This window comes from Orcinus orca, chromosome 11 (genome assembly GCF_937001465.1).
Source record: "Orcinus orca chromosome 11, mOrcOrc1.1, whole genome shotgun sequence".
Lineage (NCBI taxonomy): Eukaryota > Metazoa > Chordata > Mammalia > Artiodactyla > Delphinidae > Orcinus > Orcinus orca.
Window position 1 is genome coordinate 40928398 of NC_064569.1, and position 72089 is coordinate 41000486.

The 72089-nt window shown below is 38.8% G+C and overlaps 1 protein-coding gene across 12 annotated transcripts; it reads left to right on the forward strand.

Moving 5' to 3' along the window:
* Positions 1–1014: 1014 nt before the first annotated feature.
* Positions 1015–55803, forward strand: ATF1 (activating transcription factor 1). 12 transcript variants are annotated; one of them, XR_004485567.2, is made up of 9 exons: positions 1811–1967; positions 8439–8537; positions 34284–34403; positions 36682–36782; positions 46251–46381; positions 49185–49367; positions 49453–49612; positions 52237–52356; positions 54256–54392. XR_004485567.2 is itself a non-coding variant. In XM_033436305.2 (9 exons), the coding sequence occupies exons 1-8, from the start codon at positions 1896–1898 to the stop codon at positions 52315–52317; spliced, it is 915 nt and encodes a 304-aa protein (XP_033292196.1). In that variant the 5' UTR covers positions 1811–1895; the 3' UTR covers positions 52318–52356; positions 54256–54392. The 12 variants fall into 12 exon arrangements, 11 of the variants coding, with proteins under 11 accessions (XP_049550090.1, XP_033292193.1, XP_033292191.1 ...); XM_033436305.2 differs by having other exon boundaries at positions 52269–52356; XM_033436302.2 differs by lacking the exons at positions 1811–1967; positions 52237–52356 and adding an exon at positions 1016–1204 and having other exon boundaries at positions 54256–55803.
* Positions 55804–72089: the final 16286 nt, after the last annotated feature.

Consider the following 72089-nt stretch of genomic DNA (forward strand, 5'->3'; position numbering starts at 1 on the left):
CTCCCCATCCCTCTTGTCCTGATCAACATTTGTTAAGCATTCTGTCTTCTAAGGAAGAAACAACTGAACAAGAAAAGAACAATAAACTTAGAACCAGTCTCCCAGCCATTAATATTCTGGATTCTAGAACGACTGTCGCTGGACTTTGTTAATCATGAAAGGCCGACGTCTGAGAATCTCTTCTCCACACCTTACTTTTATAGGGCACTTTGCTTTTCTGTGATATATGACATTTTGATTCTTTAAATAATGTTGGGATATGGGATGAGTATTACACTTTTCCCAACTTTGATAAGAAGAGACACTTAAGAGAGGCTGGGTGATTTGCCTAATCAAAAATGTAAAGTAAGGGCAGTTGCCTATTGTAGGTTTTAATAGGTAGTCAATGAACGACAACTGATAAACATTAGTGAGTTCTTAGGACAGTCGGGCAGAGTAACTCTTGAGCTTTAAATCACATCATCTGGCCCTAAAGGTCAAACCAGGAACGGCTCTATCCACTCAATCAGTTTTACTTGGAGATCTCAAACTAGTAAAATTTCAGAAAAATTCTTGAACTTTCTATCAAGAGCAAACTGAAAGGTTTATCATTTGTTGTTTATTATCACTAGAAAGCCATCAAAGATTTTGCAAGGAAATGAATAAAGAAAAAAAATCAGAATGATGCATAATCCCTTCTCCATAAAGGTAGACACACATTAAAAAATATTTTTTTAAGTTTCTGTAATGTATTAAAATGACGGTGTGATTTTATTTTACGACACTCGATCGTACGTAACTTTTTTCTAGTTTAAAAGCTGGGGTAAATCTGTGCTTCAGCGTGACACACTTAAGTCCCACTAACACACTAACCCTACGAGTACCATGTGGGTGTGGCTTTTTAATCCTTTCACGTGTGTTGAAAGATACAACTCTTAACGCAGATTTCCGGGATTAACATTAGTCTGGGTGGTAAGAAAAGCTGAGGACAAGCCTTCAAGCTTCAAGTCACTCTGTCTACAAGAGGCGGGCAGGTCAGGCGTGGGTCAAGGCCGGGGAGGACTACACCTCTAGGCCACAGCAAGTAGGGGCTGAGCGCGACGCCCCAACCGAAGAAAACTGCCCCACACCGAGCGGTCTCCTGACACCCCGAGCAGGTGCCGGCCTCCGAAAACACGTGTGGGAGCAGTGAGGACAGAGCTCCTGAAGTAAAAAGGAACCGCAGGTAACTGTTACGCCCCGCTCTCGCCAGAATATCACCTCCGCGATACTAACTCGCCACACCGGAGTGCCCCGACACAAGATGGCGGCGCGTCACGTGCGCAACGCGGTGACGTAGGACGGCGGCTCGCAAGGAGGGACGGCCCTAACCTCACCCCCCACGCTTAGTTACTCAGTTTTGCCCCCGTTCCCTCCCCCGCCCCCGGCCTGGTGTAGATCATGCCGCCAGTGGCGGCCCTGACTGCCGAGGAAACGGTAGCCTAGGACAGTTAGCTGTTACGTGACACTGATTCTCCCCGCCCCGCCTGACCCCCGAGAAGGAGGCACGTCCCCGCCAAGTGAGGGGGTGGGGAAGTGGGTAGTGAATTCGGATCCACCTGGGAGGGGGGAGTGGAAGTTCCCACCCCGGACTGCGGCGAGGCGGCAGCCACAGGTAAGCAGGGGGCGGGGGTGGGACGGGCTCCCGTGTCCCCGGGCAAGGGGAGGGCGGGGGGACGCGGCGCCGGCGGGGACGCCAAGCCGGGTTGCGCGCCTGGTGGGGGTCGCGCGGGGCGGCCAAGGTGGGGGAGGGGCGCGGAGGGCGCGCGGCGGAAGGGGGAGGGGCTGCTCGCGGTTCCGGTTCCCCTGCCTTGGCGCCCGGTGCCCCTTCAGTCGACGGTCTCCTCCTTCCTCCCTCTCGCCTGCTGCCCCCCCCAATGAAAAATAAACCGAAGACCTCCTGCCGCAGGGTGGCTTTCGCCTCTGAAGCCGCCGCTCTGTGGCCCAAGGCGAGCGCCCTCCGTCGAAGGTCTCGGGGTTGGGGCGGGAGCCGCGGGGAGGGCGGCGTGGCCTTGGCCTCCGCGCGTCTTCCGCCGAGCGCGGCCCGCGACCGGTTATCTCCGCCCGGGACCCCGCAGAGCGCGCCGGGCGCCCTCGGGGTGCGGGGCTCAGGACGCTCGCTGTGTGGGCAGAGCCAGCCCTTATCCGCTGGGAGCTTCCAGTCGAGTGGGGAGACGTAGAATAATCACACACACCCTAAATAATCACGGAAAGGTGCAGCCGGCAGGCGAGGAAGGGGAGTGTGGAGTGACAGAGCTCGTCTGTTTACCCCCGGACAGACGATCAAACTGAGCAAACGTTCTCTTTGATTTTCTCCTGTATCACGAAAGTAAGCATGGTATTTCATAGCGTCAACTACGCCGTGGAGCGTCCCCCTTGATCTCTTTACAGTTATTGTAGATGTTAATCACTAGTTGTTTTGTCAGCTTTTGAGGCGTAATGGGCTAAAATAGTCATTGGGAGCCTTTACGTTTCTGAGGCTTATTCAGCATAGATTTGGCAAGCATCTGTCAAACTGGCCTCGTTTGTGGTTAAGAGTTTGTACACTATGTTTGCTTATGTTCGCAAAATTCGTTTTATCCTGAAAATTTCATTACCAGCAGAAATATGCAGTTTTATTAAAATGCTGTTTTTCCTATAGACTTTATAATATGCAGTTTACTCGGTGTCTCAATTAGAATCACTACTGTGTTGCTAAGACGAGTATGTTAGGTCTGTTATTTGCAGTTGTCCTTTAAGGTTCGGCTTCGTCTGTGCTACATCTGTGCAGTACTACTGTATCACCAGTAGGTGGCAGTACCTTCAAAAAATGCTTTTTTTTTTTTCACATGTCATCCCATTTATTTATACTAATGAATTTTCAGCTCTAAAGTAGGGTGTTGTGCCTGAATTTTCCTGTTCCTAAAGCTAGGCTGGAGTAATTGTCTAAAGATATTTTGTTAACCATTATTTCTATCAGTTTTAAGTAGGTAAACCCAACTAAACACATTGATTTATTCACCAGTAGTTAAGTGCAAGGTATTATATTGGGAACAGGAAGTGGTCTTTGACTCCCTAGAGCTTGCATTCTGGTAGAGAGACAGAAAACAGGCCATTACTATACTGTGATAATAAGTGCCATGAAAGGTGGGGGAAGCATGTGCTGTGGGGATGCAGCCAAAGCTTCTAGACCAGTCTAAAGGAGTCATGAAAGTTTGCCTGGAACTATAACTTATAGGAATAGGCCGCTTGAAGAGGAATAGTGTTTCTGGCAGACGGAATAGCATACATGAAAGCCTGAAGGTGAGAGAAAGCAGCGCAGGCACATTTGAAGATCTGAAACAAATTCAGTATGACTAATAGCAATTTTGAGGGGAGATTGTGAGTTAAGTTGTGGAAATGTTGAGCAAGAGACTTCTTGCCCACAGGCTTCTATATCATCTGTAGGTGGAGAAACTTAAGACCCTCTTCATTCATCAGATGAGAAAACTATATTTGTTGATGTTTACTATTTTACTGCATACGTGACAGTCTGCTGGGCACAGAGCATACATTCACAAGATAGAGGCCCTGTTCTTAGGCATCTTAAGACTGGCGAAAACAGACATGCCTATAAACACAGTTCAGAATGTTAAGTAACCTCATTAGAAATATCTGCAAGGCACAGTGGAACAAGCATTAAGGAAGGAAGGACCTAGAGCAGTTGGGAACATAATGTTTGGGATGAAACTTTGAAAATGAGGAGTTTGCCAGGTGGACGAGTTGGGGATGTGAAGGTATTCTTGGAAGAGGGACAGCGTGGAATGAAAGAACATGGATTTTGGCTTAAAACAGTTCTGGCTTCAGATCTTGCATTCACATCTTACTGTGAGATCCACAGAAATGGCAATTCCTTTGATCCTCAGTTTACACATCTCTAAAATAGGGAATCCAAAAACATAATAATAAAGAATCCAGGTGATGATATATAAAGAACTCTTAGTTTAGTGCCTAGCATATGTTCCTTTCTTAACAAGCTTTCTTAAAGTGCCATGCCTTTACTTTAACATTCTTCATATGTCAGCAGGATCGCAGCCTGCTGTGATTTAGCTCCCCAAATTCATTCCCATTGATGGTACTTTTTTTTTCTTCTTTCAGTCTGTTTATTTTATTCATTTGAAATCCAGTTCGATTCTTTTTTTTTTTTTTTTGCCACGCTGCGTGGCTTGCAAGATTTTAGTTCCCCAAACAGGGATTGAACCCTGGGGCCATGGCGGTGAAAGCACCGAGTCCTAACCACTGGACTGCCAGGGAACTACCCCATTGATGGTACTTTTGAAGCTGTGTTTCACTGCCCACTTGTGATTCTGCCCAACTTGGGATTGTTTCATGTTAAGCTTCCATCTGCTGCCTTGGGCTTACTTTATTTTTACAGAAAATGTATGCATAAAATTCTGTGTTGAGCAAGTTTTTAACAGATTGTTAATCTTAACCTTAATTTTAGGAATAATAGCTTTAAAAAGTAAGCAAATAAAGGTTACACATTCTGATAACGTCACTAAAAAACTATGTATTGTTAATAATGAGCCGAAGGTATAAAGGCTGCTTTCATTTTGGAAAAAAAACTGATTGGTTAATTCCTCTTTTAAAAAATCATAGAGGGCTTCCCTGGTGGCGCAGTGGTTGAGAGTCCGCCTGCCGATGCAGGGGACGCGGGTTCGTGCCCCGGTCCGGGAAGATCCCACATGCCACGGAGCGGCTGGGCCCGTGAGCCATGGCTGCTGAGCCTGCGCGTCCGGAGCCTGTGCTCTGCAACGGGAGAGGCCACAACAGTGGGAGGCCCGAGTACCGCAAAAAAAAAAAAACAAAACAGAAAATAGACTGTCTTCTTTTCTGTAGGAAATATAGTTGTAGTAATTGTCCAAAGTGTTATTTGCTGACTGTAGTGGCTTTTACTATGAAATGTCAGATGTTTTGTTGATGATGTTAGTTTCCATTAGATATAAAATTTCTTAATAATATTCTTATGGGGGAAAATCAGTGAGTCACAGTGAAACAGAAAAGTATCATTTTCAGTAATTTAACAAGGTATTATAAAATCTTTTATAGTTTCTTTCAGTGCTTTAGCACTACATCTTTTTTTTTTCTCTCTGCTCTATATTCTTATGTCTTCTGAAATGGAGTGTTTAAAAAGGCATTTTCAGTAGCGATACTATGTAGAAAGTATAAAATTCCATCTTTGATGCTGTCTGTATGTTCAGTCTTTGGAATTACACTTCTCTTAGTGTAGATTAAAAATCACTGCACTCTTCCTAAAGAAGGGACTATATATAGCTTAAAAGCAGTTCAAGCAGTTCCCTTAAAAGCAGTTCAAACAAGGGGAACACTAGATGAACTTGTCAAAATTTAAAGTTTTAAAATCATAGTTACTGGAAACATTTGTATCAAAATGAAAGAAATAAAATTTATATGAAGAAATAATATAGGGTAATAAGGAAAACACAAGATCTGATAGATGGATGGACAACTAATATGAACAGAGAGCTCACATAACTAATAGAGAATTAAAGAAATGTAAAACAATGTACCATTTTCCATCTATCAGGTTAGTCATGACTAAAAAATTCACTGGACTTCCCTGGCGGTCCAGTGGTTAAGACTTCACCTTCCAATGCAATGGGTGCAGGTTCGATCCCTGGTCAGGGACCTAAGATCCCATATACCTCGGGGCCAAAAAACCAAAACATAAGAAGCAATACTGTAACAAATTCAATAAAGACTTTAAAAAAAAACCCTGAATTCTTAAAAAAAAAAAAAAATTCCCATTGCTTTCTCATGTGCTTCTGGTGGACTGTAATTCTTTCAGAAAACCTTAAATATTCATTCTCCTTAACCAAGTAATTCTCATTTTTAGAATATATCCTATGGAAATAATTTTAATTACAGAAAAAGCTTTATATGCTAAACATATTAATCTCAGTATTGTTTTGTTTGGTAAAAAAATGTGAATTATGTACATTCACTGGATGGAATATTATGTAGCATTTAAATATGTTTCTATTTGAAACCTAGAAAATATTTGTGATAAATGAAAACAGGATACAAAATTGTACGTACAGTATGTTTATGATTTTTTAAAAGTTGTGGAAAGAGAAGACTGAAAAGAAATTAGACAATATTATAATTAAGTTTTTATCATCCTTTCTCTTTCTGTTCTATATTTTCCATGTTAGAAAAAAAGGCTCATGACATATTTAGAGGGAAAAGCATTAGAAGCACTTTATGTTTGAGGTGATTTTATACCTTTTCTCAATGGCTAAAAACAGTAGCATCAATCCAGAGTTAAGAATGAATTTATTTTCTGCTGTCCAAAACGGGAAAAAAAAAGAGAAGAAAGAATATGCAGGCTTAAACTTCACAATTATTAAATTAATGATGCTAAGGGCTAAGTACCTAGTTACCCCCTCTCTCTCTAAAAATTCTTTGAATTGTGGTAAAATACACATAAAATAAAATTTACTATCATAACCATTTTGAAGTATACAATTCAGTAGTGTTAAGTACATTACATTATTGTGGTGCCAATATACAGAACTTTTTCATACCCATTAAACAACTACCCATCTCCCCTCCCTCCAGTCCCTATTAAGCACCATTCTACTGTTTCTATCGGTTTGACTACTAAGTACCTTAAATAAGTGAAAGCATTCAGAATTTGTCTTTTTGTGACTGGTTTATTTTACTTAACGTATGTCCACAAAGTTCATTCATGTTGTCACATGTGTCACAATTTCCTTTCCTTTCTTTTTAAAGCTGAATAATATGCCATTGTATATGTATATCACATTTTGTTTATTCGTTCATCCACTGATGAATATTTGAGTTGCTTCCACCTTTTGGCTATTGTTAATAATTCTCCTATGCACATAGGTGTACGAATATCTCTGTAAGACCCTGCTTTCAATTCTTTTGGATATACACCCCAAAATGGGATTGCTGGATCGTATAGTAATTCTATCTTTAATTTTTTGGGTTACCACCATATTGTTCTCCATAGTGACCGCACCATTCTACACTCCCAACCAACAGTGCACAAATGTTTCAGTTTCTCCACATCGTTGCTAACACTTACTTTCTGTTTTTTTTAAAAAAAATATTAGCCATCCTAATGGGTGTGAGGTGATATCTTAATGTAGTTTTGATTTGCATTTCCCTAATAATTAGTGAAATTGAGCATCTTTTCATTTGTTTGCTGGCCGGCCCTCTCTCTTTTTATGTCTTTTCACATAATTAGAAAAACCTTAAATTCTACCCTAATCTTTTACCAGCCTCTTTCTACGTAGTTCTCCTATTTGACATATTCCATCTCTCATAACCCATTTATTCTCATTCTTACCCAGCCTACATGTCCTGCAATTGATTATCTAGATCATCTAGATCTTCAGAAACTCCTTAGTTATGGTTTCATTTATTTATTTATTCTGTTCAACCTTTGCTCAATAAGTTCTCTATATTAAACTATGTATGCAATTAGAAACTGTTCCCTAGGGGACTTCCCTGGCAGTCCAGTGGTTAAGACTCCGCACTTCCACTGCAGGGGGCACAGGTTCAATCCCTGGTCGGGAACTAAGATCCCACATGTTGCAGGCCAAAGAAAGAAAAGAAAAGAAAAACTGTTCCGTAGACTGTAGAAAAGAATGCTTGGGCTTCCCTGGTGGTTAAGAATCCGCCTGCCAATGCAGGGGACACAGGTTCGAGCCCTGGTCCGGGAAGATCCCACATGCCATGGAGCAACTAAACCCGTGCGCCACAACTACTGAGCCTGCGCTCTAGAGCCTGTGCTCCGCAACAAGAGAAGCCACCACAATGAGAAGCTCGCGCACCGCAACGAAGAGTAGCACCCGCTTGCTGCAACTAGAGAAAGCCCGCACGCAGCAACGAAGACCCAAGAAAGCCAAAAATAAATTAAAAAATTTTTATTTTAATTTAAAGGAAAGAAAAAAGAAAAGAATGCTTGTGTTCCTGCACAGAAGACTATCTTATGTATACCTTTATTAAATTTAAACATGTTCATGTGGATCAAAATTCAAAAAATTTAAAGGAAAATCTCTTTTCTCTCTCTGTACCGTAGCTACCAATTCTCTTCCGTGGAGGTAACCAAGTTACCAATTTTTAAGCAACTATAGAGTATACTATCCATATTATATATCCATATCCATTATATATCCATAACTATCTGTAGCACTTTTTATTTTCCATTTTAAAAGCTCTTATCATAGGTCACTACACACCCAGAGCGAAGGTGTGGAAACATGAGTCTGGATAAATTGAGCTCAGCCCTTAGTATAGAAAAGCCTGTTTTGTTCCTCTTAAAAAGTATGCATGTTAAGAAAATAAATGTCTTAAGATTTTTTGAAAATGAAGTTAGAAAGCATCTTTTAACTTTTTTTTTCCCCTTACAGTTGATTATGGAAGATTCTCACAAGAATAACGCTTCAGAGACAGCACCTCAGTCTGGTTCAACAGTTCAGGGAGCTCATATTTCTCATATTCCTCAACAGGTAAGGCAGGAACGAGCCAAAACATTGAACCAGTTAGGAATATTTGTTATGCAGATTAAGCTGTTGTTGCAGATCACCAATTACTAACGTTCAAAAAAAGAACCAAGCAAAAGAGAAAAAAACCCCTGTAAGATGTTGAAATGTATGGAAGGAAGGAATTATCTGATTTAAATATCTTGTCAAGATCATTCAGTTTTATTTTCTGTTATAACATATTTAGTGTTTTAACATGTATATACTTCTCAAAACTTGGGGAGGTAGAGTTCATTTTATGCGGTACATGATTATTTTAGGTTTTTTTTCAGACTAATTTTGTTGCTGCATAAGACAAATGAAAAATTATTTGCCCCTTTGGGCTGACTTGAAATAGAGACTAATAGTTTCAGGAGGCAGACCATCTTCAATTCAACAGATGTATTGTGGATATAAAAGAAATATTTTTGCTGAACTGGAAAATAGGCATATTCATTAGAGAATTTAAATTGACAGACATGCATATTGCAGAACTGATGATATTTTTAAAATTTCAAGTTGTCTGATCCATGCACCTGACCCACTTCAGGGAAAACAACTGAAACTATGTATTGCCAGTGACAGGATTTGAACTTTCAAGTAAAAATTAGAATTTTGGATAACTTGTATTCACCATCATGAACTTGACAGCTTCCCAGTAGCTACCAACTTTTTCGTTACAAAATTGTGTTACAAAATCACGCATGGTATAAGATCCATTCAGAATGCGAGATACACCAATGGATTTTAATGTTAACAGAATACACAGAGTTCAAATTGTACATTGCAGACAACCTTTAAGAAACTGCAACCTGTCAAGTTTTAATGTGGTTTCAAAGGAGAATATCCATAGTTATCTGGAAAAACAATTAAAACACGCCCCCCCTTTTCTGACTACATACCTGAGTGAGGCCAGACTTTCTTCATATACCTCAACAAAACCACATATGGCAAATATTTAATGTAGAAGCAGATAAGAGAAATCAGCTGTTTTCTATTAACTCAAACATTAAGGAGATTTGCAGAAATGTAAAACAGTGTCATTTCTGTCACGAATTTGGGGGGGTATATTTAGTCATATTAGTGAAAATATATCATTTATGTTAACATGTAATGGATTTATGATTGTTTTTATTTTTTTATTTTTTATACATTTATTTTATTTTATTTTTGGCTGTGTTGGGTCTTTGTTGCTGTGCGCGGGCTTTCTCTAGTTGCTGTTTTTAAATGAACTGTTAAATAGTTTTAAAATTTCTGTTTAAATTTTAAATGTAAGTATTAGATTAAAAACTGACATAAATGAAATTTCTTTGGGGTCCTTAGTAATTTTTAAGAGTATAAAAGGGTCTTGAGATGAAAAAGTTAGAGAACCAAGCAACTGAAGGATTAGTCCTTCAAGCTTGAGGTATCCTTCTCTTATTTGGCTATGTCTGTGAAGAATAATGATATCTTCCCTAGATGGTACTGGAAAAACAATGATAGAGTCTTTCATTTACCTTCTGTTAATAGGGCCCTTCACAGAAATGTTTTAATTCAGTTGGCTTACATACACATTTCAGTTATGTTGGTTAGATGTGAATGTTTTACAGGTTTCCTCAGAAGCATATTTACAGAGATAGAATAAGTACATTTCTAGGCGGTAAATAATTTTATAGTGATTTTAAAAAATAATGTCACTGACTTGCTATCCAAATTCTTGTGGCTTGACTGCTTTATTAGACGCTAACTTCTGTAAGGAAGAAGTATCTAATAACAGTAGTATTTATTCAGTCATTCAGTATAAGGTGGGGATATAACAGTGAACAAAAGTTTCAGCTCTCATGGAACATACATTCTAGTGTTGGGGAGAATAAAATGTATCAGTTCGTAGTATGTGCTGTGGAGGCTGATAAAGCAGGGTAGGAGGAATAGGGGGTTGTTGATGGGGATGGGGACTTGCCTTTTTATGTAAGGTGGTCTGAGAAGTCGTATCTGTGGAAATACCTCTTCAATTATATGGACCAACAGCTGTAAACTCTGAGACTGATATGTGCTTGGCATGGTTAAGGAACAGCAGGGCAGCCAGTGTGGTAGGAGAGGGATGAATGAGGGGAGAGGGATACAAGATGAGGCAGAGAGGTTTGGGATGGCAGAGGAGAGTGCCAGATAACGTAGGCCTTGTATGCCACTGTAAGATTTCTGGCTTTTAATCTGGGTGAGATAAGGAACCTTGGGAGTGGTTTTTGAGTAAAAACCTGATTTGACTGATATTTTACAGAGAAAGCACTTTGATATTTTAATAGGATTCCTCTGGCTGCTTTGTGGAGTGGAAGTAGGAAAACCAGTTAGGAGGCTGTTACATTGATTGTGCATGAGACAGTAGTGGCTTGGACCAAGGTGGTATTAGTGGTGGTGGTGAGATAAAGTTAGATTCTGGGGCTTCCCTGGTGGCACAGTGGTTGAGAGTCCGCCTGCCGATGCAGGGGACACGGGTTCGTGCCCCGGTCCGGGAGGATCCCACGTGCCGCGGAGCGGCTGGGCCCGCGAGCCATGGCTGCTGGGCCTGCGCGTCCAGAGCCTGTGCTCCGCAACGGGAGAGGCCACAACAGTGAGAGGCCCACGTAACGCAAAAAAAAAAAAAAAAAAGTTAGATTCTGGATATAATTTGGTTGTGAAGCCAACAGTGTTTGCTTTTTAAAAAAAAAAAAAAATTTATTTATTTATTTGGTTTCACCGGGTCTTAGTTGCGGCAGGTGGGTTCCTTAGTTGTGGCATGCGAACTCTTAGTTGCAGCATGCATGTGGGATGATCTAGTTCCCTGACCAGTGATCGAACCTGTGTCCCCTGCACTGGGAGCACAGAGTCTTATCCGCTGCACCACCAAGGAAGTCCCCCAGTGTTTGCTTTTGGATTGGATGTAGGTGTAGAGGGAAAAAGGAGTCAAGATTGACTCTACAGTTTTTGACTTGAATAACAGTAAGAATGGAGTTGCTGTTTACTGAGATGGACAACATTGGCGCATTTTTTTTTTCTTTTTGGGGAGATGTTGGCAATCAGGAATTTAGCTTTTGGGCATGTTAAATTTATGATACTATTTGTTAGTTTTCTTTGCTGCAAAACAAATTACCACAAATTTAGTGGCTTAAAACAATACAACACACATTTATTATCCTAAAATTTCTCTTAGTTGGGTTCTGTGCTTCAGAGTTTCACAAGCTGCAGTCAAGATGTTGGCTAGGGCTGGCTTCTTACCTGGAGACTAGAATGGAGAAGAATTCACTTCTAAGCTCACTCAGGTTGTTGGCAGAATTCATTTTATTGCAGCTGTAGGACTGAGAACTTTAATTTTTTTAGCTGGAGGCCACCCTCAGCTCTTAGAGGTCGCCTGCAATTCGCTGCCACCTGGCCCTCTCCAATAAGTAGTTCACAACATGGCAGCCTCCTACTTTAAGTTCAGCAGGAGAGTGAGAGTGAGTCTGCTGACAAGACAGAGTCTTATATAATATAATCAAGGGAATGATATCCCATTCCTTAGCCATAAAATGTGACATAATCACAGCGATGACGTCCCATCATCTTTGCCTTATTCTGTTGGTTAGAAGCAAGCCACAGATCCCTCCCACACTCAAGGGGAGAGGATTACACAAAGGCATGAACACCAGAAGGTGGGGACCATAGGGGCCGCCTTAGAATTTGTCTGCCAAACCATACAAGTAGATTTGTCCAATAGGTAGTTGGATATATATGGTCTGGAGTCCAGGGGAGAGGTCCAGACTGGAAATGTAAATTTAGGCATTGTAGATATATAGGTGGTATTTAAACTCATTGGGTGATTTCTGGCTTCTCTTTAGGACGTAGAAAGCTGGAAAGCATATTGCTCCCACTGTAAAACAAGAGTAAGCTATAATATACAAAAATCATAACTTCTTTCAACACATTAGTAGTGGCATGTGGGCATGGCTCACCTGTAGCAGTAGCAGGGTACAGGAAGAAGGCAGGGCTGTCATACAGGGGGAAATAAGAATTTAGCTAAATTGAGGCTTCGCCGGTGGCACAGTGGTTAAGAATCCACCTGCCAATGCAGGGGACACGGGTTCAAGCCCTGGTCTGGGAAGATCCCACATGCCGCGGAGCAACTAAGCCTGTGTGCCACAACTACTGAGCCTGCGCTCTAGAGCCCGAGAGCCACAACTACTGGAGCCCACGCGCCTAGAGCCCATGTTCCACAACAAGAGAAGCTACCGCAATGAGAAGCCTGCACACCATAATGAAGAGTAGCCCCCGCTCACCGCAACTAGAGAAAGTCCGTGGGCAGCGACGAAGACCCAATGCAGCCAAGAATAAAAATAAATAAAGTAGATACAACATTAAAGAAATTTAAAATGGTCAGAAAAAGAGAAGAATTTAGCTAAATTTTTATTGAATTGCTAAAGTCTAAGTGTAGGCTAGTATGAGAACATAGAACCCTTGGGAGCTGCAGACACAGGGTAGGTAACACCCACTCCAGGGATCCCCAAGAGTTGCTCATGAGAAAGATTAGGGGAAGCAAGGGAGACAAGAGAAAGCCTCTCTAGGTGGTACAGGCCTGCCTGGACCCTTCTTCCCTGTGGAAAAGAGCTTTAAGCCACTGGGGGAAGGGAATAAACCCCATTTTCCAGTGTGGGTAGAAGTGAAAAGAAAAAGAAAATACATAAACCCTGAGGGAAGGGCAGAAAATTTTCCTGGGTTCAGACCATTAGTTTTCCTACTACTTGGAGAAAGCCCTACCCCCTGAGACTGAGACTAGGCCAGGATAACAGAGCAACTTCTCAGTCTCCCCTTAGCTCCTCCAGCAAGTAAAGCAATAGCAGTTTATCCCTGGGGAGGACTAAGAGTATGGAGAGACACTCTGGGTCAGGTGCACAGAGAAAGCCTAAAGCTGAGGGTGGAGCAGGATCACTGAGAAAAACCCTCTGGCAAACCAGGCCCCACCCTAAGCAGAAGGTCACACTAGAGGAATTTAGAGCTGGTTGTGTACTTAAGGTAATCATAACAAAACCCAAACCCTGCTCAATTCTTGGATAGATTGACTCGTCCCTCCCCCAGCCACCACCTGCACTAAAAGCCTAGTAGAAGAAGTACTGAAGAACTACCACGCCATTTTTAGGCATGAATACTGTTTCCTCAGTCTCTACTATCTTACTACACATGATGTCCATCATTCAGGCAAAAATTATGAAGCACATACAAAAAAGCAAGGAAATAATCACCCGCTGTCAGAAGTAAAAATGATCAGTAGACTCAGGATGACTAGTTGTTAGAAGTATCAGATAGTGAATTTAAAATAATAATAATATATTAAAGGCTATAGTGGAAAAAGTGGACAACATGTATGAACGGGAGGTAAATTTCAGCAGAGGAATAGAAACTGTATGAAAGAGTCAAATGGAAATGCTAGAAATAAAAATTGTGACATAGATGAATTATGTTTTTGGGCTTATTAGTAGATTTGACACAGCTGAGGAAAGAATCAGTGAACTTGAAGATAGGCCAACAAAAATTATCCAAACTGAAAAAAGAAAAAAAAGTGGGGAGAAAAACAGAACAGAGCATCTGAGAGCTGTGGGACAATATCTAAATATTTAACATAAGTGTAATTAAAGTCATGGGACTACATGACATTACTGGGGGTGAGTGTAGTCAGAGATGAGGTCAATGGATTTGACTCTGGGACTTTCCAACATTTGGGGGTTGGGGAGATTGAAGAGGGATGGCCAAAGCAGTAAAAAGAAAATCAAGAGAAATGGGGATCATGGAAATTAGGAACGAGGTGATGATCAACTATGTAAAATGCTGCTGGTAGGTCAAATGAGGAGTAACAGTAACTGTTACTTCATTATTAAAGGATTTTTTTTTTTTTTTTATTGGCTGCACCTTGTGGCATGCAGGATCCTAGTTCCCTGACCAGGGATCAGACTTGCACCCCCTGCAGTGGAAATGTGCAGTCTTAACCACTGGACTGCCAGGGAAGTCCCTCAAGGATTCTGTATTTGCAAATTCACCAACTTGATAAAATTCATTTGTAACCCCAAAATCAGTATGCACTCTTGTGGTCATTAGTGGACATGTGTGGAGTAGTGAAAAATTTAAGTCACTTTCTCAGTTGAGCTCGAACAATGCAATACTCTGTCTTACAATTTTAGGTCTCATACTATAAACAATTCTCCTTTTTGTGGTCTAGTTAGTGCTGTGTTTTTCACATTATTGTGCTTTTTGTTGGTGATGTTGCTGTTTAAAATGGCCTCTAAGCATAGGGCTTAAGTGTTAAGTGCAAGAAGGCTGTGATGTACCTTATGTAGAAAATACATGTGTTAGATAAGTTTCATTCAGGTGTGACTTGTAGTGCTGTTGACCATAAGTTCAATGTTAATGAATTAACAGTACTATATTCCAGACTACCAAAATAAAGCTAATATTGCAATAAAACAAGTCACACAAATTTTTTGTTTTCCACTACATATAAAAGTTATGTTTATACTATATTGTAGTCTATTAAAATGTGCCATAGGGCTTCCCTGGTGGCGCAGTGGTTGAGAATCTGCCTGCCAATGCAGGGGACACGGGTTCGCGCCCTGGTCTGGGAAGATCCCACATGCTGCAGAGCAGCTAGGCCCGTGAGCCACAACTACTGAGCCTGCGCGTCTGGAGCTTGTGCTCCGCAACAAGAGAGGCCACGACAGTGAGAGGCCTGCACACCACGATGAAGAGTGGCCCCCCCACTCGCCACAACTAGAGAAAGCCCTTGCACGGAAACGAAGACCCAACACAGCAGTCAATCAATCAATAAAAAAAATGTGCCACAGCATTCTGTCTAAACAATGTACATACTTTAATTAGAAAATACTTTATTGCTGGAATTTCCTGGTGGTCCAGCTTTCACTGCCGAGGGCCTGGGTTCAATACCTGGTCAGGGAACTAAGATCCCACAAGCCATGCGGCCAAGGGAAAAAAAAAACCTTTATTCCTAAAAAGTGCTAACTTTTTGTGCCTTCAGTGAGACTTGCTCTAAGCAAGGTTGCCGCGGACCTTCAATTTGTAAAAAATGCAGTATCTGCAAAGCACAATAAAGTGAAGTGCGATAAAACAAGGTATGCCTGTATTAAATAAGGTGTCTTTAAACAGAAACACACTTAAAACCAGGTTATACGTTAACCGGTTGATGAAAATATTGTGCCCAGAGGCTTGCAGCAACCTAACCCTGTATTTCCCCTAGGAACAATGGTTCAGCATTTGCTAATTCAGTGTACATGGCAGCTTCATAGAACATAACCACAAATAACAAGAGTTGACTGTATTTGGCAACATGGAGTTCATTGACAACCTTGACAAGAACTGTTTTCAGTCGAAGTGGGGATAAAAATCTAATTAGATCTAAGAGAACATGGGAAAAAGAAAAGAGGGGAGAAAATGAGTAGAGAGGAGTTTTGCTGCAAAGGGATCTACAAAATGAAGTGCTGGAGGGGGTTTTATAAGTCATGGAAGTTTTATTTTTATTATTACTTTTTATGATGGGAGGAATTAACAGCCTGTCTATATACCAGTGGGAGTGATGCAATAATATTTGATGACACAGGACATATAGAAAGGACAATCTGGGATGATGTCCTTCAGGAGGGGCGGGGATGAGCATTAGTCTGCAAGTGGAAAATTTATTTTACATGAGCATAGGTACCTCATTCATAATAAGAAAGCAATCAAATACAGGTTAGGTAGGTAGATTGGGAATGAGGTACTCTGAAAGTTTCCTTTTGATAACTTCTTTGTTTTTCAGTCAGATAAAATGTTTTGAGAACGTAAGTGGACTAGGGATATATAGTAGGATTGTTGGAGAGCATTAACAGTCCACTTGAGGTTACTGATCATGAACTTAAAGTGTGACCATTAAGTTCAGTTGTGTGTCTTTCTCCAGTCAGATTCAGGTACTTGCATACAGGTTACAGGCATAGAGTATGTGAGTTAACAGGTTGCTGTTTAGTCCAGGGACTACAGCAAAGCAAAAAAAGACAAGGACATTGAAGGTTATGTGATACAGTGATTATAATGCTGTACCATGAAATTTAAGCTGTATAAGGAAGAAGTGGGGACTTGATGGGGTCAAGAGCAGGGAAAAGATAGTAGACTCGATGGATTATAAGTTCCTGTGGAGTCCAAGAATTGTTGAGAGTCCAAATAGTAGAGGTAGTGAGTTGGAAGTAGGTGGTACTCAGAGAGAGGGATACTTGAATTTGAGATTATAGGAGGGGTTATTGGTAATGATAAGGTTTAGGTAAGTAGTTCTCAACTGGAGTGGTACTGCTTCCCCACTGAGATGTCTAGAAATATGTAGGGGGTTAGGGATGGTGGTTGCCACTGGCATTTAATGGGCAATTTAGAGATGCTAAATGTTTTTCATTGTGCAGGATATTCCTGCACGTGGAAGAATTGTCCTACCCCAAATGCCTGTTCAGAAACCCTGTAGGGTATGACAATGGGAGTGGGTGGCCAAGAAGGGTAGAAGACAGGGCTTTGGAGGAGAGGAATCAAAAACTGGCCCAGACATGGAAGGATACTGGATGTTGCATACTGAAATCACCACAAATTACATCAGGAATAGTATTGGAGAGAACAGAGTGATCCTGGGGCTAAAGTCTTAAAGAAATGAGGGGACATGACTGCCACAGGGACAGTCTACTGCTCTGAGCCTCAAACTTGGGAGTTTTCAGGTAGAACTTGGGACAGTGGCCTGGAAGTAGCAATGAAGAGCAAAGGAAATACCAACTCTGTCTGTAGGCTCATGGTATGAGTGCAGGAGAGAGGCAGTGTTCTCCAGAGGAGAGCAGAGGTTCAATTATGGCAAGAAGGTGAAGGGGAGGGACTCAGTACTTGATGAATTTCATTTAATTGCAAAGTATATATAGATTGAGAGGCAACCTTGCTTAAGACCTGGTCTGAATCCTGGTTTTGTCACTTAGTGACTCTGGAACATTGACTAAGTCACTTAACTTATTTATTAAATCACTTTTTAAAAAAAATTCATTTTATTTATTTATTTTTGGCTGCATTGGTCTTCGTTGCTGCACACAGGCTTTTCTCTAGTTGCGGCGATTGGGGGCTACTCTTCCTTGCGGTGCACAGGCTTCTTATTACAGTGGCTTCTCTTGTTGCAGAATATGGCCTCTAGGTGTGTGGGCTTCAGTAGTTGTGGCACGTGGGCTCAGTAGTTGCGGCTCGTAGGCTCTAGGACGTAGGCTCAGTAGTTGTGGCGCACGGGCTTAGTTGCTCCGAGGCATGTGGGATCTTCTCAGACCAGGGATTGAACCAGTGTCCCCTACATTGGCAGGCGGATTCTTTTTTTTTTTTTTTTTGGCAGGCGGATTCTTAACCACTGCGCCACCAGGGAAGTCCCCACTTAACTTATTTAGACTTGATGTTCAGCATCTGGAAATAAAGGCATCGGACTTGGTGATCTGTAAAGTCTTTTCCAGCTCCTAACTTTCAGTAATTCTCATACCGTAGAGAAATTTGTGTACTTTAACTATGTGTGAATGGGGAAAACAATGTTGATAGTAATAGGTAACATTTATTGAGTATCCACTGTGTGCCAAGTGTATTGTAAGCATTTTACATGTTTTAATGCCTTCAAACCTCTTACCAACCTACTGTGCTTTTCTAATCCCCATTTTAGAGGTCACACAACTAGTAAGGCTAGAGACATGATTTGAATTCCAGCAGTTTGACTTCTCTTACAGCTTGGGTTTCCTGAGAAGCAGACAATGCGATGGACATTAGCATGCAGGAGGTTTATTAGGAGGTCCTCTTGGGATTGCCACCTGTGGAAGGGAAAGAAAGGAATAGAGGAAGCAGGATTGAACAGAGGGAAAAGTTGGACTTTGATTCAGTCTCAATGAAGACCTCAACTGACCCTATAGGGAGATTAGAAGCTGAGATAGCTCTTCAGAATTGGGGTAAGGGACCAGCCAGGCCTTTATATTCCTGCATGCACCAGGCATTGGATCTTGACTGACCCGGGAAGGGGTACGTGTGACCTCAGGCAGAGTGACTCTCATCAGCCAGGGCAATTCCAAAGAGGGCTGACAACTGAACACTGTCAGCAGCTGTCTTCCAGCAGCTGGGGAATAAGTCTTTTACCAGAGAAAAGGGGATCTGGCTGTTGCATCATGGTGTCCACTACAACTGCAGACTTTATAATCACCACAGTCCTTTGTTGCCTCCAGGCAGTGGATGATGATAAATGAGGATAATTTAAGAAATTAACAAATAGGCTTGGCTCCAGAACACTTTTAAAACAGATTGATTTTCATTCCATTCATATATTTGACATGAGAATTTAGCCCAAGGGTTTGTCCAGGGATAAGCTAAGAATGTGTGTGCTCGTGCGTGCGTGCGCACCAGTGTTTTTGGTAATCCTTTCTTACCTGGCGATTATCTGATGTTTTGGATGTGCTTGGTCATATTGATTTTACTTTTTAGAAAAGAAAGATTCTTCTATAGAGAGTTAGAAATCTAGGTGAATTTATTTCGATGTTTCCAGTATGAATCGTATGGGGAATAGAAGAATAATTTTTCTTTTTCATTTGCTTAATAGGGTCTTTCACAGAGCTAAAGGTTTTAAATTTTGATTAGGTCCAATTTATAAATTTTTCCTTTTATGGATTGTGCTGATGTTATCTAAGAGCTCTTTGCCTAGAACTAAATTTCAAAGATTTTTTTTCCCTGTTTCTTCCTAAAAGTTTTATGTTTTACATTTAAGTCCACAATTCATTTTAAGGTATTTTTTTGTATAGATTTGAGGGGTTTTGTTATGTATGTACAATTGCTACAGCACCATTTGTTGAAAAGAGTATCTCTCCTCCACTGAATTGCTTTTGCACCTTTGTCAGGATCATTTGGGCATATTTGTCTGTTTCTGAGTTTTCTATTATGTTCCATTGATCTATATGTCTGTCCCTCTGTCAGTGCCACACTGTCTTACCATGTTATAGTAAGCCCTAACATCAGGAAGATGATTCCTCACATTTTATTCTTCTTTTTCAAAATTGTTTTGGCTATTTTAGGTCTTCTTCCTTTCCATATAAATTTTGGAATAAGCTTGTCTGTGTCTGCAAACCTGTAGATCAGTTTGGGGAGAACTGACATCTTGTTGACTCTTCCAGTCCTCAAATATAGTAAATCTCTCCAGTTATTCAATCTCCTTTGATTTCTTTCCATAGCATATTGTCATTTTCAACATACAGATCCCATACATGTTTTGTTAGACTTACACCTAAGTATTTCATTTTCTTTGGAGCAGTTGTAAATAATATTGCATATTTTCTTTGGAGCTATTGTAGATGATACTGTATTAATTTTGATTTCACTTGTTTGTTGTAAGGACATAGAAATGCAGTTGATTTTTGTTTATTGATCTTGTACCTTGCAACATTGCTGAACTCACTTATTAGTTCTAGGAGGGATGATTTGGGGGTTTTGTTTGTTTTTAATATTCCTTAGGATTTTTTATGTATATTCGTGTCATCTGCAAATAAGAGTTGGTTTTATTTCTTTTCCAATCTGTATGCATTTTCTTTCTTTTTCTTGCCTTATTGCACTGGCTAGAACTTCCAGAATTATCTTGAATAAAGTGGTGAAAATGGACATCCTTTCATTGTTCCCAGTTTCAAAGGGAAAGCATTCATTCTTTCATCATTAAACCCGACATTAGCTGTAAGTCTTTTATAGATGCTCTTTTTGAGTTTGAGGAAGTTCCCTTCTATTCCTAGTTTTCTGAGAGGTTTTTTGTTTTTTTATTTTTCCCATGAAATGATGTTAGATTATCAGATGCTTTTTCTGTATCAGTTGGTGTGATCATATGATTTTATAACTGGAAGTTTGTACCTCTTGATCCCCTTCACCTAGTTTGCCCAACCTTTCATTCCCCTCCCTGTGGCAAACCTGTTTGTTCTCCTCTATGAGTCTGTATCTTTTGTTTGTTCATTTTATTTGTTTTTATGGATTCCACATATAAGTAAAATCATATAGTATTTGTTTTTCTGTCTCACTTACTTCACTTAGCATAATACCCTCTAGATCCATCCACGTTGTTGCAAATGGCAAGATTTCATTCTTTTTTGTGGCTAATATTCCTGTGTGTGTGTGTGTGTGTGTGTGTGTGTGTGTGTGTGTGTACACGTACGTACCTCATCTTCTCTATCCATTCATCTATCGAAGGACACTTAGGTTGCTTCCATATCTTGGCTGTTGTAAATAATGCTGCCATCAACATAGGGGTGCATATTTCTTTTTGAACTAGTGTTTTTGTTCTCTTTGGGTAAATACCCAGAAGTGGAATTGCTGGGCCATATGGTAGTCCTATTTTTAATTTTTTGAGGAACCTCCATACTGCTTTCCATTGTGTTTGTACCAATTTACATTCTCAACAACAGTGCATGAGGGTTTCTCCTTTCCTTACATCCTTGCCAACACTTGTTATTTGTTGTCTTTTTGATGATAGCCATTCTGATAGATGTGAGGTGATATCTCATTGTGGTTTTGGTTTGCATCTCCCTAATGATTAGTGATATTGAGCATCTTTTCATGTGTCTGTTGGCGATCCTGTATGTCTTTTTGGGGAAATGTCTATTCTGGTCTTCTGCCTATTTTAAAATTTGGATTGTTTGGGTTTTTTTTGGTATTGAGTTGTATGAGTTCTTACTATATTTTGGATATTAACTCCTTATTGGATATATCATTTGCAAATATCTTCTCCCATTTAGTAGGTTGCCTTTTTTTTTTAGTTAATTAATTTATATTTGGCTGCACTGGGTCTTCATTGCTGCATGCAGGATTTCTCTAGTTGTGGATAGTGGGGGGCTACTCTTCGTTGTGGTGCATGGGCTTCTCATTGCAGTGGCTTCTCTTGTTGTGGAGCACAGGCTCTAGGCACACGGGCTTCAGTAGTTGTGCACACAGGCTCAGTAGTTGTGGCTCACAGGCTTTAGAGCTCAGGTTCAGTAGTTGTGGCGCACTGGCTTAGTTGCTCCACAGCATGTGGGATCTTCCCAGACCAGGGCTTGAACCCGTGTCCCCTGCATTGGCAGGTGGATTCTTAACCACTGTGCACCAGGGAAGTCCGGCCTTTTTGTCTTGATGATATTGTCTTTCGCTGTGCAAAAGTATTTAAGTTTGATGAAGTACCATTTTATTTATTTTTGCTTTTGTTGCCCGTGACTGAGGAGACAGATCCAAAAAAATATTACTAAGACCAGTGTCAAAGAGTTTACTGTCTCTTTTCCTCTAGGAGTTTTATGGTTTCAGATCTGGCACTTAGGTCTAATCTGTTTTTTTTTTTTTTTGCGGTACGCGGGCCTCTCACTGTTGCGGCCTCTCCCGTTGTGGAGCACAGGCTCCGGACGCGCAGGCTCAGCGGCCATGGCTCACGGGCCCAGCCGCTCCGCGGCATGTGGGATCTTCCCGGACCGGGGCACGAACCTGTGTCCCCTGCATCGGCAGGCGGACTCTCAACCGCTGCGCCACCAGGGAAGCCCTAATCTGTTTTTTTATTTTTGTATATGGTGTAAGAAAGTGGTTCACTTGCATTCTTTCATTTTGAAAGCAGATTAAGAGTTATGAACAGCTTAGATTTTCTCTTCATCTATCCATTTATTTTGCAGACAGTGTGAAATGAGATATTTTGTTATAATGGAATGACTCTTAGCTTGAGAAAGTATGAGAAAATGTATTTATAAGGAATAGCTAATTTCTTCAGTGGGATGTGAGAGTACATATAATTTACAAATATCATGCTATAATAAAAATTTTACCTATAGTAGACATTAGATACATCACAGTTATTATAATAACTGTGTCTGTAGTGTTAATAATACTCTGGACTTGGCCTATGGAACTATTAGATTACAGCCCCAAATTACGGAAAGTAATGACTGAACTAATAGACCAAAAGGTTCTTAATTTTAAGTTAATCAGTATATATGGAGGGGTTTAACATGAGAGGTCTCACTTAACAGTCTGTGGTAAGAGATGAATGTTCCGCAGAATATAGAGTGAATGTTCTAATCTACAACTGAAGTATAGTACGTAGTAGCAAAATAGTATTGTAATGTGTTGATAGACTTAGTGAGGTCACTGAAAATGTCTGAATGTTGGAAACCCAAGAGGTCTTGAGTATACATGAGCTTTTTCAAAGCAAATATGAGTACACACAGTAGCATTCTCTGTTGATGAAGGAGGTTTTTGTGGTAAAAGGACTAAGAAGAACGATTAAACCTTAGAAGAAACTTTGGTACATTATATCACATACAACTATTTGGAGGAAGCATGACCAGCAAGTTTCTATCATTAAGGGTAATAAGACTCCATCTTTGGTGAATTTGTTAAAAAAAATACTGAGTTTCAGGGAATTCCCTGGCAGTCCAGTGGTTAGGACTCTGCGCTTCCACTGTAGGGGGCATGGGTTCAATCCCTGGTCGGGGAACTAAGATCCCACATGCCATGTAGTGCAGCCAAAAAAAAAAAGAAAACTGAGTTTGTATCTCAGAATTTTCATACTAAGTGCATTTTTCTAAGTAATGATATAATTTTGAGTACTTTTTTTCTTTTTGGCTGCGCCATACAGCTTGCAGGATCTTAGTTCCCCAACCAGGGATTGAATCCAGGCCCCGGCAGTGAAAACACCGAGTCCTAGTCACTGGACTGCCAGGGAATTCCCTGTTTTTTTCTTGAGAAGCAATTTTGTGGTTTCTTGATATCTCTTCCCATGAAATAATAGAATGTGTGTGATTTTGGTCATAAAATTAATAAATTAGAAACTAATTTGCAATACAACTTTGCTATCATAGAATCTATGATAATTTTTAAAAAATGTTTAGTGTGCTCTTGAAAAGAAGGTATATTCTGCATTTAGATGCAGAGTTCTGTGTATTTATTAGTTCAGCTTTGTTGGTCATGTTGTTAAATATTCTGCGTCTTTATCACTTTTTGTCTGTTTGTTCTATGACTAATTTGAGAGCATTGCATTAATCTTCCATTATAATTGTGGACTGATTTTGCCTAGTGGTCCTTCAATTTATGCTGTGTGATTGAAAGTGTGCTATGAGGCTATGTTATTAAATGAATGCAGATTTTATGTATTTATTTTTAAAGAGTTCTACTGGGTTTGTTTGTTTTTTGGCTGTGTTGGGTCTTTGTTGCTGCGTACGGGCTTTCTCTAGTTGTGGCAAGCAAGGGCCACTCTTCGTTGCGGTGCGCATGCTTATTGCGGTGGCTTCTCTTGTTGTGGAGCACAGGCTCTAGTCTCATGGGCTTCAGTAGTTGCAGCGCACGGGCTTAGTTGCTCCACGGCATGTGGGATCTTCCCAGACCAGGGCTGGAACCTGCGTCCCCTGCATTGGCAGGAGGATTCTTAACCACTGCGCCACCAGGGAAGTCCCTAGATTTTAAAATTGTATATTCCTGGAGAATTGTCCCTTTTGTGTCTTTATTTCTAGAAATGCTTTTTACTTTAGAGTCTAATTTGATACTAATTTGGCTTTAATTTAGTATGTTAATGGCATCTTTTTTTCCTGTGCTTTTATTTTCAAACTTTCTGTGTCCTTAGGTTATGTTTTAGGTGTATCTCTTGTTAACAGTATATAACTAGATTTAAAAAAAAAAAAGATCTAGTTTCCTAGACTTTTTTCCCCTCAGTTTTTACATATTGTGAATTGTGCTTAGTGCACACACTTGTACGTGTCTGTGCTGCCCATGAATTGGTCATAGGATATGCAAATGTTCAGTTATAGTAGATACTGCCAACAATTTTATAAACTTACACCAATTTACAACACCACCAGAAGTATATGAGAGCGCTGTTGATACATTTAAGTACCCAAAATTGGTATTGTGAGTTTAAGTTGTAACCATTCTGATGAATGTGTTGCAGTATCTCATTGTGGTTTTTGTTTTGTTGTGTTTGTTTCAGGTATAATTAACATATAACATTGTATTAATTTCATGTGTACAATATAATGATTTAATATTTGTGTACATTGGGAAATGATCACCACAGTAAGTCCAGTTAACATCCCTCACCACACATAGTTAGAAATACTTTTCTCCTTCTGATGAGGAGTTTTAAAAGGTACTCTGAGCAAGTTTCAAATAGGCAGTACAGTAATTGTTTTTATAAGTGGAAGTTTGTGCTTTTTGCTCACCCCCTGCCTTTGGCAGACACCAGTCTCTCTGTGAGGTGGTGGTTGTTGTTGTTTATACCACATATAAATGAAATCATGTGGTGTTTGTCTTTCTGTGTCTGACTTATTTCACTTAGCATAATGCCCTCAAGATCATCCATGTTGTCACAGATGGCAAGATTTTATTCTTTTTTATGGCTGAATAGTATTCCATTGTAGTCTTCTAGACTTTTAACAGAGCTTTGATCCATATACAGTTGACATAATTACTCATACATATAAATTTAGACCTACCATCTTATTTTTTACTTTTTGATCCACGTGTTCCATGTTTCTTTTTCTCTCCTTTCTTGTCTTCTTTTGAGTTATTTCTTCTCATTCCATCCTGCCATCACTTGTATCAATTTGGACTGTACATAAACTCAGCTACTACTAATTATAGCAAGCCTACTTAGTAAAGTCCAAAGTTAATACGTTTCCTCTCAGACATTCCAGTAACTTTAAAACATTTATTTCCCATTTATCCTCTCACTTGTCACTGTTGTTAGGATTTAATTTTATCTTTTTCTCTTTTAATCCCATAAAACATCATAATTCTTTTATGTATTCATCATTATTTGCTTTTTTCCCACGTACTTATCATTTCTTTGCTCTTCATTCCTTCTTACATGTCTCAGCTTCCATTTAAGATTACTTTTCTTTTACTTTAAGTATTTGCTTTAGAAAAACCTTAGCACTGCAGGCATTTTGGGCTGCATAATTCTTTGTTGTGGTGGACTGTGCATTGTTGGCTATTTAGCAGCACCCCTGGCCTCTGCCCACTAGATGTCAGTACCAACCACCCCACCCCATTATGACAACCCGAAATGTCCCCAGGTGTTGCCAGATGTCCCTGGGGGGCAAAAATCATTCCTGGTTGAGAAACACTGCTTTGGAATTTAGTTTGATGTAGGTCTGCTGCTCTATTTTTATTTGTTGAAAATACCTATTTCATTTTCATTTTTAAAAGGTATTTTCACTGGGCATAGAATTCTAAGTTATATTTTAGCACATTCAAAATATTCTGCTGGCTTCTGTCTTCCATTGTTGCTTTTGAGAAGTAAGCTTAAAACAGGACTGTTGTTATTTTAAATATAATGTTTTTTTTCTTTTGGGTGCTTTTATAGTCTTCTTTTTACCTTTCGTTGTTTTGTAGGTTCCACTGTGTTGTGTTTAGGTGTAGACTTTTTTCTTTTTTTTTTTTGGTTGTGTTGGGTCTTCATTGCTGCACACGAGCTTTCTCTAGTTGCAGCGAGTGGGGGCTGCTCTTTGTTGCAGTGGCTTCTCTTGTTGTGGAGCCCGGGCTCTAGGCATGTGGGCTTCAGTAGTTATGGCACTCGGGCTCAGTAGTTGTGGTGCACAGGCTCTGTAGTTGTGGTGCACGGGCTTAATTGCTCCGCAGCATGTGGGATCTTCCTGGACCAGGGATCAAACCCGTGTCTCCTGCATTGGCAGGTGGATTCTTAACCACTGCGCCACCAGGGAAGTCCCAAGGTGTAGGATTCTTTTTATTTATTCCACATGGGAGTTACTAGGATTCTTGAATGTATGGATTGGTGTCTGTCATGAGTTTTATAACACTTTCAGGCATTATATCTTCAGATTTTGCCTGTATCCTACTCTTTGTTCTTCTCACTCTATTCTCTGTATTTCTTAACCTCTCTTATATTTTCCATCTGTTTGTCTCTCTGTATTGCAGTTCAGATAATTTCTTCTTACCTGTCATCCAGCTCACTAAGTTTCCCTTTAGCTTTGTTTGGTATATCTGAACAATGACTTTTTTGGGGGGCGGAGGGCTGTGTTGGGTCTTCGTTGCTGCACACGGGCTTTCTCTAGTTGTGGCGAGTGGGGGCTGCTCTTCGTTGCGGTGCACAGGCTTCTCATTGCAGTGGCTTCTCTTGTTGCGGAGCATGGGATCTAGGCACGTGGGCTTTGGTAGTTGTGGCTCACGGGCTCTAGAGCACAGGCTCAGTAGTTGGGGCGCACGGTTTTAGTTGCTCCGCGGCATGTGGGATCTTCCCAGACCAGGGCTCGAACCCATGTCCCCTGCATTGGCAGGCGGATTCTTAACCACTGCGCCACCAGGGAAGCCCTGAACAATATTTAAAATTTCAAGTATTATATCTTTATTTTTAGAAAATCTGGTTCTTTTTCAAATCGACCGTAGTTTTCTATTTACTGAAGACATTTTCAAGCTTGTCTTGAAACATAATCTGCTGTTTCTTTAAACATAGTAAGCATAATTGCTTTATAATGTCTGATAATGTCAATATCTAAAAATCACTTGGGTCTGCTTGTGCTGTCTGCTGTTTTTGCATCTTGCTCCTGGTGCCTTGTTGTTATTTTTTATTCTTTACTGTCCATTAATCTTGACAAACTGTGGGAATTTTTTGTGGCCAAGGATGAGTGTGCCTTTCTCCAGAAAGAATTTACTATTGCCAGGTGCCTGGGGAACCGCCTTCAGGGTTTGAGGCTCTTTTTGTCTTTTTGTACCACCTAGGTGATGTTAATTGGGCTCTGAGTCTGCTGGAGAGCTAGTTACATCTTCTTCAGCCCTTCCCTCCTCCATACCTAGGCAACTTTCCTTCTGTTACCTTACCCTGATGATGTGGCCCTTTGAAAGTCCCAGCTTAATAGGAGGTCCCCTATCTTTACCTAGAGAAAAATCTGGCCTCTTATTCCCGCCTCTCCTTTGAGAGCAGTTCAAATCTACCTTGATAGGTGATTTTGTTTACTCTTTTATTTGTTCTCACTGTACTTCAGATTTTGGCTTGGTGATTTAGAATCTATAGAGTCTTTAGAATATAAGAAGCAGAGGACAGAGAAGTGTCAAGAAATATGAAGCATCTAAAATTTTACCCTGTTTTTAAGTTTAAAATATATTTAGTAACAGCATTGTTTTCATTATATTTATTTTTATAGTTACCATATACTTACAGCAAGTGATACGAGTTTCTATTTATCATAGTGAAATAAGGTTTTCTTTTTCTTTTTTTTTTTTTTTAATGCAGTACGCAGGCCTCTCAGTGTTGTGGCCTCTGCCGTTGCGGAGCACAGGCTCCGGATGCACAGGCTCAGGGGCCATGGCTTACGGGCCCAGCCACTCTGTGGCATGTGGGATCTTCCCAGACCGGGGCACGAACCCACGTCCCCTGCATCGGCAGGCAGACTCTCAACTGCTGTGCCACCAGGGAAGCCCTAAGGTTTTCTTTTTAAGTACTTTGAGTTTACAAAAGCAGATATATACTTTAAAGAAAAATAAGAAGTAAATAATAGTATAGGAGATACACTTTCCTGAAAGCATGCTGTTGAGTATGAATTCTTTACTTTGGTCAGTTTACCATGTATAAATCCTCTCTGTCCAAGGATCATTTGAATCTTTTGAGACCTAGGAAGTAGTGACATTTTGGGGCAAGTACAGCGTAGGCTTAACTATGGGGCAAAAAAATTAAAACCACAAAATTACAGTTAAATTATCTTTACATGAAATAATAAACTAAAAGATGTACAGCTCTGGTTCATTTTATTTTTCATTTGTATTTTGAAATAACGGCTCCAGTCCATTAATAACTGTGCAGGATACCCTGGGCTTAAGGGTTTGCCATAGTTGATACTGAAGTAAGTAAAAAGTCATTATTCCAAATGTCAAAACAGTCTGTTCTTCCTTTTTCCTTGAAATGAAAAGGCAAAACAAATAAACTTGTTGTGTAGGAAGCAAATTGAGAACATACAGAGTGTGAGAGGTTTTAAAAGTCAGTGGTACCAGGAGGGATAAGATGTCTTGGAAAGAGCACTGGGCTCTGGAGCGACACAGGACCACCCATTATTGTGTTCAGTATTTTACTTTTCAAAATACTTAATACAGAAAATTTCAAACATATTCAGAAGAAGAGATGATTAGGTTAAGCCATCATGGTTCCCGTCACCCTGTTTCAGCACGGCTCCTTGTCCCCCCTAACCCACCACCAACTGGATTATACTGAAGCAAATCTAGGTATCATTAAAGCCTTCAATATTTCAGTATGTATCTCTAAAATATAAGAACTCCTTTAAAGAACATAACTACAATACTATTAACACACCTAAAAAAATTATTCCTTAATATTATCAAATGACCATTCAGTGTTTAAATTTTCTAAATTGTTATTTATTGTATGTGTGTACACAATTTTTTTAACACACCTTTTGTTTTTAACTTATTATTTAATTTTCACTGTAACTCTGAAAAAGGTATTATTTGTTCTATTTACAAAGGAGGAAACTGAGGTCCTGGGAAGTTAAGTAATTTGTTTAGCATCACAGAGCAGCAAATGATTGCCTTAAGCTAAAAATCAGCCCAAGCCTGTCTGACTCCAAAATCTGTATGCCTTTCTGGATTTAGAAGACTTTGGATTCAAACTCTGTTAAATAGAGGTTTCTTTTCCCATGCCACTCTACTAACTTCCCACCCTCCCTCACCCAAGTGTTTGTGGTCCAGGGATCCCCTAATTAGGGAGCTAAGGAGAATGCTAATTTTTGCCCAGTCACTTGAATAAGAGTGAGCTCAGCTACCCTGTGGAGTGAGAGGCAATCAGGGGGCCTTAGTCCTACAGCTCCCAATTTAATCAGAGCAGCTCCAAAAAAAATCCTTTTCTACTTCTTCTAACATCTCCTAAGAGGGGTTCTGAGGTTGGTGCTATAGTGTACTAGCACGTGCTACAGCTCTAAGATCTCAGACTGCACTGTTCAGTATGGCAGCCACAAGTGGATATTTCAATTTTAATTTGAATTACTTACAGTTAAACAAAATTAAAAATCAGTCTTTCAGTCATACTAGCCACATTTCAAATGCTTGATACTGACTACTATATTGGATAGTGCAGATTTAGAACATTTCTATCATTGCAGAAGGCTCAGACAGCACTGAAAAGTAACAGGTGAAGGCAATCATCTGTGTTTCAACTGCAGATTAAAATTGGGGGGTGGGGAACAGCAGGTCCCTCTTTTCCTTCTTTGAGAAAGATCTCAGGATTTAGATGATCACATTTGAGAGTGGCAGTGGGAAGACACCAGGCTTTGGGACCCTGAGTGATGAGCATTTTGTGAGGTTAGAACAGTGATAATAAGGGGAAGTGATGACTGCTAGCTAAAACAAAATCTGGTGCTGTTTTTCCTTTTCTGCCTGCCAGATCCTCAGTCTGCACAAAATCACAAGGATTGCCAGAAACTCTGGAGGAATGATTGCTTTTATCCCTTTAGAAACGTAAATTAACCCCCTCACAAGCTCTCCTCATTATTTGAGTGAGTGGCTTTAGTTAGGGTCTGAAAAGTAAGGGGACCTCTGAGTGTAATGACTCTAGAGCTGGACTCTTCAGATTCATGAATTCTGTTTATTTTTACTCATTTTACTCATTAATTTCTGTGTCCCCATATTGGGATACTGTCAGTGAGAAACAGAGCCAGACACCTGTTAAAGGCAGCAAGATAGATTTCATTCAGACTAGTGCAGTAGGGAAGAGAGACTCCAGCATAAATTGAGCTCAACTCTGCTGAAACAAAAGGTGGGTCCCTTTTGAAATGCTGGAGTGTGCTAAAGGAAAAGTACTGAAGATGTTAGGTGGAGAGGTTGGTCACTGTGATTCAGCCATTTGTGTCCACTTGCTAATTGGTGCTTATCAAATTTAGGCTCCCATCCTCCAACAGAGACTGGTAGACAAAGGCCCTATCCTTCTTGATGACTACATTGCGAAGGGATGACTCCCAGGTCCTTGAGAAGGACATTTCTGGGTTGTACAAGATTTGTTTATCTCCAGGGTCAGAGATTGACAACCGCAAGTTTTCTAAAGTAAGTGCTCTAAGAAAAGTGAGGTCAAAGGCCTATAGTCAGGTTTTGGCTAGAACAAACAGTTAATTATTTTGGCAGCATTGAGCTTTCTCTAGGAGGCATTTTAAGGAGGCTGGGTCATCCTAGGGACTCAGCCTTGAACTGATAGAAGCTGTGGTAGAGTTTGGTCATGTCTCTTAGTGTGTGTGAGGGAGGTTGAATGGAGTTGTTTGTGCTGAAAGTCTGCAGTTTTCAGTACCTGGATAAAGGTTGGTTTGTTTTGTTATTTGTTTTGTTTTGTTTTTTTAAATTGAAGTATAGTTGATTTACAGTGTTGTTAATTACTGCTGTACAGCCAAGTGATTCAGTTATATATATATATATATATATATATATATATATATACATTTTTTTATATATTCTTTTCCATTATGGTTTGGCATAGGATATTGAATATAGTTCTCTGTGCTGTACTGTATACCTTGTTGTTTATCCATTCTATATAGAAAAGCTTATATCTGCTAACCACAACCTCCTATTCCATCCCTCCCACAGCCCCTCCCCTTGGCAGCCACCAGTCTGTTCTCTCTGTTTGCAATTGTTTGTTTCATAGGTTCATTTGTGTCATATTTCCACATATAAGCAACATCATATGGTATTTGTCTTTTTCTGATTTACTTCACTTAGTATGATAATCCATTTGCATCCATGTTGCTGCAAATGGCATTATTTTGTTCTTTTTTATGGCTGAGTAGTATTCCATTGTCTATATGTACCACATCTCTTTACCATTCATCTGTCAGTGGACACTTAGGTTCTTTCCATGTCTTGGCTATTGTGAATAGTGCTGCTATGAACATAGGGGTGCATGTATCTTTTTGAATTAAAGTTTTGTCTGGATATATGCCCAGGAGTGGGATTGCAGAACCATATGCTAATTCTATTTTTTAGTTTTGAGGAACCTCCATATTGTTTTCCACAGTGGCTGCACCAACTTACATTCCCATCAACAGTGTAGGAGGGTTCCCTTTTCTCCACACCCTGTCCAGCATTTGTTATTTGTAGACTTTTAAATGATGGCCATTCTGACTGGTGTGAGCTGCTACCTCATTGTAGGTTTTTTTTGGCCACACCATGCGGCATGTGGGATCTTAGTTCCCCAACCAGGGATCAAACCCATGTCCCCTGCAGTGGAAGCACAGAGTCCTAACCACTGGGCAGCCAGGGAATTCCCCTTCATTGTAATTTTGATTTGCATGTCTCTCTTACCAATGTTGAGCATCTTTTCATGTGCCTATTGGCCACCTGTGTTTTTTCTTTGGAGAAATGTGTATTTAGGTCTTCTGCCCATTTTCAGTTAGGTTGTTTGTTTTTTTGTTGTTCAGTTGTATGAGCTGTTTGTATATTTTGGAAAGTAAACCTTTGTCAGTCACATCATTTGCAAATATTTTCTCCCATTCCTTAGGTTGTCTTTTCGTTTTGCTTATGGTTTCCTTTGCTGTGCAAAAGCTTGTAAGTGTGATTAGGTCCCATTTGTTTATTGTTGTTTTTATTTTTATTGCCTTGGGAGACTGACCTAAGAAAACATTGGTACAGTTTATATCAGAGAATGTTTTGCCTATGTTCTCATGGAGTTTTACCGTGTCATGTGTTATGTTTAAGTCTTTAAGCCATTTTGAGTTTATTTTTGTGTATGGTGAGAGGGTGTGTTCTAACTTCATTGATTTATATGTGGCTGTCCAGCCTTCCTAGCACTACTTGCTGAAGAGACTGTCTTTCCCATTGTATATTCTTGCCTCCTTTGTCAAAGATTTTTCTTTTTAATATTTATTTATTTATTTGGCTGCACCAGTTTTTTTTTTTAATTAATTTATTTATTTATGGCTGCGTTGGGTCGTCATTGCTGCGTGCAGGCTTCCTCTAGTTGCAGAGAGCGGGGGCTGCTCTTTGTTGAGGTGCATGGGCTTCTCATTGTGGTGGCTTCTCTTGTTGCAGAGCACAGGCTCTAGGCGCATGGGCTTCAGTAGTTGTGGCGCACGGGCTTAGTTGCTCCACGGCATGTGGGATCTTCCCTGACCAGGGCTCAAACCCATGTCCTCTGCATTGGCAGGAGGATTCTTAACCACTGCGCCACCAGGGAAGTCCTGCGCCAGGTCTTAGTTGCAGGGGATCTTTGTTGCCACATGCAGGATTTTTAGTTGCCGTATGTGGTATCTAGTTCCCTGACCAGGGATCGAACTCAGGCCTCCTGCATTGGGAGCCTGGAGTCTTAACCACTGGACCACCAGGGAAGTCCCTTTTATCAAAGATTAATTGACCATAGGTGTGTGGGTTTATTTCTGGGCTCTCTATTCTGTTCCATTGATCCATATGGCTGACTTTGTGCCAATACCACACTCTTGATTACTGTAGCTTTGTAGTACTGTCTGAAGCCTGGAGGGTTATGCCTCCTGCTCTGTTCTTTTTCTTCAGGATTGCTTTGGCAATTCTGGGTCTTTTATGGTTCCATATGAATTTTAGAATTATTTGTTCTAGTTCTGTGAAAAATGTCATGGGTAATTTGATAGGGGTCGCATTAGATTGCTTTCAGTCGTATGGCCATTTTAACAAATTAATTCTTCATTTCCAAGAGCATGGGATATCTTTCCATTTCTTTGAATCATCTTCAGTTTCCTTTATTAATGTTTTATAGTTCTCAGAGTATAGGTCTTTCACCTCCTTGGTCAGGTTTATTCCTAAGTATTTTATTTTGGGGAGGTGTGATTTTAAAAGGTACTGTTTTTTTACATTTCCTTTCTGATATTTGGATAAAGTTTTATATACATATTTCCCTGACCTGGGCATTTGGGAGATAATGAGACTGGAATTTAATCCAGTCTTGGGAAAGGGTAAAGAACCTTCAATGAAACAGAATAAGGCATTGTTCTGGGGGCCTGATGCAAACACAGAAAAGAGTCATAAAGGTGTTTTTCAGGACTTGAGAAGCAGCCTTGGATTTTATTTTGTGATTTAAGCCCAAGATGGATGGTATGAACCAGGATAGTGTAGAGGAAGGTGAGAGATCTGAAAATATCTGGGAAAGCTTCTTGGAATAGGTAGAACCTGAGCTGAGTCTTGAAGGATGACGGGTGGGCTTTTCTTGGTTTAGCATTTTATTGTGGTATTTCCATGAAACCCCATCTACTTTCCACAGAAATAAAATATTTCAAGTAAATAATTGAATCATGAAATTATAATTTATTTTTCTTTGAAGATACTGCCCAAAGTTGGTATTTCGCTCACTTTTTGATTCTTGATTTCTTAATTGTTTTTTAACCAGGTATCTTCAGAATGACATGTTCTGAAGAGCCACCATGTTTTTACACAATCAGTTCCTCTGCCCCAGATACCTTCCAACCCTATCCCCCAAGCACACCTTCAGGGAATTGTATATCTTTCAAGACCTAGCTGAAGTAGCACCCTTTCTTTGCTCCCACAGTACAGTGCTGTCTACTTCTCTGCTTATATTATAGCTCTTGTTGTTTGTTTAGTTTGTACTCTCAACCCCCTAATGCAGTCTCCTGCCCACAGAAGATACCTAATATGTGATTAATAGATGTGGTTAAATATAATAAGCTCTGAAATGTATTTTCCAGTATTAAGAACTCAGCTTTCTTACAGGCACAGGTATAATTATATTATGTTAATTGAATTTTTATTTGTTCTTAGATGTCATTAAGAGGATCTGCGCCAGTGACAATTGTACCTCTTCCTGGAGAGCAAGTACAGGTTCAGGGGGTCATCCAGACAGCTCAGTCTTCTGTAATTCACCCACCACACGTGCAAACGGTACAGAAATTCAAAGACTTAGTGGTTGAGAGAGGGGACTTTTGAACCCTGAGTCTCTGGACACACTGAAGTTGCTATAGTTATAATATTGTAAAACAAGATAATAAAGTTGTCTTAGAAATTAGATTTTAGAACTTCTAGCTTCATGTATATACTACCCAGTAAAAATATAAGGCAATTTTGGGAAGAAGTTATTGCTTAGAATTTAAGGAAATGAAAAATTTTCTGCAGGGAAAGCACCTTTTTATCCTAGTGGTATCCTTCATGAAAAAGAGAATTCTGAAGAAAGGGTGATGATGTGAGCATTTTAGCAAACTAAGAAAGTACCTACCTTATGCTTTATGGCGATCAAATAAAAGTAGTTCTCTCATAGTGAAGTTCTTATTTATATCTATCTACCTTCATATTTACACCTGACAACAGTAGGGAGGAAAAGGCCATCCTGGGTTCCTTTTCTTTTTACTCTTTCTCCCCATTTTATCTTCTGGCTCCTGTGAGTCTCAGAATGCCTTTGGTCATCTCTCATTTTTAGAAGCAGCTATCCTGGAAGAAAAGCTGTATAACTCATTTTTTCCTCTTGAATGTATACAGTGTCTGGCAGTGTTGTCAGCTCTAGAGCTGCATCTTTATGTGTTTTTTGTTTTTGTCTTTGTTTTTGGTTTTTTTCCTATAGGAAAGGTGACTGCTACATGGATTTTTGAGGTTTTATATGAAGATTTTACTCTTATTAGTGCTGTTATTAAAGAGAAATACTTGATCTTAGTTATAAGGAATCTCTTAGTTTTAGAAGTGATTTTCTTACTTGAGTTCAGTGGGAGGCTTTGGAGTAAATTTAGGGACAGACAGGGAAAACAGCTAATATTTAGATTAGAAATGGCATATCTGTGGTGCATGAGGAAATATAGAAGTGACAGATCTATAGAAGTGACAGATTAATTATTACTTTATTATTCATTACTGCGATTATTTCTTAATTATTACAGCTTGTGATCTTTCTTTCCTATCTAAAGACAAAGATTTAAGATACAAAAAAGTAGAAGTACACTAGACCTTGTTTTTGAAGGAGACTATAGAATGTAAAACAAGCTTCTCTGGAAATTTAAGATCTGAGTCTACATAGTTCAGGGGAAGGCCTTCTGTAGAGAGTAAGTAAGGTAGAGAATTTATGTCCGTTCTAGAAGCCTGTTTTGTTTATTTTTTTTAATGAAGATGAAGTCAGGTGTCACAATGCAACTTCAGAAAAATGCTGAGAAATTTAATACATTTTAAAAATTGAAAATAAGTCGTTTCCTCAATTGTAAGATATCATAACTTAAAACTTGCATATGGTTATTGTAGTAACTAGTTTTAATAGGTTTATTATTAATAAGAGTTAACATTTACTGTGTGCTTGCGCTGTGCCGTGCACTAAGTGCTTTACATGTATTAACTCATTCAACTGTGAAGTGAGATACAGCTAATTATTACAGATATTTAAGTTGCATGTGTTTGTACCTGCCCTTGCCAGTGACCTCCACTTTGCCAAATCTAATGCTTGTTCTCAGTCCTTGTTTTACTTCACCTGCTAGCAGAATTTGACATGGTTGATTATTCTTTTTTCCTCAATACACTGTCTTCGCTAGTTTTCCAAGGACACTTTGCTCATTTAGTTATTCCTCATGGTGGCTTGTTCTTGGTCTCATTTGCTGGTTCCGCCCGTTCTTTCCAACCTCTTACTGCTAGAGTGTCCCTGGGTTTTGTCCTATATTTATCCCCTTATTGAGCTCACTGAGTCTTGTGGCTTTCAGGACTATCTAAAGAACTGTGACTTCCAATATATGTCTCACCCAGACCCCTTCCCTGACTCACAGGCTTGTATATTCAGCAGTCTCCTCAAGTTCATTATCTAATAATTAGATATTGGTTGGATATCTGATAACATTTCAAAGTTAGCATGTCCAAAATCCAAATCAGACAGCATTAATGATTAAAAAAAAACTTTGAATAATGTGCATCAGTGTAGAGACTGATCTTTACAACTCTAGTGAAGTAGTATTGCTTTATTTGGGGGATAGACTTTCTTCTTAGTTCTAAGCCTGCTGTGTTGTATGTTCCTTTAGTTTGGGCTCCTGAAATAAACTTTCTCTTTTCCTTTTATTTCTTTCTTTTCGACCTTAGATTTAATGACAAAGGAATTTGGGTGGCAGAAGACAGATCATTTTTTCTGAAAGTAAAAATTAAATTTAATTCTTTTTCTACCTGCTTTGTTCATCATAGTAAAACCAGTTCTGTTTTTCAGGTATCATCTTTATCAGAAAGTGAAGAGTCTCAGGACTCATCTGACAGCATAGGCTCCTCACAGAAAACCCACGGGATCCTAGCACGGCGCCCATCTTACAGGTGAGTACTCGTGTCAAACCCTGCATGTGTTATATTACCATATGAGTTGGAATGGTGCTGGCAAAGCAAATTATATCAAGAAGGAGCATGTGTTTGTATAGGAAGGGAAGTGTTAAGAGAGACAGGGCAAGATTTTGAAGGGCCCAAGTTGCTGTGCTGAAGAGGAATTTAGACTCATCTTCTGGCAAAGTATTAGATATCCATATTTACTAACTTTAATAGTAATATGAAAGAATTAAACTACTTTGTGTTCCCTTTCTTAGCTTCCTAGCTCTGAGCCTTTGTCTTTCCCTTGTGTGTGTGTCCCTTTGCTAAAACACATTCTTCTACATTCTGCACATACTTTAGGCCTCATTTCCTCCTGGAAACCTTCTCTGTTTACTTTTTCTTCAGCCTCCCAAGACCACGTTAGGTCTTTCTTCTGTGGCATCTTTTTACTAACCCCTATTATAGTACTTATCTCATGCTACTGGAATTCCAGTTTATTTATGGGCATGGCCAGTGCTTTATTATTTTTTGTCACCTCAGGGCCTAGCAGAATGACCAGATGAGAGTAGATGCTTAATAATTACTTGTTGAATGAAGAGAAAGCTGAAGTAGTACAACTAACTGACAGAAAGCTTTTGAAATAATCTGGGTGATTTCATATAGGTAGTGTGGTATCTTTGGCATGGCTGGATCTGAGACACTTCTGTGGTAGAACTGACCAAACCTGATGACTAGATGGTAGGAGGAAAGGGAGACAGAAAAGGATGAAATGCTCTTTTGAAACACATAGACAAATGCAGTAAGGTTTTCGATGTTACGAGAGAACTTTTTATAGGGTGTATTCATTCCTGCCTGACGGAAGAAGTAGGAAAGACTTCATAAAAGATGTAATTTAGGGCTTCCCTGGTGGCGCAGTGGTTGAGAGTCCGCCTGCCGATGCAGGGGACACGGGTTCATGCCCCGGTCTGGGAAGATCCCACATGCCGCCGAGCGGCTGGGCCCGTGAGCCCTGGCTGCTGAGCCTGCGCGTCCAGAGCCTGTGCTCCGCAACGGGAGAGGCCACAACAGTGAGAGGCCCGCGTACCGCAAAAAAAAAAAAAAAAGATGTAATTTAGTTCATCATCAATCTGATAAATTCTGGAAGCAGGGAGGGGTTTTGTAAGGCAGGAAGAGAGCTTCTTAGGCTGAGGGAACAGTGTGTAATGAAAGGTAGATTGTATGATATCAAAGAGGTTGGCCTGTTCTGGGAATTGGCAATTTTAAGGTACAAGGAAGAAGGGGTGGTTTAGCAAGAAAAGGTAAACAGGAGCCACATTACTTAGAACCTTGTTACCATGTTAAGGAATTGGGACTCTACTGAATACACAAAAAATTTTGTCTGTGAATTTTTGGGGGAGTGAAAAATAAGCCTACTAAAATGAGTTCAATTTGAAACTATAAAAAAATAATCCAGGGACTTACCTGGCTGTCCAGTGGTTAAAACTCCGTGCTTCCACTGCAGGGAGCATGGGTTCGATCCCTGGTCAGGGAACTAAGATCCCACATACCACGCGGTGTGGCCAAAAAAAAAAGTAATCCATTATGAATTTCTCAGCCTTAGAAAGCAAGGTTCCAACCATGTAAGTTAATCTAAACCTACATCTAGATATATCTTATGAAGCAAAATTGGAGGGCACCAAAGATAAAAATAAGATCTTAAAAGCTTCCACAGAGAAAAGACAAATTACCTAGAAAGGAGTGACCATTAGGCTGACAACAGATTTTTGAATGGTAATATTAGAAGACAATGGACTAAAATCTTTAAATGCCAAGAGAAAGTAACAGTTGGCCTTGGAATTATATACCCACCTGAACAATCACTCATAAATAATGGTGAAGTTAAAATCATTTCAAACTGATTTAAGAAATTACTAAAGGGTACATGTCAGGAAGAAGAAAATGAAACCAAACAAAAGGAACGTGAATATAAGAAAGAATGGTGAACCAAGACATTCATTTAAGTTACCATTGACTTTTTAGAATAATACTAATAATGATTGATTAATTTGGGTAGTTTAAAAACAAATGGAAAGAAATATATCAGGCAGAAATATATAAGACAGGAATGGTCTACTAGAGTCTTACATCGACTACCTTTAGACTTACCTTAGACTGTTAGAGGTAACTGGCAAAAGAATACAGATAAAAAGTTTAATTTCCAAATAGTGGGGCTCTTTTGGCACAAAACAGTTATTTAGCTCCTAGATAAATACTTGTTAATGAATTGTGCATTTATAGGAAATAACAGAAATGTCTTATCAGCCTACTCTAATAAACATAAAACCATATACATACAAATACATGAGCTGAAACTAGAATGGGAAGCAGAAGCAAGCATGAAGACCAAGGTACACCCATTACTTTAGGTCTACTGCAGGAAGGGACTACGAACCTGAGATTTTTGTGTTAAGCTGAGATCCCTACAGCAGGCTAGAGCACCTGAAACAAAGTTTCCCCAAGTTAAGCTTTCCGAATTACCAAAGATAGGATCAACCGAATATGAATTTACAGTCACAAATCATCAAGCGTACAAAGAAATAAACCATTATAAGTGAGAATCAGCAGAAACAATATACAATGAACTCAATAAATGCAGAAAAGTATTTGATAAAATTCAGCACCCACTCAAATTTTTAGCAAATAGGAATAAAAATGGACTTTCCTAGCATATACAGACTTTGAGAACTGAACTATACATAGGACAGATCATAGCTCAAGTTCCAAACATGGTACACACGTGGACCAAATCTGAATAGCACTGCATAGTCTTTGAAAACTAAATTGATGGAACTACGACCCACAGAAGGCTGGTCAGAACTTGCAGCTTGGACACAACCAGGCTGATAGCCTGCTAAAACAAGAATATCAAGAATTCTCCATAGGATTTAAACAGGAGTCTAATATAATATTGAAAATGTCTACCATTACATGGCATACAAAGAACTTGGAAGAATCTTAACTTGTAAGGAAAAAGATTATAAGCAAATGCCATCTCCTACATGACCCAGATGTTGGAATTATATGACAAAAACTTTAAAAGAGCTATTACTGAAATGTTCTAACTAACAAGTAAGGGTGAATTCTCTTGAAATGAATGGAAAGATAGGAACTCTTAGCAAAATACAGAAGATATAAAGAGAACAAAATAGAAATTTAAGAGCTGAATACACTAACAGAAACAAAACCTCACTGGACGGATTCAATAGGAGAACAGAGATAAAGAGTTAGTCAACTTCAAAGATAGTTCATTGGAGATTATCCAATCTGAAGAATAGAGATTGGAAAAATTAACTAGTTCTCAGGGACTTGTGAGACAATATCCAAAGATCTAAACTGTGTCATTTGCGTTACAGAACAGAAAAATGTTGCAGAAAAAATACTTGTAGAAATAATAGCTGAAATGTTCCCAAATTCGGTGAAACCTACAAATTGAAAAAGCTTAGCAAATCTTAAAATAGATAAAATGCAAAGAAATCCCTGCCCAGACATATATCATAATCAAACTGCTGAAAAATGCATAAATATTGTGAGCAGCCAGAGAAAAATGACACTACTTATAAGGGCATGATGTGAATGATTATAGATTTCTCATCAAAAACTGTGCAAGCTAGAAGAAATGAAATAGCATTTTTAAAGTGCTAAAGAAACTGTTAATCCAGAATTCTCTATCTAGTGAAAATAACCTCAGAAATGGAGGTGAACTAAGTATTCTCAGATAAAGGAAAACTAAGAGAAATCATTGACAGCAGACTTGCTCTAAAATAACTGCTAAGAAAGTTAAGACCAAAAGAAACTTGGAAGGTTAGGAATGAATAAAGGCAACAGCAAGATCTGGGCAAATATAATGGACTACTCTCCTATTAAATTCTTTAAAATATGTTTGATGGTTGAAAAAAATGACACTGTCTGATGGGGTTTCCAGTGTAGGCAGTTTTAATATGTAAGACAACTACAACATAAATGGGGGAGGATAAAGAGATTTAATATGGTGGTAAAGTTTCTAACGTTCACTTGAAGGGATAAAATAGTGACTATAAGTAGACTAGGCATCTATACTGTAACACCTAGAACAACTACTAAAGAAACTACAAAGAGATTTAGTCAAATACACAATAGATATATTAGAGTTTTGAAAAATCTTAACCCAAAAGAATGCAGAATTTTTTTAAAAGATAGCAAATAATAAAATGGTAGATCAACCAATATCAGTAGTTATATTAAGACAGCATGACTTAAACTCACTAAAAGATTATAAATAGACACAAAAATCCTCAAGAAAATATTAGTAAACCAAGTACAACAACATATAGATGGTATTATACACCATAATTGAGTAAGATTTATCCCAGAGTGCAAAATTGGTTTAACATCTGAAAATCAATTAATGTAATACATCGTATTTATAGAATAAAAACAAAAAACTTATAGTCATCTGAACAGAGACACAAAAAAGCATTTGATGAAATCCAGTACCCTTTAATGATAAAAATTCTCATCAAACAAATTGATGGGAGTTTCCTCAGCCTGATAAAGTGCATCTACAAAAGCCCAGAGCTAACATCATATTTAATGGTGGAAGACTGAATGTTTTCCCCCCTAAGGTCAGGCACAAGACAAGGCTGTGGATGTCTGCTCTCACTATTTTTACTTAACGTTTTACTCAGGAAATCAGGTAAGAAAATGAAATGAAAGGCATATTGGAAAAGAAGAAATAAAAGTTTGCAGATAACAATGATCTCATATATAGAAAATCCCAAAGGATCCACTAAAATAGAACTAATAAATAAGTTCAGCAGGGTTGTGGGATACAAAATCAATTGGTTTTCTATACACTAGCAATAAACAATCCAAAAATAAAATTAAGAAAACAGTCCTACTTAAAATAACATAAAATGTATAAAATACTTTAATACTTGAAATTAAATTTATAAATTCAAATTATATAAAACAGAAGTATAATACTTGTGTATTGAAAACTACAAAACCTTGTTGAGAGACATTTTTTAAAAATCTAAACAAAAAGACATCACATGTTCATCAGTTGGAAGACTAAATATTGTTAAGACAAATAACCCAGTTAAACAATGAAGAAAAGATTTGAATAAACATTTCTCCAAAGAAGATATACAAATGGTCAATAAGTATGTGAAAAACTGATCAACATCATTTGTCATTAGGTTAATGCAAATCAAAATAATGAGATATGACTTCAAACCTAGTAGGATGCCTAAAAAACAAACAAAAAACCCATAACAGGTGTTGGTAAGGGGGGCAGTGGCTGTGGAAACAATCTGGCAGTTCTTCAAAATACTGAACATACATACCTTATAAGCCATTACTACTATTGCTATATATATAAGCAAGAGAAATAAAAACATAATCAAAAGAAAATTGGCTATATTAATATCATACAAAATAAGACTTAAGGGCTTCCCTGGTGGCGCAGTGGTTGAGAGTCCGCCTGCAGATGCAGGACACACAGGTTCGTGCCCCGGTCCGGGAAGATCCCACATGCCGCGGAGCGGCTAGGCCGGTGAGCCATGGCCGCTGGGCCTGCGCGTCTGGAGCCTGTGCTCCACAACGGGAGAGGCCACAACAGTGAGAAGCGCGTGTACTGAAAAAACAAAAAGAAAAGAAAAGGAAAAGAAAGCAAACAAAATAAGACTTAAGAGCAAAGAAGATTATCAGAGATAAAGAGGGAGTCAGTTCACCAAGAAGACATAACAATCCTAAATAGGTACGCATCTAACAACAGAGCTTCATAATACATGTATCAAAAACTTACAGAACTGGAAAGCAAAATAAATCCACAGTTATAGCTGAAAATTTGAGTACACCTACCTCAGTATCCGACAGAACTTGTAGCCAGAAATTCAGCAAGATTATAGAACAAATGAACAATGCAATCAATCAGTCGTATCTAATTGACATTTTTAGCACACTTTACCCAGGTGCACAAAGAACATTCACCAAGAAACACCACATCCTGGATCATAACAAACCTTAACAAATTTAGAAGAATTGAAATTGTGCAAAGTTCTTTTATATTTGAATTAGACTAGAAGCCAGTAAAAGAAAGATAACAGGAAAATCTCCAAACATACAGAAATTAACACACTTAGAAATAATCCATGGACCAAACAGAAAATCTTAAGGGAAATTAGAAAGCACTGTGAACTTAATGAAAAATGAAAATATCAAAATCTGGAGCTGTAACCAGTGGGAAATAATTAGAGGAAAATTTACCTTATTAAATAAAAACTTATAAAAGAAGGAAAGTCTCAAATCAACAAGTTTCCACTTTAAGAAACTAGGGGAAAAACAAAATAAGGTCAAAGCAAGCAGGAGAAATGAAATTATAGAGATTAAGCGCAGAAATCAGGGAATTCCCTGGTGGTCCAGTGGTTAGGACTCTGCACTTCCATTGCCAGGGGCCCGGGTTTGATCCCTGGCGGGGGAACTAAGATCCTGCAAGATGCATGGCACGGCCAGGGGAGAAAAATAGAGCAGAAGTCAATGAACTTGAAAAGAGAAAACTAATAGAGATAATATAACTGAAAGGTGGTTCTTTGGGGGAAAAAGAATTAGTAAAATTGATAATCCGGTAGCAAGATGGGGGGAATGGTGACTATAAAGGGGAGAGTGGTCAGAGATGAGGTTGGGGAGGTCACAGGGACAAGTTATGGCCTTGTAGACTGTGTCATTTATTCTGATAGGGAGCCACTGCAGATGAGTGACTTGATCTGACTGACATTTTAAAAAGATGACTGGTTGTTGATGATTGGTGTGGAGAATGGAATGTAGCAAGAGAAGGGTAGACTAAAGGAGGACCTGTTAGAGGCTACTACTATTCAGTCAAGAGGGCGGTGGCATGGACTGGGGTGTAGCAGTGGAGGTGATGAGGGTGGGTAAGATTCTGGATATATTTTCAAGATAGAGACAATGGGATTTGTTTATGAATTGGATAAAGGTTGTGAGAAAGAGAGAATGACTCCAAAATTTTTGAAAAACAGTCGATATTTACTGACGTGGGTAAGACTGCAAGCGGTGGAAGGATATCTGACATTAGATTTGGATGTATTAAGTTTGAGGTGCTATTGAGTGGAAGTATTCAATACACAATTGGATATAGGAGTTTCGAGTTAAGGAGAGAAGTTGAGGAAATATCATTTGAGGGGTCATCAGTATACACAAGGTATTCAAGCCTATGGGACAGATGAGCTCATTAGAAAGAATACAGATAAAGAGAAGTCCAAAAGACTAAGGTTCTCCAAGAATGAGGCAGGAGGATGAGGAAGAATGCAAAACAGTGGCAAATAATATCTCAAAATATAGTAAAAATAAAGTAATATATATGGGAATGGTAAACAACAATTTAGATAATGGTACTCTTTAAGGGGGGAGAAGAGCAGGGAAAGGAATTGGTAGTGACATTTTGGTGTATCTGTAAGTTAATTCCTATTAAAAATGAGATATCTAAAGCAAACATGGCAAAATACCATCTAATGGTTCTTGGTACATGGTACATTGGTGTTTTATTTTCTGTACTTCTCTTTATGCTCAAAATGTTTCGTAACTTAAAATTGAAAAAGAAATGGCCACAGCGTTCCACAGTCTCATGCGAGGCTGGCTGCTTAAGACCATGCAGGCAGCTTGTTAAATGGATTCTGGAGCTCTGTCCACTCAATCATTAGGGTTACCAGTTGGGAATCTGAATTCAGTAAACCTCTCCAGCTGATTCTGGTACATAAGCAGGTTTAGGAACCACTGTGACAATTCTACAGATGGCTAACACAGAGTCCTATAGGACTGCCACCTCTCTTGCTCTGTGTGTGGGACTTCTGTTAGTACAGTCTACACTTGCAGGTCTTTGTGGGAAGACTGTCCAGAGTAAAGAGACCAAGCTGGAGAAGGATCTTCAATGTGTGGTAAGAGAACAGCTGAAGGATCTAAAATTATTTGGCCTCCAATAAAGAAGACCTGTAGCAGTTGTCAAATATTGCAAAGAAGGACATGGATATATTGGGTCGGCCAAAAAGTTCATTCGGGTTTTCCTGTGAGATGTTATAGAAAAACCCGAATGAACTTTTTGGCCAAACCAATTAGGGTAAAGCTTAACTTTCTCTAGCTTCATTGGGTGGAATTAGCTTTGAGTCTAAATAAGGATGAGCTCTAACCATCCAAAAATTGAATAGTTTGCTTTTTGGAAGTTGTAGATGAATTATTCCTGGAAGTAGAGGCTGTTAGCAATGCTAGAGAATTCCTCCACTGGCTGGAGGGTTAGCATAGATAACATGAAAGATCCCTTTTAATGCTGAGGGTTTTTTTTTTTCCTTTGTGATTCTTTTTTATTATTGTTTCCACACAAGTAGTTTAGGTTTTCTGATTTTTCTACAATAAACACAGAATTCTTGAGTAAACATTTTTTTCCTTTTCTTTTTTTCCCCAGAAACAAAATTATGCTCCCTCCATCCCCAGCTGTGTTTTGGAAGACCTTTCTTTTCAGCAAGGCATCTTTTTTCCATCCCCTTATTCTTGCCATGAGTCCCTTTTTTTTTTTTAACCAAGTCTGAGGGGTGCCTGTGGAATCAAATGTACTTCTCGTTAAAATAAGCAATTTTATTTATCACTGATAACTGCATTTTTATAGTAGTTTTTTTTTGTACTTTCCATCAAAGTTAGGAAAATGGGGTTTTCCCCCCAGTTATACATACATATATACCTTCTTTTTCATATTCTTTTCCATTATGGTCTATCACAGGATATTGAATATAGTTTCCTGTGCTATACAGTAGGACCTTGTTGTTTATCCATTCCATATATACCAGTTTGCATCTGCTAACCCCAAACTCCCAATCCATCCCTCTCCCACCTCACTCCCCCTTGACAACCACCAGTCTTTATAGTAGTATTTTTTTTTATTTTCATTTTAATTTTTTGGCCACACCACGTGGCATGCAGGATCTTAGTTCCCCAAGCAGGGATCGAACTGTGCCCTCTGTAGTGGAAGCGCGGATTGTTCTACTGGAACTACTGGACCCGCCAGGGAAGTCCAAAATTTAATCTTTTTAATAAAGGTCACTGACACTATTTAGAAAATGAATAGTACTTTGTTAATTAATGAAATACCTCACAATGGAGCCATCTCTCCTGTAGGGGAAGGAGACATTTTATACCTCTACAAGGGCCTTGTATATTGAAAGGCACTCTGTATGGGTATTTGCTCAGTGTCTCTTTTCATGTCGTCATAAACTAAAATATAACCAGCCTGCTAATAAACAAAGTCTAGTTTGTGCTAAAACACAGTATGTGCTAAACAAAGGATTCCTTGACATAAGAGTTTAGGTGTCTACCAGATTACTGAGATTTAAAAGGTTTAGTAATTTCTTTGTAAAGCTGTCCTCATCACCAACAGTAATAATAGAGTTCTATTTTTCACAGAAAAATTTTGAAAGACCTATCTTCTGAAGATACACGGGGCAGAAAAGGAGACGGAGAAAATCCTGGAGTTTCTGCTGTCACTTCTATGTCTGTTCCAACTCCCATCTATCAGACTAGCACCGGACAGTACAGTACGTATAGGAATAAATTTCCCACCCGATAGACACACAAAAACTAACCTTTCTGTTTGAAGAAGTGGTGTGTAAACTGTCATCCTTTATAGTGATGATTATTAAAGGATAACATTTTGAGCCAGAAATAATGCAAAGTTCTTTTTCAGTATTATCTCATTTATTCCTTACAACTTTGTTGTGAGGTGGGCAGTTATCAATTTATGAGGGAACCGAGGCTTAGAGAGTCAGATAATATCCCTGAAGTCATACAGCTTGTAAGTGATACACGGCTTGTAAATGATATACTTACTTTAGGGTATAAGTCTGTGAGTTTTGACAAATGCATGGAGCTGTCTTAAGCACCACCACAATCAAGACACTCCATCACCCCAAGAAATTCACTTGTGCTGTGTCCGTTTGTAGATAATCTCTCCCTCCTCTCCTAACCCCTGTTCTTCAAGTTTTATTGGCGTCCCATCTGACCACCTGTCACCATTTCCAGTCATCCTCTCCACCACCTCAGTCTACACTCTCATCTGAATTACTGCAGTATCCGATTGGTCATCTTGCTTCCATTCTTGCTCTAATACTTTTCCATATCTCAGCCAAAGCAGTTTATTTAAAATGTCAATTAGATCACACCATTCTTGCTCAGAATCTTCCAGTGACTTTAGAATAGGTCCCACAAAGCATTACATTCAGGATCTGGCTTTGCCTGCCACTCTGATCTCATCTCCTACCACTTGATGCCATTCTGGCCACACAGACTTTCTTGCTGTTCCTTAACACATGAAGCTTGTTTCTACCTCAGGATCTTTGGAGGTGTCATCCCTACTACCTGCGCGTTCTTCATCAGATCCTCACATGCCTTACATCCTCACTTTTTATAATTACGTATAAATGCCATAAAATATAGTAGCTTAATTACAGAATGTATATAATTATAGATTAGCTTATTTATGATCTGTTCTCAAGGAATGTAAGTTCACAACTATGACCTTGGCATACAGGGCCTGGCACATGTAGGCTTTCATTAAAATGTGTTATGAATATATGATTTTAAGAATATATGTAGAATATTTCTGTGAGGACACATAAGAAACTGGGAATAGCAGTTGCAAGGAAGGAAACTTAGGAGCAGAGATTAGAGGCAATTGGGAGGTTCACTTTTCATTTTAAACAAAACTGAATTTTTTTTTTTAATCATATACATGTATTGCTATTTCCAAAAAAATTTTTTTAAGGCAGCATATTAGCAAGTTAAAAGTTATGATATATTAAATGGTTTATTATTCTAAACCCATTAAAAATTAGAATTATGAAAACTACAAAGAAACTTGGGCTAATATTTCATATGTTACAACTGAAGTAAGTACAGTACAAGTCATATTTAGGGCAGCATGATCCAGTAGAACTTGATGATGCAAACGTTCTGTATTTGCATTGTCTAGTACAGTAGCTGCTAAACTATCTGAATACTGAGCACGTGACATGTGGCTGGTGAGACTGAGGAACTGAATTTTTTATTTTAATTTTAGTTAATTTAAATAGCCACGCATGGCTCATGGCTACTGTATTGAACAGTACAGTTGAGTTCTTCAAAGAAGTAAATTCAACCAGGTAAATATACATTTGTTAAGCAAGTACAGGAAGATATGTTGCAAAAATGAAAATATTCTGTATTAACATATATATTTAACATCAAAAGATGTGTATCTATAATGTGTGTAAATAAACCTATTTCGATATTTATATATCAATCTGTGTGAGCATAGGAAAAGATTAGGAAGGTTGTGCACCAAAATAATGTTTACCTCAGGAGGGGGGTGGGGAGTGGACAGTGGAATAAATAGGGATAATGGGACTTTTTATATATATATTTATATATGTATGTAATGTGTGTTGCAGGGAAGGAGATTGAAAGTAATTCCTAGTATAAGTTTAAAACGAATCTCTGAATCTAAAAAATGTTTTTTTTTTTTTTTTTGCGGTACACGGGCCTCTCACTGCTGTGGCCTCTCCCGTTGCGGAGCACAGGCTCCGGATGCGCAGGCTCAGCGGCCATGGCTCACGGGCCCAGCCGCACCGCGGCATGTGGGATCTTCCCAGACCGGGGCACAAACCCGTGTCCCCTGCATTGGCAGGCAGACTCTCAACCACTGTGCCACCAGGGAAGCCCCTAAAAAATTTTAATGTCTTTACTTCTAAAGTCATTTTATAAATTAAAGTATATGGGAATATTTGTTGTGTGGTAGTAGGGAAAGGATAAGGGTAATCAGAAACAGTGGTCACCACTAGAGAGTGGAGCTAAGAAAGAGTATGAGGATTTACTTTTTCATTATGTAACCTTTTATCCTTTTTGAATTTTCTTCCATAGGCACACTTATCTATTCAAAAATACTTTAAAATACAATCTTTTTAATGCTTTTAAATAAAAATTACAAACTATGTTAATATTTCCTACTACTTATTTTTCCTTTAAAAGTTTGTCATCGGTGGTACCCTCTTCTAATGGCCCAAAATTGCTGTGACAACATTAACAGCATGGAATGCTCTATAGAGCCCCAAATGGGTTTTGACCAGTCAGTTATTGTACAGTTTGAGACTAAATTTAAGATTAGTGCATCTGAAATACAATATTTTCTGAAGAAATGCCGTTTTACTTGTTTTACATATAGCTCACCCAAAGTAGTCAACAGTTATCAAGTGGAATTGCATTTAAACCTGTTTTAATAAATAGCAAATTTTTTTTTTTTGCCAATCCTTTGTCATTAGTGTGTTGTACAGCCTTATATTAGCTATGTTCTCTCTTTGGTTTAAGTTGCCATTGCCCCAAATGGAGCCTTACAGCTGGCCAGTCCAGGCACAGATGGAGTACAGGGGCTTCAGACATTAACCATGACAAATTCAGGCAGTACTCAACAAGGTACAACAATTCTCCAGTATGCACAGACCTCTGATGGACAGCAAATACTTGTGCCCAGCAACCAGGTGGTTGTACAAAGTAAGTTTGCTTAAGTATCTATGGAAAGCATCACAAAGTACTTTCAAAGACACTTACAAATTAACTAATTCTTTTGACCACACAGCTGCATCAGGAGATATGCAGACATATCAGATCCGTACCACACCTTCAGCTACTTCGCTACCACAAACCGTGGTGATGACATCTCCCGTAACCCTTACATCTCAGACAACTAAGACAGATGACCCCCAACTGAAAAGAGAAATAAGGTTGATGAAAAATAGGTAGGTAGTAAAATTATACTATCATCAGAATGGGTAATGTTTTTATAAACCTCAAAATATAACCAGATATTAACTGAGATTGTATATTAGAAACAAGGAGAGGGGATTATATCAACATTATTTTAAGAGTTTTAGATTATGTCTAGTACATTTCCAGTGGATCAGTGAGTCCCTTTGCATAGTTTCTTTATTTAATATATAACCTAGAGTTCTTCTATTTTTATTGTGTCCTTTGAATAGCACTGTTAAGCAAAACTTTTCAAACAATATATTTTGTTCTTACTCAGATGACAAAGTTAAGTGAAAATAATAATTTGCTGCTTGCTGTTGACCAGAGTAAGAATAGGCAAGAATTAGTAGGATTCTGCATAATACCTAATATACTTCTGGATACAGAATTGCTCTTAAAAATGAATTTTGATCATGAAATATAGTAGTCATTTAACCCCCAGAAACATTTGTTTGTTTTAAATGTATTTTAAACATTGCTATATGCACTACATATACATCAGGCATTAAAAATCACTAGTTCTTTGAGAAAAAGAATATGATGGGTAGCCTTCTGCAGTGTGTTCAAGGGAAAAGAAAAGACACCAGTAAACTATATTAGAAACAAAAAAGGGTAAATAGCCACAGATACAACAGATTTTTAAAATTATAATAAGGTTCTATTTTCAGGTCCTCTCCAGTAAGTTAGAAAATTAGAATAAAGGATAATTTTCTAGAGCAATAAAAATTACCATAAAAGGACCAGATGGATACATTTAATTACTTCAAGATAAAATGTTTCTTTACTAAAAACAAGAGGAAGCATCACTGTAAATGACTTGGTAACAAGGCAGGGACCATCTGTTGTTTTGGAGGTTCCAACAAATACAAGTAAATGAAGTAAGTTATGTAAATTATTAGAAAAGAATTGTATCTTGTTGCTGATGATATGACTGTGTACCTAGGAAACCCAAAAGACTTGTTAAAAATTACTAGAGTGTGACTTCTCTTTCTGACAATGTAACGTCAGCTACATAATAAAAGCTTGATGAAATATAAAAACCATCCTTTTAAATGACTGGATGAGCATGCAGCAAGTAAGAGAAATCTATTGAGGTTAGATGTGCGAACCAGAAGCCCAGGACCATGATGTTAAATAAGCACTTAAGCAGCCCCTGTATATCCTAGGGATAAATTCAGATCTTTGTGATTGGTATAGCTTTGGTATGCAGAGGGGACTCGGGACAGAGCCTGGGGCCTCTGCAGGCTGGAGAACTGGATCACAGATTATTTTTCATGAGGTCAAGACCCAAGAAGTACTACATCCATAAGCTGAGAATTGTAATTTTAAAAATTAGTGCCCCCAGTTGGAGAAAGCAACTTCAACACAGGCTCTAATGAATTCCCATACATTGAGTTCTAACAAATATAAGTTGAAAAATCAGACTACCCAAGGAATTAGGCTTCCATTATATGTGCCAACCCCTTAGGCAACTGTCACAAAAAATTATTTCCATTTTTTTGAGATGAGGAAACTGAGGCCTAGAGAAGTTAAGTTACTTGACCAAGGTTACACTGCTTAGTAACTGATAGAGGTAGGGTTTAAATTCATGGGTCCAAGTTTTAGAGTCCAAAGTCTTAGGGAATCCCACACTGCCTTTCAGGAGCAAGAGTCAGCAGAAAGAGCAGACGACAGAATGAGTTTTGTGAAGTCTTAGTAATCGAGTGGAGAGAGGGAAAGAAGTATGTCTTTTGTATTTAAAAAAAAGGATGTCATTGTAAATCATCAAAGCTCAAGAGACTATAAAAATGATAAAAATTGGAGAGGAAAAATAAAACTATTATTATTAGCAAAGATATATTCATCTGCTTAGAATATCCAGGAAGATCTGTCTGCAAACTATTTGAAATTGAAAATCAGCATTTGTACCAGAAGCCCTTGCCAGTTTAGTAAAACAGGAAAAGGGAGGGGAAATTACAAGGATTTAAATGAAAAAAATAGAAACTATTACTATCTTTTATACGATTGCTTGATTTAAAAAAAAAACAAACCAAATGGACTTAGAGAAAAATTATTTTAAGTAATGAGTTTACTAGATATAAAATCAGTTTAGAGAAAAATTATTGTAAGTAATGAGTTTACTAGATACAAAATCAGTTTTCAAAAATCAACTGTAGGGCTTCCCTGGTGGTGCAGTGGTTGAGAGTCTGCCTGCCGATGCAGGGGACGCGGGTTCATGCCCCAGTCTGGGAAGATCCCACATGCTGTGGAGCGGCTGGGCCCGTGAGCCACGGCTGCTGAGCCTGCACGTCCGGAGCCTGTGCTCCGCGGCAGGAGAGGCCACAACAGTGAGAGGCCCGCATACCGCAAAAAAAAAAATCAACTGTATTTCTTCACATCATCAATAAAGAGTTTGGTAAATAATTATTTAAAAGATATCATTTATATTATCAATAAATAAAATATGTGAGAATAAATCTAACAAAAGCTGTCCAGGACATTTACAGAAAACATTGTAAAATGTTTTTGAAAGACATTAAGGAAGATCTAAATAAATGGAGAAATATACTATGTCCATAGATATGGAAACTCAGTATTATAAAGATGCCTATTTTTCCCCCCAATTGATCCATAGATTCAATGCAGTTCCAATCAAAACCCAAACAGGTTGTTTGAAGAACTTGACAAGTTGATACTAAAATTTGTAGAAGAGTAAAGGGCCAAGAGCAGCCAAAATATTCCAGACAAGAATAAGGTGAGGAGATATCAAGTTTTGTTTAAAGCTGTGGTAATTCAAATCATGTTATATTGGCATTGAGATAAACAAAATCACCAGTGAAATAGAGTAGGGAGCTCAGAAACAGATCTGTGAATACATGAAACCCTGGTAGGGCAGATTATTGGGGGAAGGAGGGACTCCAATAAATGGTGCTAAGATAGTTATTTATATGTGAAAAAATATATTGGATTTCTTCCTCACACCATACACAAAAATCATACTAAATGGATTAAAAACATATATGTGAAAGGTGAAATTTTAAAAACTTTTAGGTGAAAATGTATAACCTCATGGTTTCAAGTATAAGGAAGATTCCTTAAAACAACACACATAAACACACAATAATTAACATGAAAAATTGATGAATCCTCATTGATGTCTTTTTCATCAAAAGACAAAGTGAATGAAAATATAAGCTTCAAACCTATAGAAGATATTTGCAACATGTCTAACCAAAAACAACAGATTTGTTTGAAAAAATATAAAGATCTTCTGAATTAATCAGAAGTACAACCCAACTGAAAAAATGTTGAATATATTTTTGAAATGATACTGACACAACTCCACATCTGGAGGAAAATTAAATTGGACCCCTATTTTATACCATATACAGAAGTAATTGCAGATGGATTAAAGACTTAACTGTGAAAATTAAGCAATAAAATCTTTAAGATAAAATTTAGAGAGAAATACATAGTGTATCACATTTTAATTTAAGCCAAGAAAGAGTTTAAAAAAGAGCATTTATTGCATTAAGAAATAAAAATATCAGAAATCAAGTGGTAGATTAGAAAATAATGTAGAAACAGATAAAGGGTTACTGTGTATAATGCACTGAGAGTTCTTAGGTTGTTCATCTTTCAAATAATTTCTAATTGTAAAATGGGCAAAATGTATGAATGGAAAAGGGTATGAATAGGCAAATTATGTAAGAGCAGATCTGAAAGACCGTTAAATTTTTGAGAATATGCTCAATCACACTAGTAGTTAGGGAAGTGAAAATTAACAATGAAATGTCCACATGCAAAGAACTGTGTACCAGTATATCAATAGAAACATCATTAAAATAGTATGTGTAAAAAAAGCGAGTTGCAGATAATATCTACAGTCCGTAGTATAAAAAATACTCAAAGTAATACTTTTTACTTCTATATGTATGTAAAACTTGAATGTAAATCCATAGAAATATTCTAACAGGACATGTACAAAACTGAGAATGAAATCACTGTTTGTAATTAAAACTCAATAAATAAAAATTAGAGAGTCTATGTGCCAAAAGTTAATAAGAGGACCCATAAATTTCATTTCTTGGTATTTATCCAAGAGAAATGGGACATATGTTTACAAAGAGACTGGCACAAGAACATGCATAGCAGCTAAAACTAGAAAACAGCCCAAGAGAATGGATCAGCAAATTGTAATGATGTTCATACAGTGGAATATGCCCAACAATATAAAGGAGCAAACCACTGCACAGTAACACAGATAAACCTCAAAAATATACTGAGTGAAAGGAGATGAGACACAAGAGTACATTCTGTATGACTCTGGTATCTGAAGTTCTAGAATAGGAAAAATTTCATCTATGGTGATAAAAATCAAACCAGTAGTTGCTTGGGGAGATGAACGGGCATGAGGGAACTTTCTGGGGCAATAAAAATGTATGTCTTGATGAGTGGGTGGGTTATACAGGTATATGCATTTGCCAAAACTGATTGAATTCTGCACTGAAGATCATTGTGTTTCACTGTATATAGATTATACCTTAATTTTTTTTAATGAGGAAAATGACCAGGGAAGATTACTGAAGTGCATTTACCATTTAAGGAATGTGAACTTTTTTCTAACATTGGTTTTTTTAATGCTTACATTTAGAGAAGCTGCTCGAGAATGTCGCAGAAAGAAGAAAGAATATGTGAAATGTCTGGAAAATCGAGTTGCAGTCCTGGAAAATCAAAATAAAACTCTAATAGAAGAGTTGAAAACTTTGAAGGATCTTTATTCTAATAAAAGTGTTTGATGCTTAAGAAAGAAAATATTTTTGTGGACTTGCCTAAAAATTAGACGGAATTTCTTTTCTTTTTTAGTGGAGTTTTATGAATTAAAAGGTCAAAAATGAAGCTTTTTATTTAGGCTTTTGCAACTTAAAGATAAATATCTTATGCAAGAGATCTGGTGACAGAGGATAAAGTGGAAAAAGACCTCAAGGAGGTTACTGGCACAACTGGAAACTCTGTAAAAATTAAACATACTCAAGAAACAAGAAATAAACTTTCACAAATTCAAATTTTCTAAATAACAATAGTTGTCATATTCCAAAAATGGCAGATAAGATGAAATTTGATAAATCAGATTTTTAAAAATAAATCAATTTACCCTATAGGTTTGCATTTCTTACCGTTTCCTAAAATTTACCTTTTTCAATTGTGTGTGTGTGCAACTTCTGCCAATAAATTCTAAATTACAAATAGAAAAAAGCTAATATACAACTAAATATATAAACTATGTGTTCTGATTATGTATACTTGCTCTATCATCAGGTCTTAAATGGGTGTTTAAAAGTTTGTTTATTGAACTTGAGAGGATTTTTGAGACTGGGTTAACTATTTTTGAGGCCTTGTCCTAAAAGGCATCTAAGGTACATGAATGGAGTGTGGTGATTTTTGTAACTTTTTTTTTATCAGAATGGAAAGAGAATTGTTTAAAAGTTTGATACTTTTAAATCGTTTGTTTTTTGGTTACTCTGGGAATGGTGATTTTCTACAAATATTTAATAAATTGTTTTTTGATTCTATATTCTGTATGCAGTTAAATATACATTACTTATTCTGTTGTGCTTTAATAGAATGGAATGTTTACAGGCCCTTGAGATGTCAGAGTATTTTAAAAACCTTCTGAAGATGCATACCAAAGTTTTCCAAGAGGATTTTATAATTGGTTTAATGTAAGGTTTATCAGATTCTAAAATAGTACAGTTACTAAGGCAATTTTATGTGAGAGACTATTTTGTAATGTAGTGAATGGTACATTTATAAGAAATGTGACTGCCAATATATTTTTATAGCTAATCTTTATAAATTCTAAAGTTGAGTTTTTAATGATTATTTTAAATGTTTATATAGTTTGTTAGTAAAAAATATTTTGCATCTCAAAGTATCATTTTTATATTATAGGAAGTAAAGTTTCCAGGTTGGCTAATATTTGAATTGTAAGTTTTGTATGCAGTTTATCCAGAGTTCAAAAATGCTGTCAGCACACCAGTGTTTAACCTCTGTATTCCAATTTGTATACACTTTGAAATTGTACTGCAAAACTATTGTGTGCTTCTTATACAATATGTATCATATTGTTGTCTATGAAATTAAAGGACATTTGATAAAAATTAAGTTTGCCAAATGTAAAATATATTGCTTGATATATGAATGACAAGCTTCCTGATAGCCATTGTGTTAATTATACTAACTATAGTGCATTTCTAGTTTTAAAATGAGGATAAATTTAAAAATCTGGGCTACACTACCTATTTTAAGAAGGGGATATGTTTATATGTTTTGATTCAGTCAGAACCAATTATAACAAACTGAAGATAGCTAAATATTTTGTTCTACAAGTGTTTAGGACATGGTTAAGGAGCCTGTCGTGTAGAAATCTTAACCTAACAGATAAATTTGTGATTAATCCTAGTAAAATTTTTCATTAACAGCATCTTTTAAAATGGGATTTTGTTGACTTGGCAGCAGTTTATGTAAAGAAAGATAAAGTCTGATCACCAGTGGGATTACTTATATCCCTGTCCTGTGTAAAGCCTGAGTCTCAAAATAGTCACCCATTAGGCTAAAGAATATTAGGAGGTATGGGGTCAGTGGATTATATCCAGAGTGTTTTAAAAGATAATATATTGGGTAGGTGTTGTGTTTGGCTCCAGTAGCCTAGCTCTTAGTACCTTAACAACTGGACATCCACACATATATGTAAATTCTCCACAGCCTACACATTGCTGGTATAGGGCCTTGCTCACTAGATAATGTTAACTAGTTTAGCTATATGTAACAGGCATGGGCAAGCCACTGAGGATTCCATAAATGCATACCAAATTATCTTCCTAGATGTTTTTCTAATTTGAATTCAGTGTGGGGCTTATGACACTTTAAAGGTGATTGTGGTACAAACCTGAAATTATTAGACTTCAGAAATTCATCAGACCAAAGAAATTATTTCCTTAGTTCAATTTACTATTTTAAATAATCAATTTACTAATTTGTTATATCGACGGAAATACATTATTGCCCAGGAACACATCTTGAGCATATAAAATATGATAACCCTTTAATTTTATTGAACAGAGCAGGGGTCCCCAACCCCCAGGCCATGGACCAGTATGGGTCCATGGCCTGTTGGGAACCAGGCCACACAGCAGGAGGTGAGGAGCAGGCCAGCGAGCGAAGCTTCATCCCTATTTCCAGCCACTCCCCATCGCTCACATTACCTCCTGAGCTCCGCCTCCTGTCAGAATCTAGTGTGGCAGCATTAGATTCTCACAGCACAAACCCTAATGTGAACTGCACATGTGAGGGATCTAGTTTGCACGCTCCTTATGAGAATCTAATGCCTGATGATCTGAGGTGGAGCTGAGGCGGAGATACTAGCGCTGGGGAGTGGCTGCAAATACAGATTATCATTAGCAGAGAGGTTTGACTGCACACAGACCATAATCAATTGCTTGCAGACTCATATCAAAACGGTATCAGTGAGTGGCAAATGAAAACAAGCTCAGGGCTCCCACTGATTCTGCATTATGGTGAGTTGTATAATTATTTCATGTATTACAATGTATTAATAATAGAAATACAGTGCACAATAAATGTAATGTGCTTGAATCATCCCAAAACCATCCCCCCCAGGGTCTGTGGAAAAATTGTCTTCCACGAAACCAGTCCCTGAGGCCAGAAAGGTTGGGGACCACTGGAATAGAGCATAAAGAATGGGCATGTTTTAGAGCTTTGGAAATCTTACCATATACATTTAGTCATTCAGCAGTTATTATATTGAAGTTACTAGTTAAACCTGTGTTTTTCTCCAGTTAAAATGTATTATGCCTTGGACACTACATAATGATTAAGACATAACAATTGTAGATATTTATGCACCCAACATAGGAGCACATCAATACATAAGGGAAATGCTAACAGCCATAAAAGGGGAAATCAACAGTAACACAATAACAGTGGGGGACTTTAACAGCCCACTTACACCAATGGGCAGATCATCCAGACAGAAAATTAATAAGGAAACACAGCCTTAAATGACACACTAGACCAGATGGACTTAACTGGTATCTTCAGGACATTATATCCAAAAGTAGCAGAATACATTTTCTTCTCAAGTGCACACGGAACATTCTCTAGGATAGATCACATCTTGGGTCACAAATCAAGCCTTGGTAAATTTAAGAAAATTGAAATATCAAGCATTGTTTCCAACCACAACACTATGAGATTAGATATCAACTACAGGAAAATAAAGTGAAAAAACACAAACACATAGAGGCTAAGCAATACGCTACTAAGTAACCAAGAGATCACTGAAGAAATCAAAGAGGAAATCGAAAAATACCTAGAAACAAATGACAACGAAAACACACGACCCAAAACCTACAGGATGCAGCAAAAGCAGTTCTAAGAGGGAAGTTTATAGCAATTCAATCCTACCTCAAGAAACAAGAAAAATCTCAACCTAACCTGACACCTAAAGCAATTAGAGAAAGAACAAAAAACAAAGCAAAAAAAAAAACACCCCCAAAACAAAACAAAAAAAACCCCACACAGTTAGTATAGCAGGAAAGGAATCAAAAAGATGAGAGCAGAAATAAGTGAAAAAGAAATGTAGAAAACAACGGCAAAGATCAGTAAAACTAAAAGCTCATTCTTTGAGAAGATAAACTAAGTTGATAAACCATTAGCCAGAATCATCAAGAAAAAAAGGGAGAAGACTCAAATCAATAAAATTAGAAATGAAAAAGGAGAAGTTACAGGGCTTCCCTGGTGGCGCAGTGGTTGAGAGTCCACCTGCCGATGCAGGGGACACGGGTTCGTGCCCCGGTCCAGGAAGATCCCACATGCCACGGAGCAGCTGGGCCCATGAGCCATGGCCGCTGAGCCTGTGCGTCTGGAGCCTGTGCTCCGCAACAGGAGAGGCCACAGCAGTGAGAGGCCCGTGTACCGCAAAAAAAAAAAAAAAAAAAAAAAAGAGAAGTTACAATGGACATCACAGAAATACAAAGGATCATAAGAGACTGCTAGAAGCAACTATATGCCAATAAAATGGACAACATGGAAGAAATGGACAAATTCTTAGAAAAGTACAACCTTCCAAGACTGAACCAGGAAGAAATAGAAAATATGAACAGACCAACCGCAAGCACTGAAACTGAAACTGTGATTAAAAATCTTCCAACGTGGGCTTCCCTGGTGGCGCAGTGGTTGAGAGTCCGCCTGCCGATGCAGGGGACATGGGTTCGTGCCCCGGTCCGGGAAGATCCCACATGCCACGGAGCAGCTGCACCCGTGAGCCATGGCCACTGAGCCTGCGCGTCTGGAGCCTGTGCTCCGCAACGGGAGAGGCCACAACAGTGAGAGGCCCGCGTACCGCAAAAAAAAAATTAAAAATTTTCCAACAGGGGGCTTCCCTGGTGGCGCAGTGGTTGAGAGTCCACCTGCCGATGCAGGGGACACGGGTTCGTGCCCCGGTCCAGGAAGATCCCACATGCCGCGGAGCAGCTAGGCCCATGAGCCATGACCACTAAGCCTGCGCATCCGGACCCTGTGCTCTGCAACGGGAGAGGCCACAACAGTGAGATGCCCACATACCGCAAAAAAAAAAAAAAAAATCTTCCAACAAACAAAAGCCCAGGGCCAGATGGCTTCACAGGAGAAGTCTGTTAAACATTTAGAGAAGAGCTAACACCGATGCTTCTCAAACTCTTCCAAAAAACTGCAGACAGGAAAACTCCCAAACTCATTCTATGAGGTCACCATCACCTTGATACCAAAACCAGACAAAGATACTACAAAAAAAGAAAATTACAGACCAATATCACTGATGAACACAGATGCAAAAATCCTCAACAAAATACTAGCAAACAGAATCCAACAACACAGTAAAAGGATCATACACCATGATCAAGTGGGATTTATCCCAGGGATGTAAGGATTCTTCAATATATGCAAATCAATTAATGTGATACACCATATTAACAAACTGAAGGAGAAAAACCATATGATAATCTCAAAAGATGCAGAAAAAGCTTTCAACAAAATTCAACACGCATTTATGATAAAAACTCCAGAAAGTAGGCATAGAGGGAACCTACCTCAACATAATAAAGGCCATATATGACAAACCGACAGCGAACATTATTCTCAATGGTAAAAAAACTGAAAGCAAGTCATCTAAGATCAGGAAGAGGACAAGGATGTCCACTCTCACTGCTATTATTCAACATAGTTTTGGAACTCCTAGCCACAGAAATCAGAAGAAGAAGAAATAAAAGGAATCCAAATTGGAAAAGAAGAAGTAAAACTGTCACTGTTTGCAGATGACATGATACTATACACAGAAAATCCTAAAGATGCCACCAGAAAACTACTACAGCTAATCAATGAATTTAGTAAAGTCACAGGATACAAAATTAATACACAGAAATCTCTTGAATTCCTATACACTAACAACAAAAAAAATCAGAAAGAGAAATTAAGGAAACAATCCCATTTACCATTGCAACAAAAAGAATAAAATACATAGGAATAAACCTAACTAATGAGGCAAAGGACCTGTATGCAGAAAACTGTAAGACACTGATGAAAAATATCAAAGATGACACAAACAGATGGAGAGATATATCATGTTCTTGGAGTGGAAGAATCAACACTGTGAAAATGACTATACTACCCAAAGCCATCTACAGATTCAATGCAATCCCTATCGAATTACCAATGGCATTTTTCACAGAACTAGAACAAAAATTTTTACAATTTGTATGGAAACACAGAAGACCCTGAATAGCCAAAGCAATCTTGAGAAAGAAAAATGGAGCTGAAGGAATCAGGCTCTCTGACTTCAGATTATACTGCAAAGCTACAGTGATCAAGACAGTATGGTACTGGCACAAAAACAGAAATATAGATCAATGGAACTGGATAGAAAAGCTGAGAGATAAGCCCAAGCATCTACGGTGACCTAATATATGAAAAAGGAGGCAAGAATATACAATGGAGAAAAGACAATCTCTTCAATAAGTGGTGCTGGGAAAACTGGACAGCTACATGTAAAAGAATGAAATTAGAACGCTCCCTAACACCATACACAAAAATAAACTCAAAATGGATTAAAAGACCTAAATGTAAGGCCAGACACGATAAAACTCTTAGAAGAAAACATGGGGACTTCCTTGGTGGCACAGTGGTTAAGAATCCGCCTGCCAATGCAAGGGACACGGGTTTGAGCCCTGGTCTGGGAAGATCCCACATGCTGCAGAGAAACTAAGCCCATGTGCCAAAACTACAGAGCCTCTGCTCTAGAGCCCACAAGCCACAACTGCTGAAGCCCACACGCATAAAGCCCGTGCTCCACAACAAGAGAAGCCACTGCAATGAGAAGGCCAAACACCGCAAAGAGTAGCCCCTGCTCACTACAACTAGAGAAAGCCTGCGTGCAGCAGTGAAGACCCAACACAGCCAAAAATAAATAAATTATTTTTTTTTAAAAAGAAGAAAACATAGAACACTATTTGACATAAATTGCAGCAAGATCCTTTTTGACCCACCACCTAGAGTAATGAAAATAAAAACAAAAATAAATAAATGGGACCTAATTAAACTTAAAAGCTTTTGCACAGCAAAGGAAACCATAAACAAGATGAAAAGACAACTCTCAGAAAGGGCGAAAATATTTGCAAATGAATCAAACGACAAAGGATTAATCTCTAAAATATACAAGCGGCTCATGCAGCTCAATACCAAAAACTCAAACAACCCAATCGAAAGATGGGCAGAAGACCTAAATAGACATTTCTCCAAAGAAGACACATAGATGGCCAAGAGGCACATGAAAAGATGCTCAACATCACTGATTATTAAAAAAAATGCAAAACAAAACTACAATTAGGTATCACCTCACATCATCAGTAAGTCTACAAACAATAAATGCTGGAGTGGGTGTGGAGAAAAGGGAATCCTCTGGCCCTGTAGATGGGAATGTAAATTGATACAGCCACTATGGAGAACAGCATAGAGGGTGCTTAAAAATCTAAAAACAATTACCATATGACCCAGCCATCCCTCAGGGCATATACCCTGAGAAAACCAAAATTCAAAAAGACACATGCACCCCAATGTTCATTGCAGCTCTATTTACAATAGCCAGGACATGGAAATAACCTAAATGTCCATCGAAAGACGAATAGATTAAAAAAAAGTGGTACATACATACAATGGAATATTACTCGGCCATAAGAAGGAATGAAATTGGGTCATTTGCAGAGACATGGACAGACCTAGAGACTGTCATACAGAGTGAAGTAAGTCAGAGAGAGAAAAACAAATATCGTATATTAATGCATATATGTGGAATGTAGAAAAATGGTACAGATGAACCAGTTTGCAAGGCAGAAATAGAGACACAGATGTAGAGAACAAATGTATGGACACCAAGGGGGGAAGGGGGTGGTGAATTGGGAGATTGGGATTAACATTTATACACTAATACAGGGGTCCCCAACCCCTGGGTCATGGACCAGTACCGATCTGCAGCCTGTTAGGAACTGGGCCACACAGCAGGAGGTGAGCAGTCGGTGAGCGAGCAAACCTTCATCTGCCGCTCCCCACTGTGCACATTACCGCCTGAACCATCCCCCCTGCCCTGTGGAAAAATTGTCTTCCACGAAATCGGTCCCTGGTGCCAGAAAGGTTGGGGACTGCTGCACTGATATGTATAAAATAGATAACTAATGAGAACCTGCTGTATAGCATAGGGAACTCCACTTCGCTGTACAATAAAAACTAACACAACATTGTAAAACAACTATACCCCAATTAAAAACAAAAAACAGAACCACGATGAGGTATCACCTCACACCTGTCAGAATGGCCATCATCAAAAAATCTACAAACAATAAACGCTGGAGAGGGCACTTCCCTGGTGGCGCAGTGGTTAAGAATTCACCTGCCAATGCAGGGGACATGGGTTCGGCCCCTGGTCCAGGAAGATCCCACATGCCGCGGAGCAACTAAGCCCGTGTGTCACAACTACTGAGCCTGCACTCTAGAGCCCACGAGCCACACTACTGAGCCCCCGTGCCACAACTACTGAAGCCTGTGTGCCTAGAGCCCATGCTCTGCAACAAGAGAAGCCACCTCAATGAGAAGCCCACACACCACAACCAAGAGTAGCCCCCGCTGGAGCCAACTAGAGAAAGCCTGTAGGCAGCAACAAAGACCCAATGCAGCCATAAATAAATAAATAAAAATTTAAAAAGAAAACAATAAATGCTGGAGAGGGTGTGGAGAAAAGGGAACCCTCTGGCACCGTTTGTGGGAATGTAAATTGATACAGCCACTATGGAGAACAGTATGGAGGTTCCTTCCTTAAAAAACTAAAAACAGAACTACCATATGACCCAGCAATCCCACTACTGGGCATATACCCTGAGAAAACCATTATTCAAAAAGATACATGTACCCCAATGTTCACTGCAGCTCTATTTACAATAGTCAGGACATGCAAACAACATAAATGTCCATCAACAGATGAATGGATGAAGAAGATGTGGTACATATATACAATGGAATATTACTAAGCCATAAAAAGTAACAAAATTGGGTAATTTGTAGTGATGTGGATGAACCTAGAATCAGTCATACGGAGTGAAGTAAGTCAGAAAGAGAAAAACAAATACTGTATATTAACGCATATATATGGAATCTAGAAAAATGGTACTGATGAACCTATTTGCAGGGCTGGAAAAGAGACACAGATGTAGAGAATGGACTTGCAGACATGGGAGTGTGGGGAAGGGGAGGGTGGGACAAACTGAGAGAGCAGCAGTGACATATATACACTACCGTGTGTAAAATAGCTAGTGGGAAGGTGCTGTATATAGCACAGGGAGCTCAGCTCGGTGCTCTGTGATGACCTAGAGCGGTGGGATGCAGGAGGTGAGAGGGAGGCTCAAGAGGGAGGGGATATCGTATCCATATAGCTGATTCACTTTGTTGTACAGCAGAAACTAACCCAACATTGTAAAGTAATTATACTCCAATAAAAAAATATGTATTATAGGGCTTCCCTGGTGGCGCAGTGGTTGAGAGTCCGCCTGCTGATGCAGGGGACACGGGTTCGTGCCCCGGTCCGGGAAGATCCCACGTGCCGCGGAACGGCTGTGTCCATGAGCCATGGCCGCTGGGCCTGCGCGTCCAGAGCCTGTGCTCCGCAGTGGGAGGGACCGCAACAGTGAGAGGCCCGAGTACCACCAAAAAAAAAAAAATTAAATAATTAAATAAAGTAACAACAGATATTTTAAAAAATGTATTATGCTTTGGAATATAAAGTTGTCGTAAATGCAGTTCAAATTCCCAGAAAAGATGCTGAAATGATATAAAGTGAGTGAATTTGACCAGGGACTTGATAGCTAAGTTAAAGGAAAAGTCACAGGTTATAGTGAAATGAAATAATGTCAAAGTATACCACAATCTAATTGCAGTAATCATGTAACATTATTTACTCTGTTATACAAAGTAGGTTTTTATTTTTAATAAATACTGCTTGTTTTTTTGCTATAAAACAAAGTAAAGGAACACTTATATCAAGGTTGTAGAATTCAGGAGGCCACTCTAGGGAGTGTTTGGCAAGTCTTTTTTTTTTTTTTTAATCAAACCCTCATCCCTTGCAGTGGAAGGGTGGAGTCTTAACCATTGGACCGCCAGGGAAGTCCCTGGCAGAAGTCTTTGAGGGAGTCAGTTGGAGGAGGTTTAGGCCATTTAACTTTTCTTTTTTTTAAGAGAGATTCTGATAACTCAATCCCCTTTTATCAGTGTAAATTTCTTTATAGCAAACATAGATAGGCATTAGAGGCCAAGTCTTTGCCCTTTCATGGTTGAAATCCTTTTCCTCAAAATTGACTGGATATATTTAATAGTTTGCTGCCTTCAATAAGTATATATGTTTTTAACTTAGGTAAATATTTGTCAATTTAATTTATTATAAAATCTAGGGTTGGACTTCCCTTGTGGCACAGTGTTTAAGAATCTACCTGCCAATACAGGGGACATGGGTTCGAGCCCTGGTCCGGGAACATTCCACATGCCACAGAGCAACTAAGCCTGTGTGCCACAGCTACTAAGCCTGCGCTCTAGAGCCTGCGAGCCACAACTACTAAGCCCACGTTCTGCAACTACTGAAGCCCACGCGCTCTAGGGCTCACGTGCCACAACTACTGAGCCCGCGTGCTGCAACTACTGAAGCCCACAAGCTTAGAGCCTGTGCTCCGCAACAAGAGAAGCCACTGCAATGAGAAGCCCATGCACCGCAACGAAGAGTAGCCCCTGTTCACCACAACTAGAGAAAGCCTGCGCTCCGCAATGAAGACCCAGTGCAGCCAGAAAAAGAAAAATCTAGGGTTACCTATGTACATAACATACACAGCCTTACTGTTTCCTTAATATCTACTATTTATTGAGTATCTACTATGCATAAGAAACTGTAAAAGTAATGACATTCATTCATTCAGCAAATATTTATCGAAGGCCTTTTATATGCCAAGCATTACTAGGAGGAGTGACAAGGCAGACTTATATCTCTTGTGGAACTTGGATATTAATGTCATCCTGTGAGATTGGTACTTACCTAAAGTTATATGAGTATTAATAACTAGGGATCTCAGATATAAACCTAACCTCTAACCATTCAATATGAAATAGTAGCACATCCCCGCCCAACACACTCCTTTATCAAACGTGAGGGGGAGACTCTGTCTCTTTCGTGCTTTTCTGTATCCCCACAGTCTAGGGCAGTGCTCACCTGGTTTAAAGGAGTGCTCTATAATGTTTGTTAAAATGAATGAGGGTCTGGGGTTCAAACTCACTAAGGCACAGAGAGGTTTGATACTTTGCCTAAGGTTAAATGGTAAATAACAAAACTAGGGTTCGGACCTAGGTCTGATCAACTCCAAAGTTTGTGGTCTTAGCCACCAGAGTGTACCTTCTGTCTTGCATGTGTTACCAAGTCTGAAAAGCTTTTTTCATTGAATCCTTCTGCACTCAACATCAAAGGTTTAAAAAGTTCTATTTAGGGCTTCCCTGGTGGCGCAGTGGTTGAGAGTCCGCCTACCGATGCAGGGGACACGGGTTCGTGCCCCAGTCCGGGAAGATTCCACATGCCGCGGAGCGGCTGGGCACGTGAGCCATGGCTGCTGAGCCTGCGCATCTGGAGCCTGTGCTCCGCAGCGGGAGAGGCCACAACAGTGGGAGGCCCGCGTACGGCAAAAAAAAAAAAAAAAAAAAAAAAGTCCTATTTAAATGTGTCCACTAGATGGCAACCTCCATTTCAAAATCACGGAAGTTTTACAAACTTTTTAAAATAAATATATAGAAAACTACAGAAGTTAACATATCAAATCCTGTACATGCACAATCCATAATTAATAACTGTTAACATTTTGTTGCCTTTACTTCAGATCATTTTCTGAAGAGGAAGGATGTACAGATAAATTCCTCACCTTTCTTTCCCTAGTCCAATTTCCCTCCCTGATGGAAACCACTATCATGAATTTAGGATGGAACCAGTCCATGTTTTTATATTTATTGTATGAATACATAAATAACACATATCAGACTGTAGTACCTTTTTTACAAGCTTATAAATGGTACCTTAATTCAGACCAAAGAAAATTTAGGATTTTAGCTATGGTAACAATACTTTGTTTTGGAAAAAACCTGAGCATCAGAGCATTATTTTTTCCAACTGACAACTCTTAGAATTTAATATCACATCTGGAAAAAATGCTTGCCAAAAAATTTTTTTTAATTAATAAACACTCATCAATCCAAAAGATAAGAAAGGAGAGAAAAGAAACAGGCAGGACAAATTGCCCAAAATAAAATTATAGAAATCTATGTGTATTAGTAATGATAATAAATAAAAATGCACTGGATATTAGTTAAATATTAAAAATTGTCACATTGGATTAGAAAACAAAATCCAGCTATATGTTGTTTATATAAGGGGTAAATCTAAAATAAAAGGACACAGCAAGGTTGAAAGTAAAGGCATGGAAGAAGTTATACCAGCCAAATATTAGCCAAAAGAAAGCATCGGTATAGCTATATTTATATTGAACAAAATAGACTTTAAAGGAAAAAATTATTACTTGGGACAAAGATGGTCACTATAAAATGAAAAAAGATTTAACTCACTTGGAAGATAAAACACATCTAAACTTGGATACACCAATACAGGATCAAGATGTTAAGCAAAATGCAGAAATATAATGAGAAAGAAAAATTCACAATCTTAGTAGAATTTAGCATACCTCTCTCATAATTGATACAAAAAGCAGGAAAATCATCAGTACAAAGACTTGAACAATAAAAAAACTTGACCTAACATACTAAATTTCATCAACTGTAAGCCACCGCTGATTGTAAAGCGAGCTATAGCTTAAGTACCACTAAGAAAGAAAAGCCACTGCCAGTTAAACTACGCCATGCCATGGATGGCCAGATGCATACTGATTTCAGAGATGTTTAAATGTGAAAAACAGACATCTTTTAATCAGTGAAATTTGATGTAGAAAATACAACTGTAAATAACACATAAGAGTATTTATGAAAATAGAACCATATAATTTGGGCAGTAAAGTCTCAACAAATTTTCAAAGGACTGGTTTTATCCAGACTATGTTCCATTGATCTATGTGTGTCTCTCCTTTCACCAAAACCACACTGTCTTGATTACTGTAGCTTCATAGTAAGTCTTGAAATCAGGTGGTATGAATTCTTCAAGTTTTATTTTTTATTTTTCCCCTAAAATTGTTTTGGCCATTCCAGTTTCTTTGCTTTTCTATATGAATTTTAGAATCAGCTGGTCTGTATCTATAAAAGAAGATCCTGCTGGGATTTTGACTGGGGTTGTGTTAAAACTATACACAGATCAACTGGGGAAGAACTGACATTTAACAATATTCATCCAATTCATAAACACAATATATTTCCACTTATTTAGTGTTTGATTTTTTTCTTCAGTGTTTTGTAGTTTTTGGCAGAGACCATGCACATATTTTGTTAGATTTATACCTAATTACTACTTCTTTTTCTTTTTTCTTATAGGTATTTTAAATGTTTAAATTTCAGTTTCCAACTGTTGGCTAATATATAAAAAGAGGAATTTTGTCCTGTAACCTTATTATAAATTGACTTATAAGTTTGAGGAGTTTTTAAAATAGATTTTCTTGGGGGGGAGGGGTTCTATTGAGATAGTGGCATTTGTGAATAGAGACAGCTTTATATCTTTCTTTAAAGTCTGTATGCCTTTAGTTTTTTAATAAATTTATTTTATTTATTTATTTTTGGCTGTGTTGGGTCTTCATTGCTGCACGTGGGCTTTCTCTAGTTGCAGCAAGCAGGGGCTACTCTTCGTTGTGGTGTGCAGGCTTCTCATTGTCTTCTCTTGTTGCGGAGCATGGGCTATATAGGCACATGGGTTTCAGTAGTTGTGGCGCATGGGCTCAGTAGTTGTGGCTCGCGGGCTCTAGAGCACAGACTCAGTAGCTGTGGCGCACGGGCTTAGTTGCTCTGTGGCATGTGGGATCTTCCCGGACCAGGGCTCGAACCCGTGTCCCCTGCATCGGCAGGCGGATTCTTAACCACTGCGCCACCAGGGAAGCCCTGTATGCCTTTATCTTGCTTTACTGTACTGCCTAGGATTTCTAGTATAATGTTAAAGAGAATTGGAAAGAGTGGACTTTTTTTTTCTTTGCTGCACCGTGCAGCTTGTGGGATCTTAGTTCCCCAACCAGGGATTGAACCCAGGCCCTGGCAGTGAAAGCACCAAGTCCTAACCATGGACTGCCAGGGAATTCCCACCACTGCTTTTCAACATCATACTGTTAAGTCCTAATGCAATAAGATAAGAAAAGGAATTAAAGGTATACAGATTGAGAAGGAAGAAATAAAATCGTCTTTGTTCACAGATATGTTAATCTATTAGAAAATCCAAAAGATTTGACAAAGAAACTCCTGGAACTAATAAGTGATTACAGCAGGGTTGCAGGATACAAGGTTAATATACAAGAGTCAATCTCATTAGAATATACCAGCAATGAACTACTGGAATTTGAAATTAAAAATACAATACTTTTTACATTAGCACCCCCCAAAATGAAATACTTAGGTATAAATCTAACAAAATATGTACAAGATCTATATGAGGAAAATTACAAAACTGATAAAAGAAATCAAACAAGAACTAAATAAATGGACAGGTATTCCATGTTAATGGATAGAAAAACAACACTGTCAGGATGGCAGTTCTTCCAACTTGTTCTACAGATTTAATACAAGCCCAATCAAAATCCCAGCAAGTTATTTTGTGGACATCAACAAACTGCTTCTAAAGGTTATACACAGTGAAAAAAGACTCAGAATAGACAACACAATATTGAAGGAGAAGAACAAACCTGGAGAGCTGACAGTACCTGACTTCAAGACATACCATAGTGGGACTTCCCTGGTGGTCCAGTGGTTAAGACACCACACTTCCACTGCAGGGGCCACAGGTTCGACCCCTGGTCAGGGAACTACGATCCCACATGCCGAGTGGCCAAAAAGAAAAAAAACAGTTAAGAAAAAAGACATAACACAGAGCTACAGTAATCAAGACAGGGTGATATTCGCAAAAGAACAGACAAATAGATCAATGGAACAGTACAGAGAGCCCAGAAATAGACCCACAGGGATACAGTCAACTGATCTTCAACAAAGGAGCAAAGGCAATACAATGGAGCAAAGACAGTATTTTAAATAAGTGGCGCTGGAACAACTGGACATTCACATTAAAAAAAAAAAAAAAAGAATCTAGACACAGACTTTATATCCTCCACAAAAATTAACTCAAAATGGACCACAGACCTAAATGTAAAACACAAAAGTATAAAACTCTTAGAAGATAACATAGGAGAAAATCTAAATGACCTTGGGTTTGTCGATGACTCCAAAAGTATGATCCATAAAAAAAAGAATTGATAAATTGGACTTCATTAAAACTAAAAGTTTCTGCTCTGTGAAAGACAAAGAAAAAGGCAAGCCACAGACTGGGAGAAAATATTTGCAAAAGACATATCTAATAGAGGACTGTTATCCAAAAAATACAAAGAGCTCTTAAAACTCAACAATAAGAACCTGATTAAAAGATGGGCCAGGGCTTCCCTGGTGGCGCAGTGGTTGGGGGTCCGCCTGCCAATGCGGGGGACGCGGGTTCATGCCCAGGTCCGGGAGGATCCAGCGTGCCGCGGAGCAGCTGGGCCCGTGAGCCATGGCCGCTGAGCCTGCGCGTCCGAAGCCTGTGCTCCGCGATGGGGGAGGCCGCAACGGTGAGAGACCCGCATACAGCAAAAAAAAAACAACAACAAAAAGATGGGCCAAAGACCTTAACAGACATCTCATCAATAAGATATATAGACAGCAAATAAACATGTGAAAAGATGATCCACATCGTGTCATCAGGGAGATGCAAATTAAAACAATGAGATACCACTAATACACCCATTAGAATAGCCAAAACCCAAAACATTTGTAACACCAAATGCTCATGAACAACATGAACTCTCAGTCATTGCTACTGGGAATGCAAAAGTGGTGCAGACACTTTGGAAGACAGTTTGGCAATTTCGTACAAAACTAAACATACTCTTTTTTTTTTTTTTTTTTTTGCAGTACGCGGGCCTCTCACTGTCGTGGGCTCTCCCGTTGTGGAGCACAGGCTCCGGACGCGCAGGCTCAGCGGCCATGGCTCACGGGCCCAGCCGCTCCGCGGCATGTGGGATCTTCCCGGACCAGGGCACGAACCCGTGTCCCCTGCATCGGCAGGCGGACTCTCAACCACTGCGCCACGAGGGAAGCCCTAAACATACTCTTATCATATGATCCAGCAATTGCACTGTTTGGTATTTGCCAAAGGAGCTGAAAACTTATGTTTACCCAAAAACCTGCACCCAGATGTTTACAGCAAATTTATTCATAACTGCCAAAACTTGGAAGCAACCAAGATGTGCTTCAATAGGTGAACGGATGAACTGTGGTATATCCAGATAATGGAATATTATTGATCACAAAAAAGAAATGAGCTCTTAAGCCATGAAAGGACATGGAGGGGGACTTCTCTGGTGGTCCAGTGGTAAAGAATCCTCCTTCCAATGCAGGGTTCGATCCCTGGTCGGGGAACTAAGATCCCACATGCTGGGCTTCCCTGGTGGCGCAGTGGTTGAGAGTCCGCCTGCCGATGCAGGGACACGAATTCGTGTCCCGGTCCGGGAAGATCCCACATGCTGCGGAGCGGATGCGCCCGTGAGCCATGGCCGCTGAGCCTGCGCATCCGGAGCCTGTGCTCCACAACGGGAGAGGCCACAACAGTGAGAGACCCGCGTACCGCAAAAAATAATAATAATAATAAAAAAAAATAAGATCCCACATGCTGCGGGGCAACTAAGCCCGCACACCACAACTACTGAGCTCACGTGCCTCAACAATAGAGCCCACGTGCTGCAAACTACAGAGCCCAGGCACTCTGGAACCCGCACGCCACAACTAGAGGGAGAAAAAAAACCACACCACAACTAGAGAAAAGCCCGAGCGCCACAACGAAGACCCCGCGTGCCGCAACTAAGACCCGACACAGCCAAAAAAATAAATATTAAAACAAGAAAAGACATGGAGAATGTTAAATGCATATTACTAAGTAAAAGAAACCAATCTGCAAAGGCTACATACTGTAGGTATGTATTATACGGTATTCTGAAAAAGACAAAACTATGGAAACAGTAAAAGATGAGTGGCTGCATTAATGAAATGCATAACATAAAGATAAACACATAAAAGACCTAAGTAGGTAATATATGAAAAGATATTCAAATACTCAAACTCATTTAGAGTCAGGAAAATGCAGATTGAAACCATGAGTTCTCAATTCATACCAACAAGATTCGTAAAAAATTAAAAAGCATCGATGATAATATAAATAATGGGAACGTTTACGTGCTGCTAGTTGGACAGTATGTTGTTATAACATTTCAGAAAACTATTTGTCATTATTTAGAGAAGGTGATGGTGTATATTCTCTAAGAGTCAGCAGTCCTAACCTGGTATATAGTCCAGAGAAACTCCTGCTCACATCCATAATAGTATCAGTTGTAAGAGCAAAACTCTGGAAACAGTTCAAATGTTCATCAGTAATAGATTCCAATGTAGATAAATACATCATGGCATATTCACACCATGCACATGGTAAAAATAAATGAGTTACAGTTATAAATAACCACATGAATGAATGCTGAGCACGCAATACTGAATGAAACAAAACTAGCTGCAAAAGAAAATGAACTGCATGATTCAACTGATATAAAGTTTAAAAACAGGCAAAACTAAACATGCTGTCCAATATGGTAA

What these genes read in the sequence shown, in the direction of transcription:
- ATF1 (XM_033436297.2), top strand. Translation starts at nt 1,896, where the DNA reads ATGAAAAATAAACCGAAGACCTCCTGCCGCAGGGTGGCTTTCGCCTCT. An exon ending in CCGCCGCTCTGTGGCCCAAG is followed by an intron (nt 1,968 to 8,438) that starts GCGAGCGCCCTC and finishes TTCCCCTTACAG; the next exon opens with TTGATTATGGAAGATTCTCA. An exon ending in ACCCACCACACGTGCAAACG is followed by an intron (nt 34,404 to 36,681) that starts GTACAGAAATTC and finishes TCTGTTTTTCAG; the next exon opens with GTATCATCTTTATCAGAAAG.